The 67,484-nt window shown below is 47.3% G+C and overlaps 1 protein-coding gene across 1 annotated transcript; it reads left to right on the forward strand.

The window, feature by feature from the left end:
- Positions 1-15,791: 15,791 nt before the first annotated feature.
- On the forward strand, positions 15,792-45,134 carry NAT8L (N-acetyltransferase 8 like). Its single transcript, XM_074903730.1, has 3 exons — positions 15,792-16,247; positions 17,671-17,835; positions 43,702-45,134. The coding sequence occupies exons 1-3, from the start codon at positions 15,914-15,916 to the stop codon at positions 44,067-44,069; spliced, it is 867 nt and encodes a 288-aa protein (XP_074759831.1). The 5' UTR covers positions 15,792-15,913; the 3' UTR covers positions 44,070-45,134.
- Positions 45,135-67,484: the final 22,350 nt, after the last annotated feature.

Below are 67,484 nucleotides of genomic sequence, written 5' to 3' on the forward strand. Positions count from 1 at the left end.
TGGAAAAAGTTGGCTTCAAGTAATTTTGAAACTTGGAAAAGTAGTTTTTTGAACCATGCTTGACATTGCTGAACACATTGTTTTGCAGCTGGAGTGGAGTGACAGGCAATCACTGCGTGCTTGAAATGGAAGTGAAACATTTCAGTTGTGCTCACTGGAATGTTTCTTTCAGGTTTACAGCTTGAAAACTGTTTCTGTGATTGTGGTTTTTCATTGCAACTCATGACAGATTTATTGTTCTTTTCTTTGATACCCTAAAAAGTTTCACAGGGAAAGAAAACCATGCTCTGCCCAGCTCTGGCTGCATGTGCTCTGGGGCCAGACATTGTTTTGCAGGGAAGGCTGTAGTGTGTACATTTAACACAAGGACTACCCCGAGCCCATTTGTGCAGCCGGCTGTTTAACACAAACAGTGGTATTAACAGTCAACAAGTCAAAGCAACTGTAGTTGCTTGAGTCCCCAGCAATGACATCTTGCAGTCAGGATGCAAGTGTCCCCACTGGACATTGCCTACCTGCACCAGGGTCTGGCTCTGCTTCTGATTTTGCAAAGCAGAGCAAGCATGGGCCCTGTTCAGCAGCCTGTGCAGAGGCATGTAGCACCATTTGGGCTCTTCTGTGGGCGCTGGACCATCTGTATGGGACTGGTGCCTGTGACAGGGGACCTGGGGCAGATTCCTGCCCATACAGAGCAGCTGAACACCAAGTAGGCTGTGAAATGGCATAACCCACCTCTTTTTAGGCAACAACACTACACTGTCCTCATCTGATTAAAGAGAAGACTCTTCTCTACCTGAATATTACTGGGGGAGTGAGATTATGACTATGTTCATATCCATTCTTGGAGGAGCTTCTCTACACTGCCAAGGCACTTGAGTCTGGTAGGTGGATCTCACCATTCACCTGACCTTAAGCACCACAATTAAACCAGATAGTCAATGTAAGACCAAAGTTCTTGCAGGGCTCCAGCACTTATCACCTCAGCCCCAAAGCTCTGGCAGGAGGTTTCAGTGGCTGATGGCTTGCTCTCCCCCATGCCGTGAGCCAAGGCTGGCTCTGGAGGAGAGCAGAGGTTTGTAAAGTGCCTTGGTGTGAGAAGCATCAGCAGCCCTGGATCATCCCCTGCAACAGCCCCCTACCCCATGGGGTGAGGAGGTAGAAGTCCCTGCAGGAAGCTGTAGGACCTGTACCCGGCAGGACTTTTACAAGGATTTACAACCAGGATTTACAACAAAGGACTGCCTCTGCTAGAAAAACTGAACATTATTAGCAATACAGTCAAGAACCCTGGGAGCTGCTGACCATCAGGGCTGGGCACAAAAAAGCCAGGGTGCTGGGTCCTTTGAACAGGTCCTTTCCTGTTGGGTCAGGTGCCTTTTTAAAATGAAGGTACTGTCTGTCTTTTGCCTCTCACCTGGGTGACTTTCTCAGGATCATTTTTGGTTTGATCTGCTAGAAGGAAGAGGCAAGTTGGGAGTGCTCTGTTTAGTCTTACTCATCTGGCATCTCACTATCACACTCTGTCCTGGCTGGACCAGCTGTTCCCTGCAATCAGTCCCACTGAGATAGCAAAACCAGCTAAACGTGCTGTTCCCAGTGTGTCCCTCCAGCCTACAAACAACATTACACTTTCCACAAGTCACTGAAGGAAGCCACTCTGCAGGATGCAGATCCCCCTTTGGGGCCTCTGGGATGAGCAGGGCATTTTCAAAAGCAGAAGAAAGGTTTGCAAAACTTGTCCTCAGCACCGAGGGCCCAAGGAGGCTTCAGTGCAGATCCAACCAAAAAAAAACCAAACCTCACCGTGGTATGGATGTGCTGTCTGGGTGCTGTCTTGCCTTTCCTGCTTCTCTTCTCTGGTCCTCCCTTTACCAGAAGGTGCAGGACATCTGGCCCAGATGGCCTTCTGTGACAGCACAAGTCACATAAGCTACCACCTACAGAGAGGAAAGGAAACCTGTGGGGAAAACCCAAGGAGAGCGTATGTCCATCTTCTACCTACACATACATAACTTTTTTCATGCAAGAGGATGGTATCCAGGCAGGACTTCAAAAGCCCATAGCATCTCTCAGAGACCTCTTGGAGCACAGAGGGGTCCAGGTGAAGGTGCACAAAGCATGGGCTGGGTGTCTCCCCAGCAAGACAGATTACCAGCCCAGGCTGCCTTGCTCCAGGAGCATTGCATGGGCTTTTGCACCAAGCAAAGACAAAGCAGGAGCCTTGCAGGATAGATTCAGCTCCACTTCCTACCCTGTCCGCAGCACCAGAAGCATCCAAAAGCACAAGGGAGCTCAGAGCCAAAGGCACAGGTTGTGTCCTCTCCTGGGAAGCCTCCTGGAGAAGTCAGGCAGTGCCAGTGCCACTGGGAACCAAGGCAGAAATGCACTGCAACCCACCATGGTTACCACAAAGAGACAAACCTCTGAGTTTCAGCTGAGTGTTGGCTATAAAACTCCTGCAGAAGGGCTGTACTGACTCAGCTTCCCCGTGGTGCTGTGACCACAAGCAGCACCAACAAAAGGCCACATAATGTGTGTAGCTGCATCTGCTTTGATGATTTTGCCGGCATGACTGCAGCAATGAGAAGAGTGACTATTTGCTCACAGTCTTAACCTAGGCACACCAGCCAAGCCTTATGCTCTAAATTAAGTCCAAATGGCTGACAAAGAAGGTTTGTGGCTAAAGTTGAAGGAATTAGCCTTATTTAGTCTACAAAAGGAGGTTAAAATGCCCTAAGATAATAATCTTCCAACACATTGCTGTAAATCAGGAGGTGGTCAGTTGTTGTCACTCAGCTGCTGGCAGAAGGACAAGAGGCAATTGGAATAATATCCAGCAAAAGTGACTCAGGTTAGACATGAGGAGTAACTAAAAGGAGATTTAAACACCAGGCAATAAAACTGGAGATCAAGTTACTGAAGAAAGCTGCAGACTCCCCATCTCCAAAGGTTTTTAATGATAGATGAGACTAACTTTGTCTGGGAATAGTTTGGGAATACTTGTTCTTTGCTTGGTGAAGGAAATATGGATAACTTCTGGCCAACTTTTCAAACAGAGATTCTGTTTTAGGGGCGGAACAGAGGCAAACAGATGGGCAAAATGAAAAGATAAAGATACTTTGAGAAATCATTGCCCACAAGAACAAGGCACTCTACAAAATATGGCATCCCAACATTTTATGTTCTGCTTGCTTCCCATCTCTTCTATTACAGGTACTTGTATTGTTCAGTCCCTCATCCTGTCTTTCTGTCCTCCCCCCTTTCCCAAGCCCTGACCATGCTTTTCCCTGGGAGCAGGGCTGCTACACGATGTTTAATAGGTATCTTTAGCATGTGCATCACTATCTCCTCCCACCAAACAAAGCTGAAGTCAGGACCTTGTCCTGCTGTCATGTGAACCTGTGGTTCTCAAGAGCTGGTGTGTGAGCTGCTGAGCTGCACTTTCCAGATTACACAATTTACTGAAACTTCAGGGCCAGACAGATTTATTGATGCTTCCTGAAGCCTGCAGATATAGTAGTGACCTCATGTTGGTGAGCAAGGGCCAGCTGATCTTCCAAGGTGCTCCTGCTCAAAACAGGTGGATGAAATCCCTCTTCATCCCAGCAGAATAGATATAAGTATTGAGCCTGTGTCAAAGACACATCCAATGACCTCCTGCAGCCAAGTGCTGAACCAGCTGAAAAGGTCAATAGCATATCAGCCGGAACAGCTGGATCTAATAGAAAATAAGTCAAGATGATACATAGTTGGCATTGCAGAAATAACAGATGTCGCCTGGGTTGGTTGTACCAGTGTGTTGATGTACTGAAGCAACTGAAAAGTGACTCGCATGACCACAGCATATCACTCTCTTCCTGTCCACTGAAACTGAGATGACCCACAGATGTTATACACAGATTTTCTGGTGACCAGGTTTCCACACATGTCCGATACAAGGCAGATCTCATGGCAAAACATGATCTTGGGAAGGGCCATTTGCAGTGAGGGATGTGGCAATGGTGCAGATTGCAAGGTAATGGATATAACCCGCAGTTTTGATTTGCGTTAGGACTCTACAGTCTTCAGCCCCAGGCCCTGCAACATCACTGGTGCCACACTGAACAAGACCTGCCAACAACCCAGATTTGCCATTTCACCTTCTGTGCTGTTGTTGAAGAGATGGTCATGTTTGCAGGTGAAAAAAAAAAAAAAAACCCCAACACAAAAACCCACCAAAAACGTGGCTGCTTAGCTCAGAGCATCTTTATTGTTCGAATTAAAGGAAGCACGTGTGGGCAAGGTGAGGAAAGCAGCTTGCAGGGAGTGAGGCTGTGATGCCAGAAAGTCTTCCTGCGAGCGCTGCGGAGCTGCACTAGCAGCACTTCACTCCCAGAGCTGTAAAAGGGATTAACTTAACAAACTTAAAAAGAAAAAGAAAGCTAAAATAGGAGTCTAAAATAAGAATCAGAATCCCTCTGGTAAATGCTGAGTTCGCTCCCTGCTGTGGAGAGCCAGTCATGTCACAGGGACTGAGCTATTTTCTGGAGATGGGCTGGAAATAGCATGGGGTAGTCAGGGAGCAGCAGCAGGTGAGCATCAGCAAAGGAGCCTGTGGTCTCCCAAAACCTTTCCTACTAGGTTGGGCACTGCAGCATATGCTGTGGGAATAGAGTGGGAACCAGGCAGACATGGGAGGGGATGGGAGGAGATGGGATGGGGAGGGTGGTGGGCTCAGTGCTGCTGATTCAAGGCTCCCTGCTCCACCTCTCAGCAAAACCACCCTGTTTCTGGGCAAGGCACTGAGCCCCGAGCCTTGGTGCACCGCTCATGGAGGCACAGCTGAGTGCAGGGGGGTGCTGGCCCAAAAGCATGGGGCTTCTTGCAGCCCCACAACTTATGGCACTGGCCTGGCATCACGGCCGAGACACTCCAACCTCTCAGTGCTCTGGCAGTGACAAGCAGCTGGTCATCTGGCAAAGCAATTACTGCCAGGCCCAACATGCTGCTGCTAGCACAGAAATTGAATTTTGAAGCAGTCGGCAGCAATTCCTTGGGGAGCACCGACAGGTGGATGGGGGACAGCAGGAAAGAGGTTTTTCGTGCCAGGTTTCAATCCTCACTCAGACATGCTGAAATTAGACTCTAAGCCTTGAACTCAAATCCTCTGATCTTCCCTTTTGCATTCAGCACTTCTCTTGGGTTTTCCCTTATGAAACCTGTTTGTTGAAGCCACACAAGATACCTCCTTGGGACTTGGGCTCTAAAAATATTTGTTCTGAGTTTTGAGATGACTCTGCCTCTTTCACAGGGCATGACCGGAAGGTAATGGACACTGGGACAGTCAGAGGAAGCCATGCAATGCAGGAGACCGGGGCTAAGAAACTATGCTAAGGAAAAACAGTTTTCCCATGTGGTAAAAAGGGGTCACAATAGAAAAAAAATCAAACCTAATTCCCTGGTCATTGTTAAACCTGGGAAATCATCACCAAAACCCCGGGGTTTCTTTTGCTTTTTTAAAATTTTGCTTATTTGGGGTTGTGGGCTTTTTTTCCCTCCAGGAGCAGCAGACTGGCACGTAGAGTTCTACCTTGTAAATGAGTAACCATTTCTTGTGAAGGTATTGTAAATACCTCCACAAGGCATGTGAAGAGCTGGTTGTTAGAAGGGTTTTGGTGAGATCACATGAAGCTGGTGAGTTCAAGCCTTATGCCTGTCTGGATGAGAACAGCAGGAGGGAGGATCGTGTAGGAAAGCCCCTGTGTGTCTCAAAGAGGGAGGGAGGGAGGGAGGGAAGGAGAGGGTGCAGTTTCCGTACTGCATCATTTCCTGCGGGCAGGAGGTTATGCATGGAGCTTGTCCCAGCGATGCACTGTAATAATCCTTAAGCCAGACTTTTTTTGGCCTGGCAGTATGTTTTCCACCAAGCATTTCTGAGCGTTGGTCTCGTGTTGTAAGAAAACTTATGGTCAGTTTTGGGAAATGAAGTCCCTGAGTGTCCCTCCTGCACTCGAGCTCCATGCTGCAATGCCCAGTGGGGGCTGTAAGCAGACGAGCTGAGCTCACACCAAGTCCCAGACCCACATTAGGACTGTGCAGGTTTATCCATATTTCTTTTTTTCTTTTTTTTCATTCAGGTTGGAAAAGACCCTTGGGATCATCGAGTCCAACCATCAGCCCGACTCTACAAAGTTCTCCCCTATACCAGATTCCCCAACATCTCATCTAAATGACCCTTAACCACACCCAGGGATGGTGACTCCACCCCCTCCCTGGGCAGCCTATTCCACTCTCTGACCACTCTTTCTGTGAAAAATTTTTTCCTAATGTCCATTCTAAACCTCCTCTGTTGGAGTTTAAAGCCATTCCCTCCTGTTCTATCACTAATTACCTGTGAGAAGAGACCAGCACTAACCTCTCTACAACGTCCTTTCAGGTAGTTTTAGAGAGTGATGAGGTCTCCCCTCAGCCTTCTCCTAAGGCCAGTTTTCAAGGACCTGTGCTATGAGCACCCTCCTACACAAGCTGCGGACTCTGGGCCCCAAAAGTCAGTCTGAGCCCAGGAAAGGCAGCTCAGCCCTGCTGCAGGACAGCAGAGCGTGCAGCCTCAGCCAACCTTAGCTTGAGGCACTGGCCGCTGAAGCAGGGAGGAGAAGAGGATCTCTTCCGTATCCCTTTGCTTTTCTACAGGGCCCCTCACTTTGTACGTGAGTTCTTGTTCACCCACTTGCAGTGGCGGGAGAGAAGAGGAGCCCCGGGCGAGGTCCCCGTCCCTGGGGTGGCAGTGACGATGCGGTGTAGTACTCAGGAGGGCCACTGGAGGTCTGTGTTCATTTGCTTTCTCCTGTTCGCTGTACAGCGCTGCACAGTGCGGGATAAATCCCACTCGCCCTTCCCTAGCCCAGGGCAGGACAGCGCACCCACCTCCCAGGGTCAGCCCCGGACCCCATGGGGCGGCTCCGCTCCCCTCCGAGCATCCCAGGGCAGCCTCGGGATTGACCCACCGTTGTCTGGGTGGCAGGGAGAAAATCCAACGGCAAAAGGCAAATATCGGGAGGCTAACTCGTCTGGCTCCTCTCCAGCCAGAACGGACCTCCTGCAGCTGTAACCGCACCGGCAGGAGATCCCTGCTCTCTTTCCCAAGGAGCTGCTTGGGGCTCTCCCAGGTTTGGAGTGAATTCATCCTCAAGCCAGACCAGCAGGAAGCTTTTTACCTTCGGGCCCTGCAAACCTCCTTCTTTTCCGTGGCTTGTTGGGATCATGGACAGAGTGACGCAGGGGTTCTTACAATAAAGTTCATTTTTTCCAGGGTTGCACGTTCCTGCCTTCTGAAGACACCTGCTGTCATCGAGCTCCTGCAGCTCCAGTTCTGCATCTCTTGCCTGTATCCCCATCACTGTTTCTCTGGCCCCTGCCTCATTTGTTGCCCTGACTTTGCTTTTAAACAAGTTCAGACATGGTTGTGAACCGCAGGATAGCAGTGTGAGTGTGTCTTTGCACAGCAGTTTTCATTCTGGAGAGGGGCTCAACCACTTTCCCAGCCTGACAAACAGACGGACACAACACAGCAGCTGTCTGACATGGAGGGGGCAGTTCAGCATCAGCACTGAGGATGCGGGATCACAGCAGTGGCTCACAAGTTGCTCCCATCAGCTGTGTTTCAGCCCAGTTTTATCCAGCCAGGACTGCAGGATCGCTTCTTCCCTGTCCTGGCCTCTGCAGGGTGCCAGGCTGTGCTCATTGCTCTGGGCTGCGATGCCATGGGATATCACTATGCGTTTTGTGAATTTGCCCAGTGCAATGAATATAGCAACTTCATCATCATGGAAAAGAAAATGCTACTGGGTCTTCTAAACTTCACAAGTTGTTAAGACTTCCATTTTAAAAGACATATGGCATCCCAGGATCATAGCATCCCCCACTAACTTGTGGTGGCCCTGGTCAGAGGGGGAAGTCAAACCTCTCCTTTCAGTTTCAGAACAGAAGGAAAACTAAAAGGACCATTGTTCTTTCATTTTTCAGATCCTGGCCATTCTGAGACAGATACCTTAAGGGCTTGGCAGCTGCCAGGGTTGTTGCTTCTGGGCACTGTCACCACCTTTTCATGTCTGACCCACACTCAGATCTCAGGCTTTTCCACTCAGATGTTTTAGGACTGAAGGTCTCACTTGGGATATACCCCTGTGACTCTCCTCACCTACAATCGCATCATACACACTGCCCTGCTCTGGCTGGGAGTTCCAGATAACAGTGGTGGAACTCACCATGAAGGGAGAGCTGAAAGCAGAGCTAAAGTGAGCAAGAGTCATCGGAGCCTCACTGTCTGCTTTCCAAGGAGTCAAGCAAAACCTTAGTGCAGCTTTTTATTAACTGAGCTTCAGAGACTTACTGCCATGTTACATATCCGCAAAACATCCCCCAGATAGCTTTCAGTTCAGGTTGGGCAAAAGATAACCAAAATTCAGCCAGGCTGTGGTGGGCCACATGCTCTGGAGGGGGGGAAAGGCAGCACAGGAGCTCAGAGGAGCCAGAGGTACGGGATGTTTTCTTGGTGCATGAGGATTCAGGGCTGGGCTGGAGAGGAAGGAGGCACAAGAATGGTGTAGGGAAAAGGATGGCCAGGCCCACAAAAGGAGCATTGCTGTTTTCACAAGCTTGGGAGAGCAATGAGATTTTAAATGATGGGCTTTTGCAAGGGGCTGTGATAGAAAATGCAGATGGCTTTCCTGAATATGTGAACCCCACCATTCTTGGCTTATGAAGAAGAAATATACTGCACTTGCCATGTTTCCATTAAAATCAGAGCAGCACACACACAGAAAACCAACATGAGCTTCACAGCAGATTCAGGCTACCCTCAGAAAGGGGGACTCCTTGTTCTCAGGGCAGGTCTTCATCTGATGCAGAAAACCAATCGTGTGACCCTGTCCTGCCCCGGTGGGGCTGTCCCTCTGCCCCACTTGTGACCTTCAGGGGTGAAGAGCAGAGGATGTCCAGTGTGCCCTTCACAGGGAGCACATCTGAGCACTGCTGCCTGCAACCAGCTTGGAGGCTGCCCCCAGCTTTCCAAAAACCCCTTTGCAGACCCTAGTTGGTGATGCCCAACATTTCTCCACATGCTGACACTGGTCCCAAGGAGGATGCTGGGCTCATTGGTGCCTAGATATCTGTGGAGAAGAGGAGAGAGTAACAGGCAGCTGCAGGAAGTGTGATTTTAAGAGCTTGAGGCCCCCCAGACAGCAAAGGGGAGATCAGCCAGATGCCTCTCCCTGTCATAGGTTTTACTCCTCCAGGAGGAGCCCAGGTCTCTGCAGTGCCTGGAGCGAGTGTCCTCCCACCCCATGTGCAGAGAGAAGGGGACCTGGGGCCCTCGCCCTGCAGCATCGGGGCCTGGAGGCATCACTGAGCAGGAAAACTGGAAATACCTGAAAATTTGCCTCAGCTCCTTGATAAAATGCATTATGTAAGGAAGGAAAATCCCAGCCTGGATCAAGTGCTGAAAAAAACAGTGTAAAATCAGCTCTGACATGAGGCCAGCCCGTATAGGGGATGATAAATCTTTCCTTCCCTGAGGCAACATGCACATTGCTGCTGGAGGAGCTGGGGGCACTTGCTGGCCCTTGCAAGCATTTACAGCACAGCCTTGCAGGCCAAGCTGAAAATGTGACTTTCCTTTGCTCAGCAGCAGAACCGACTCCCAAATGTAGCCAAGAAAACCCCAAATAACCTTTTCACATCTTTTCCTGCCTTATCATTGCAGAGCTCGTTTTGGTCAGGCACCCTTTAGTCATATTTTGAGGTTTTTCCACCTGTTGTTGTTCTGACATCTAATGTCCCTCTCCTTGCTACAAAATATCCTCATCTCTTCTTTGCTGCGATTTTTTGCCTGTTTTCCTCATTTTACCTCCCCTGGGCCCTTTTCAAACTCCTTTCCCCCTGCCTGCTGTCAGGCTGCCGCACCTGCCGTGTAGAGGGGTAAATAAGATGCTGCTCATTCAAGTCCCGTCAGCCTCCTTAGAAGATCGTAAGGCTACAGCCATACTTTGGCAATCGTTAGTTAAAACAGTTGCCATTAAAAATGCCAGCAAAATAGCTGTTGGTTGAAAGTACAGTCATTAACCTTATGTTCTTCTCTTCCTCCTCAGCAGAGATGGATATACATTGACAGAGCTGTTCATGATACAGCAAATTTTGTAGTAGCGTTACCCTGCTGACCCAATCAGGTAGACAAAATTCGGGTGGCTGGAGGTTATTTACAGCAAGAGAAGGAACTGACTGTGGAGGCAGGTAATTTTCCAAAGCAGTGTTGCTAATTTACAATGAAGGTGCAAAGTCCTGCAATGAAAACCCCAAGAAATGAGCATTTTCTGGCTCACACCACCTGTATTATTCCCACGTGCAGAAAAGCTCTGGTGGTGTCAGCTTTCCTCAGGCCACACGCAGTCCTGGTCCCTCCTTCATGGCACAGGGCTCCCAACACAACCCCCATGCAGCCTCTCCCGTGCGTCGCAGAGCCTTGCTCTGCATGCACAGCACTGTCTCTTACAGCTAATTGAAGTGAAAGTCTCTGGTAAAATCTGGAGAAAAAAAAAAAATCAATTTTTAAAAATCTAAGCTTGCAGCAATAATATTATCAGGAAGAAAGATGTGTTGTCTCCCCAAGCCATCACACTCAGTGTCAGGAAATACTACTCCTTAACTGAAGATGCTTTAAATCTCTGCAGAATCTCTCCTTGTTTGAAAGTATTCCTCACAGTTGCACCAATATGCTCTAGATAAATCTCCAGATAATTGCTGCATAGCTCAGATTTTAATGTTGCTGTGATCTAGAGTGGAGTTTCTTTGCTATAAATGTTACTGTACATTAAATGTACATGCAAGTTCCAAAACCCCTGTTTGGAAGAGGATAAAGCCAGCTGTGGGCATGCACGCTGTTAGGGAAACATTTGTATTTTATTCACAATCCACAAAATTCTTTCAACCCCAAAAAGTTGTAGGAAGAGATTAATTTTCAGATATCCCCTGGGGAGACTTCCACGGTTGAGCTAGTCACCCTGCACTCCCTTTATAGACAAACTCAACCATTTTTAGCACATGATTGATCCAATCTATTTTAGAGGTCCTCGTTGGGTTGGGAGGCTCCGTGCCTCCAAAGAAGCTGGTTTTCCCCCTTCACTGTGCCTGGGGCAGAGGGCAGTCAGCTCCAAAACCAAGGTCCACCTGGCAGAGGTCTACATCTGTCAGCGGATCCCATCTCTGGCCCCTTGTTACCGATTCACACAGTTTTACAAGTTGGAAATAATTTGGCACATCAGGTTTTATAGTGACTTATTATTCATGGCACCCAGACAGCCATGGAAGGAGAGAGCTGCAATGGGTCACGGCATATGGCAGGACTAGGGAAACGGGGATGTGTGCGTGGTTACTGCCAACCACTCCCACGGTACGGGTGCCACGGTGGGTGACAGCTCCTGAGCAAAAGGTTTGTGAATCCTCAGCCTCGGGGGTCTGTGCGTTGGGACAGGGGCCAGCAATGTGCTCTCAGTGGGAAATAAGTGCCCCTAAGAGAAGCTGCCACAGAGCTGCTGCAGTCAGGGAGCTAAGTGAGAGCAAATCTTGGGATGCTAATTAATCCCCCTTTAGGAAGAAATTTATTAGGCAAATGCCTCACATTCATATGCACATATGCAGTCAACAGAGAAGCTTTTACTTTTTTTCCAGCCCAGTAAAGCGGGAGGGTGTGGGACGCTGCCGTGGCCAAACAGCCGGTGGTGCTGGGGGGGCTCAGCCTGCTCTGGGCATCTCAGGTCAAGTGTGGAAAAGACAGTTGAAATGACCAAGGTCCAGGTTGAAGGAGAACCTGGAGGTAGCTAAGAAGAGCTTTTAACCTGAATACCTTCCTTCCTCAGTCGCTGATGGAGACATTGCAAAGGACAGGGTGGGAGGCAGCCCTGTCAGCCAGCCTCATCCTGCTGGGATGAGCCATTCCGGAATCACTGCATTAATATAACCTGGGGCAGTTTTTGCTGTCAACCAGTTAATTGCTGAGGTTGATTGATACAGCCTCTGATGAGCAAAGGATTGTGCCTGCTTGTAGCTTTTGCAAAAGAAAGATAGAGACAGCAGCACCTCTCCTTGCCCAGCAGATACTGAGCAGTGCGTCAAGAAGGTTTGCAGGGGATCTGCCTTGGTGTTCCCCTCTTTAAGTATAGATGCTCTGCAAGAGTAACTGCTCATCCCAAATTGTTTGCTTCGTTTGAGGTCACATAGATCTCATTACTTCAAGAGTTACTGTAAAATTTATTTGGAAAAAGATGTTTCAAGTCATTCAAAGCCCAGGGTTGGATAGAAACTCTAAAATTTCAGACCAAGAGCGGGGTGTGAGCTTCCCAGTAGGGGAAGTGATAATTCTGTTGTACATCTGCCGGGTGCTTCCTACCACCCGTAAAGGGAAGTGACTCCCCCTGACCCAATATGAGAGCTGCAGTTTTGGGAAGAATGAATAATGACGTTTCCAAGGCTTACTGGTTCGATGTGCTCATCCAAAGCAAAATCAGTCTATTCAGTAATAAACAAAGCATGTTTCTTACTGAAATACTCAGACATTCTCAGCCCTGAGAGCCGCGCAATCTGCCCTGGTTATCCCAGTTTTTTTTCTTGGCCATACCAATGGATCAAACTTCTCCACAAGTTCCTTCATTACACTGAGCAGTGAGAGCTGCTGAGAGCACTGGCATGACATTCAGACTCTAAACTGTCCATCTTAATTAAATTAGTTCTATCCATGAGGTTCAGCAGTCGGTCATGACACGTGGGAGATTTACCCTCAGGTCCTGGAGGAGCGGGAGTAAACCCAAGAGCAAAATCCTCAGTGACTTGGGATGACAACTGCGTTCTTAAAGACTGAAAGCTCCTGGCAGAGCAGTTGCCTTGCCACCAAGCTGCTGTTAACAATATCCTTTTTATTCCAGGGGCCCAAACGTGCCGTCTGCGAACCTGACTGGCTTTTACAGTGGATTTCTGCGAGGCCCTTGATTTTCACTGACATTTGCTTCGGTCAGTCATGGCTGTCTGCGCCTTCCCCATCCCTCCTCCCCACCGTGCAGCGGCACCCCTAGAGCCTCCCTTCACCCCCAGTTACAGAGAAAGCCGAAATCCTGGCTTTGCAATGAGAAAGGCAAAGTTTGGCATTCAGACAGCGGAGAAGGACTCAAGAAATCTGGTCCGGTGCCTGTGTCTTCTTCGAGTTACTGCATGATGGTGCATAAATCACTGGCGTCCCTCTGTGCCTCAGTTCCCTCTCTGTGGCTGAGGATGATGGTACCCCCTCACCTCAGGGGAACAGAGGGTACTAATTATTGTTCAAAAGATGCTCAAATGTGGCAGCATAAATAGTAAACAAGTATTTAGTGCCTTTCTAAAGATAACTCATCTGCAAACACTCAGTTCCATAAACTGGGACTGGAACTGGGAGCTCCCCTGCCTGTTGTATAACTGCAGTGTTGGGGTTTTTTAAAGACATGGGTTGTTTTTATTACTGTAGTTATTTCATAAATAAGCAATGCATCTGACTAGAAAGGATAAAACAAAAATAAATGCCTACTTAACCTAGGCATATGGAAACTAAGCGTTATTTTAATTATATTTTTGAAACAGCAACCTCCTATCTTTGGCCCGAAGCTTTCAGAATTCAAACGCAAACACTGCTCTGATTTTTTTTTTTTTTTCCCCATCCACAGACTCTGCCTTTGCATTGGTGAATTTGGGGCTACCAGGTATCTCCTGAGTGCAGGAGTCCTTGCTGATCCTTGCTGAGGTGAGACATGACAGGGGGGATGTGGGGATGCTGTATGTTTCGCGTCTCCCCGGGGGAGGATCTCCTTCCCGTGGGAGGCTCCACTCTCGAGCAGGAGATGTTGCTCTTTTGGCTAACCCATCCACAGAACAGCAAGGCTGCTGCTGTACCTGCGCCGGGCCGTCTTTTATAATCGTACATTTTGATCGCCGGTTCAGACAGTCGCAGGCTTTGGGAGCTGGGGGTTGCTCTGGCTGCAGTTGCAGAAGATGCTCGTTAGAAATGGGAACTCTGCAGGCGCTTGAGCCTGCTGCTAGCAAGGCCCTGCGGTGCCTGTCCCTCCGAGCAGGCTGGCAGCACTGCAGCGTCCTACCCCGTCTAGGTCCCGCAGCCCCCCGAGGAGCTTTTCACGCCTGTGGGGTGCTGGCACCGCTCCCCTGCGGGGGAAGGCTTCCAAGCCCTTGCCTAATCTTTCCCCCTCTCTCATCTCTCTTGCTCCTGAACAATTTTTAATAGAAAAGTGAAGCAATGAAACCACAATGAAGTCATCACAGTGAGATCAAGCTTTAGCACGAAGCAAAGATCCAGTCACCGTGCATCTTCCTGAGGACCAAAACGTGCCCCACGAGTTCCCGGGGCAGCAAATCCAGCGGCACAGCTGCACTCGCTGGCGGCGGGGGGCACCTTCCGGGGGGATGCACGGATGGAGCTTGGACGGGGGGTGCATGGGTGCACCTCGCAGGGGGATGCAAGGATGTAACTCCAAGCGGCGTGGGTGCAAGGGTGCCCCCTGGCAGGGGGATTACCTAGCAGGAGGAAGAGACACAGATGAAACTTTCGGGGTGCACCTTGCACAGCTGAAGCTCGCATGGGGGCGTGTGGGGGTGTGTGCACCTCCCGGGGGGTGCACAGGTGAAGCTTGTGGGGGAGGCAGAGATGAGGCTGTCGGGGGTTGCACCTCGCAGAAGGGGGGGGCTGGCGCAGCTTTGCAGCCCGGGCCAGCAGCGAGAAGGAGCGGGGGGGGGGTCTGGGGCACCCCGGCTCCCTGCCCAGCATCCCGCCGCCTCCGCCCCGTCCCTGCACCGGCCGTGCACGGCGCATGCCTCGGGCAGATGCCGGCCGGTTCCAACCGGGAGAGGCCGAAGCTTTTCGGGTCCTGCGAAGAGGAGGAGCCCGTCCTCCTCCCTGCGCACACACACCCCCCGCCCCGCCTTTCCTCTCCGCCACGCGGAGGGGCGCGGAGGCGGCGGGGCCGGCCGCACTCCCCGCACCGTCAGCGGCGTGGGCGCGGGAAGAAAAGTTACCGACGGGGGGGGTGGTGTGGGGGGATTTATTTGGGCTCCAGAGGCGTTGGGGGCAGCGCGGCCGCACTCCCCGCCCCGACCGTTCCCGCGCAGGGTGGCTGGGGCGGGGAAAGCCCCTCCGCGCCCCGCGGAGCGCCGCGCTGGGGCTGCGCAGGGACGCGCCGCCGCGGTGAATGACTCACCACGGAGCAGCCCACGCCGCAGCCCGCCGGGACGCGGTGCGGTGCGGTGCGAGCGACGCCGGCCCCCCCCCCTCCTCCCCAAACCGCGGCCCCGCAGGCTCCCGCAGCGCTCCGCGCAGCGCCGCGCACCCGCAGCGACTGTTCCAGAAAGCTACCGGGCGGATGGCGCCTTCGCTGTAAATGAATGAATAACACCCCCCCCCTATGCCGCGGTGTATGCGGGTAGAGATCTGCGAGCCCCCGGGAGGAAGCCGGGGTGCCGCCGCCCCCCGCGTAGGGACGCGCCGTAGTAATTTGCAAGGGGCGGTGCAGGGAAGGGGTAGGGGGGGCGTCCCGCCCCCCCGATCACATGGCGACCCCGCGCAGCCAATGCGGGGGGCTCTAGGACCCCGGGGACCCGCGGCCCCCCCCGCCCTATAAATGCCTCTCCAAAATGCAGCGGAGGTCCTTTCTCCCGTCCCGCCCGGCCGCGCCGCTCCGCGCCCCGCGCAGCCGCCGCCGCTGCCTGGCGGGTCTCCGTCCCTGCTTCGCGCCCCGCTCCTTCCCCCTCCCCCCTCCCTTTTTTTTTTTTTTTTAATTTTAATTTTTAATTTTTTTTTTTTATACCCCCCTCCCCGTTTTTCTCCTCCGCCCCCTCCCCGCGGCCGGTTTGCATGCATTGTCTGTCTCCCAAGATGGTTTGTGAGACCAAGATTGTGGCGGAAGATCATGAATCAATCCCGGGATCCAAAAAAGACACGATCATTGTTTCTTCCTCCCAGATGTGGCCCTCTTTGGCGGGCTCCCCTTCCTCCCCCCCGCCTGCCCTCAGCTCCCCAAAAGAGGACCCCAGGCGCGATAATGTCTATATCCGCGAATTCCACCCCTCCGAGCAGGAGGTGGTGCGCCGCATATTTTACGAGGGTATCATGGAGCGGATCCCCAACACGGCGTTCAGGGGGCTGAAGCAGCAGCCCCTCACTCAGCTGCTCTACGGGCTGCTGGCGGGTGAGTATCCCCTCCCTTTTGGGGGAGGGGGTCGCGGGTTTTTGTTTGGTTCTCCCCCCCCTCCCCTTCCCCGGGTCTTCACAAAATGGTCGGAGAGGCGGGAGGAGCCGGGGACCCGCGGGCGCGCTGCGGCGGTGCGGCCGGGGGAGCGCCGCAGCATCGGGCGGTGCGGGGCGGTGCGGAGCGGCCGCGGAGCCGCAGCGCTGCGGAGTGGGGGGGCTGGGGATGGGGGAGAGCCCGTGGGGAAAGCGGGGTGTGCGGCGGGGGGAAGCCTTGTGCCGCTGGGGGATACGCGACCCTGCGCGGGTTTAAGGGTGGGGAGCAGTGCGGTTTTAAGCGGGGGAGTCGCCGCGTAGGTTGCGCGGGGGTGAGGGTAGAGTCGTCCTTCTAGTTATTCTAGGCCGGGGAGGGAAGGGGGTGTGGGGTGCGTGGGGGGTGCGGTGGAGGGGAGCGGTGCGCGCCTTGCACCGCGCACTGCACCGCCCCCGCGCAGCCCGGCGCGGTGCGGCCGCCGCGTGCCGGCGTTGCCTGGAGACGGCCGGGCCCGCCAGCGGAGCATCCCCCCCTTACCCCTTAGCGCCCCCCGCAACAGGGCCGAGCCGGGGAGGGGGCTCACTTCTCGGAGTTGCATGCCCAAAATAGCGCCTGCAAGGTGCCCTCCTCTCCGTGCAAGTAGTGTGACCCCCGTGCAAATAATCATTACAAATATGTGTGTGTCCCCCCGCAAGCTTTGGGCAGATTTCTCATGCCCTTGGTGGTTGCCGACAGGTTGTAGCCCCATGCCCCAGCTAAGGGGGGAGGATGGAGCCCTGGGCTGAAGGGGCAACCCCCCCCTCCCCAGCAGGCAGTTGGGTCGCAGCTGGCGGCTCTGGGAGGCAGGGGTGATGCCGGGGGCACCCGCCATCTCGGGGGCATTCACAGAAGCCCCCCAGGCCTTCGGCAGCACCCCGCCATGGAGGCGAGCAGGGTGCCTTCCCTGGGAGTCGGTGCTTCCCGTGATGGAAATAGTAATGCCGCAGTGACAGACACATGGCTGCGGAGCGCTGTGGCTGCAGCGGGGCTTTTCCACCCCAGCCGTGTTTCGGCCTCACTGGGGAAAGCAGAGCGGGGCCCGGGGTGTGCCTGGCTCCCGGTGTCCCCACCAGCCTCTCTGCGAGGGGATTCGGTGGGTCCTGCCGTGGCAAGGCAGCATCCTCCCCACTGGCTCTCTCCAAGCACCCCATAAACTTCTCCGAGGTTATCTCGGTGCGATACACCATCATTTAACACGATAATCTCGAGAATGTGATTTGTGTGTGTACTGCAAATGTATATTTTGTCTGTGCTTGTTTGTTTTTTTTTTATAATGAGTTTGTATTCCGAAATCAACACTAAATTCTCTTTTCTGACAGGTATCGTTTATTTCTCTTCCTTATCTCCATAGTAATATGCTTTGTTGTGACCAAGTCCTTCCTGCTGACCTGCTGTTTGCCCATCTTTCTGATGGGCATGAGGTACTACTTCAGTAGAAAAGTTATCCTCCACTATCTCGATTGTGCGCTGCATACGGACATGTCTGATATTGAGCAATATTACATGAAACCGCCAGGTGAGTATGAATTCCCCAGAGAGAATCTTCCCCCAGCCCTGCTCGGGGAACATGGCTGCTCCCTGCTGCTGGCTCTTTTTCCTCCTGTCAGCAGCACTGAGCAAGCTCATAAGTTGCCAGAATGCAGCTCTTTAGCCACACCAGGCACAAAGCCATCTCTGGTTTTGTTTTTGTCTGGGGTTTTTTGGTTTTTGGCTTCCCCCCACCCCCTCCCCGATGTCTAGTCATCTAAGGCAGCCTCCATCCACCCCCCAAGCACAGTACTCCTGGGTCCCACGGCCAGTCTGGGAACCCCAGGGTGTGGGTGCTGCGGGACACTGAGGCTGGATGATGCGGGTTACTTACTGCAAGGCTAGGTTCACCCCAGCCTTCTTGAGCGCAGTGTTTCTTTGCTCCTTGCACTTGGTACTAGCTCTGAGAGCGGGAGGAGGGGGAGATGAAAGGCCTTTTAGCCCAAATGCATAGAGGAACCCGTTTCAATTATTGTGCCCATTTTTTCATATTATTCAAGAAGAACGTTCCTTAATGCCAGTGTTTTGGAAGAGGCACAGATCAGGTATGTAAAAGGGTGCTGCCTGGGTTTGACATAATAGGCGTTCATCCATTTGTTACATATATGCATGTAATTAAAAATATAGTACCTAATGATAATATTTGCTTGTTAAGCTGCGAAAGATCTCTTATGCGATTATTTAAGAAGTCCCTTTAGAACTTGTCAGGTGCTATTTCCCTTTTTGTAGGTGTACATCCATGTTGAGGACCAGAGCAGGGGTATGTCTGGGCAGTCGCTTGGGGTTTGAGGTTTGCTTTTGGTGGTCACATTGTGGTGAGCTGGGAGGGCAAGGCGATGCCAGTATTCCACCTTAGTTCCATCTTCTTGGGGTACCTACTCTGTTTTCCGTGTGACCATGATTTTGCTGTATCATTGCTGTTCCCCAGGTGTGATGAACCTCTTCCTGGGCAATTTTAGAGGACTCACAACCACAAACGTTCCTTCACTTCTAACGTGCAATTTTACCTTTTGCTGAAACGATGCTTCTTCTCTAAAAAAATCCTCAAATATCTTAGATGTGCTTGCTTTAGATTTTGTTTCCTGTCATGGTATGTATCTTGTACAGACCTTGTCCCATCTTACACACAGGTTGTGCTTCATTTACAATGCTCATTTTTGTAAAAATTAAGTGATGTGTATCTTCTATTTAAAAAGCTCAATCTTCATTAAAGGTGTTGTCACAAAAATAAAAAGGCTTGTAGCAAAACATTTCCGAACCTCTGCAGTCAGGTTCAAAAACATACTATGCTTAAGAAAGTATCAGGGGACTCCCAATAGAAGAGCAGCATGTAGTATGGACTTAATAGGTGTTTGAGCTGCATTGCTCATTAATGCTTGGGACTTGTATGGTCACAGTTCAGGGCATGGGTCAAAGTGACTGTATTTAGAACACTAGCATATACAGAAAATAAAGGAAAGGGACTCAAAGGAAGAGTAAGGAATGCCCTTGATTTGCTTAGGGTCAGTAATGTAATCTGGTTCAGCTGTGTTGCCACCATGTCTTTGAAATGTTAGCATTGCTTCTATTTGGTACCTAAAAGGGCTGATTTCAATTTTAGAGCAAGTGTGTGGGCTTTAATTTTTGACAGAATTTAATCATGTGTAATTAGGCTTCTGCCGTGCCATAAAAAGCAGATTTATGGAATCGTTGGTGCTTGTTAAAGGTTCTTGATGATAGTGGTGTTAAGCAAGTTGGCTGGAGTTGTAATTAGGTAAAGACCAATGAGGCTTTGGGGACTGGGGAGAAGAAGGGTGTCTGCATGTCGGGACTGTCACCAAGAGTGATGCCGGTCCATGTGCCATGAAGCCGTGTGGTGCTATTTGGTGTGGCTGTGCACAAGGCATGAATCTAGTGGTTTGTTTCTGTTTCCCCCAAAAATAGTTGCTGGATTTCTTCCCTGTAAGATAGCAATATAAATGAAGTCATCCTGAAAAAGCCTGGAGTTTTGTGCACTTTGGAGGCTCTCTGGGCTGCATTGTCTGTCTAGACGTACGGAGAAAGGCAGTGATGTGCCGCGTTGGCGCTGCCCATCCTGCCAAAGGACAGAAAAATGACAATAAAACAACTTCCAAGTTTGTCTTTTATTTGGCTAGGTTACAAATTAGCATGCAGGCAGAAATGATCACAGTGGGAATGAGAAGGGCTCCTTTTCCTGTGTATTGCTCCAGCTGAGATACTAGTGAGAGCTTTCTCAGTGAGATGTTAGAGAAGAAATGGTCACAGCGAGGGTAATCGGGCACAGGAACAGGGGCCCAGAGAGGCTGGGGGAATGGTTAGAACTTGACTAGATGAGTTAAACCCAACCTGATGTAACTGCAGATTGGCTTGGCTTTGGCTGGGAATACAACCAGGCAACTTCTTGCTCCTTCTATGGAGAATTCTTGTTTACCGGCTTGGATTTTTTTTTTTTTTTCCCCAATATGTAAAATGGAGGAAATGAGCATTTCTGTGGTGGATTTATGAATTTTTGTTTCGTAGGGTGACAAATGCAAAAGGTAGAAATGGGGATGTTGTCTTAAGGTCTCAGATCATGATGTTGGTTGTGGCTTTGAGGTTTTGCTCTTGACATTCGTGGTACCCAGGCACAAAAACTTGTTTGAAGTGGGCTCTTTGTGGTACCCAGGGTTGGGGGGAGGCAAATAGCCTCTGGTAAGGCAGACATCTGCAGTGAGGGAGTATTTTAACTGTTAAAAGGGGTGGTTCTTAGTGATTTTGCCAAAGCATCTGCAAAAACTATGGGTTAGTTTTAAAACTGAACCATAAGGACATGGTTCTTAATGGGATACCTTAAGCACCCAGCTTAATGATTAATAGGGAACAGTCACATAGTTACATTGTATTATGGGTTTTTTTCTGCAGTTTTTCTTAACTGCTCACCTCCAAGTCAGTTATTGTTTTAAATATACTTTGCTGGGGTTTGTATGAACTGAAAAATATAGGCTGACAGTGATTTTTGCAGAAGTTAAACAGCCAAAATTTAAATCTTTGTTTTCTCTTGCCCTCCTACACTTAATGCCAAGGATCTGGCAGAACATTTGGGCCAGCGCTTAACTTAGAGCTCACATGCAGCAGGGTGACTTGAAATTGCTGTTAATTTAAAAGGAATTGTTTGTGTTGAGTCCTCTGCAGGGGTCTTAAAACAGAAGGTTGAGTGGTTAAAACACCTTCCTGACCTCTTTGTAAACTTTCATTTTTCATTTAAAAATAGCACTTATTGGAATTTTTCTTTTTTTTTTTTTTCTTCTTCATAGGCTATGAAAAAACACACTGGGGTGATAGAAAAGAAAGGAGTTGGATAATGAGCTTAATTGTCAACCATAGTAACTTAGGCTTTAGTAAACAAAAAAAAAAAAAGGAGGGATTAATTTTAAATAGAGCCCTGCCTCTTGCATTTTTCTATACATAAGAGAAGCACAGCTGGAGCTTCTTTTATGGTCTGATGATTCTGACCACTAATCAATTTTACAGTGTCTCTTCAAGCTTCTGTCCCAGTTGGTTGTGTTGTATAGTTTTTGGAGTGGTTGGTGTGTTAGAGAGATTCTTACAAGGCTGAGGTCTCTGCTGGACAGCTGATGGAAACCAGGACTCCTTGTCTTCAATGCAAAACTGCTACTCTCCAAAACAAGCAGAGCCGGGCCTTTGGCTGATGAGTTAGCATGTCTTTCTGCGGTGGTTTAAAGTTTTACCTCCTGCTGGTGGCTGTCCTGGCAGGATCTGTTGAGGGGTGTGCATGTGTCTTGTGGTGGTGCAAAGACCTGGTGGTGGTGGCAGCTGGCCTTTGACAGTGGTTTCGGGCACCAGTGATGAGCTGGGTGGCTGCATTGCAATGCTCAGTGCTGCAGGGCAGGACAGACAGCACCAATGGGCAACCTGGAGAGCTGTGGCTGCAGGACCTGGTGGAGTCTTGAAGGCATCTGCCTTGTGTAACGCAGCAGAAGAAGCTGAAGTGGTTGCTGCAGGAGGTGTCAGGTCACATTAACCACGCCATGCTAAGAGCTGTGGTTTTCGTCAGTGGCTGCACATCTGCAGCTCTTGCTCTTTGGGCAGGCAGGTGCCTCTGGTTGCATTGTGCTGCTCTCCTGCCTCCATCCAGGGGAGAACAGAGCCTCCCTGTCCCACTGCCCTTTGTCCCCTGGTGTGTGAGGGTGCAGATGAAGAGCCTGCACTGCACTTCCAACCTCCCTGGGGGACAGTGGCCTAAGGAAGAGGGGCTACAGGGGGGTGGCACATTAGGATTCAATTCCTGTCGCTGTTGGGTGTCACATTCCTCATCTGAGTCCAAAGGAGGGATGTCCTGCCCTTCTTGGCAGAGGTTTTGAGATTATATCCTTTTGCCAGAAGGACACCAGTTGAGGTGGGGCTACAGCTGGGTTGTAAGGAGGTGAAATCCAGTTTGCTGCTCTTTCTCTTTTGAGGTGTTCCTCACCTTCAGTGAGATATTTGTCTGGGTAACAAGCAAGTATTTGTTGTGCTCTTGGATCGGGCCTGTTTGCAGTGGTTTTGATGCCAGAAGGACAGCTGATACCAGAGGAGTCGAACCTAGGTGTTTGCAAGGTCGGCAGCTGGATGTGAACTGTGTGGTTCCTGCTAACTCTGCACAGCTGGTGCTGAGCCCCAGAGGGGCTGCAGGGTGAACAGCAGTGAGTTTTGAGGTGCAGGGAAAATACAGGGGCCGCCGTGGGAGGAGATCCTCAGCCTGGGAGCTGTGGTTTCTCTGCTATGCCCAGACTCTTTGCGAGCCAGGTGGGGTTTCTCCCCACCACAGAGCCCCCGGGCGGAGAGGCTGCTGTGGAGCCCAGTTCTTCCACATTCTGGGTAATGCTGAAGCTGCCAGATAAGCAGGAGCACTGCTGCCAAATGATAACATTGTTTGGAAAGAATAGAGCAGCCTTTGCTTTGCAAAGAAAGGGCTTAGTTACCTGACGCCAGGAGAGGGCTCAGGGCTGCAGCTTCCCAGTGGAGGAATGTGTTTTTGGAGAGCCCTACCCCTCTCATAGTGCCCAAGAGGCAGCTGGAATCTGAAGCATCCTTATCTTCAGCATTTCTTGCTGGCTTATGCAGTGCCCTGACCTCACGTATCTGCTAAACCTCTGAGCTAACTGTTGTACATTGGGATTTTCACGCGTGCCTCTCCTCACGCGCTGCACAGAGTGTTGAGGAGTCCGATGTGGGGCTTGGAGCTGGAAAACCACGGGGAGAGGCTGTGTCCTTATCTCCGTCTCGGTGTTTCCCGGCTCTGCTCTCCACTGCTGCTGGGAACTGAGGTCAGGTCTCAGCCTCAGGCCGTAGAGCATCTGTCCCGTGAATATTTCTCCTGCTGGTGTCTCTGCAATTCAATGAGGGTGCTTCAAGGGATGCAATCTCCATATCAGAGAGATCCTACAAGATTAGGATTAGAGACCTTGAATATATTTTATAATGGAAAGTATTATTATTTCTGAAAGTATTTCCGAGGCTGTCCTCCTGCAAGAGGGATGGTCAGGAATGCTGCTGCTTTGCAATTCCCATTGTTGTTTTGGGTTTTCTACAATTTAGCAGCAATGGAACTATCTGATTTGGCCTCTATCATCTCCAGTGCAGAGTTTGTTGAGAAGCAATAGGGAAAAAAAGCTCATGCTCTAAAGTATTAGGGATGTTCTTTGTCCAGCATTAGTCCATTGAATGAAACATTTTGTTTTTATTTGGAACATGTAAAAGTCTTTAAAGTTAGGTTACCTCTCCCAAAATCCACTTCTGATACGGCTTGCCCTCCATCACGCATGACTGCTTTGTTTTGCTGTGGAGGAGCCTGGGTTTCTGCATCTGGAGACAGCCTCGTCCTGCAAGGGCTTAGCATGGGCACAGTGAGCAAGGCACAGCACTGCCAGGGCCAGCACTAGCCCGCGCTGGAGCTCCTAACCACCACCACACGTTCCCAGAGCTGACCGAGGGCTTTCTCTGGTCCCAGCAGCAAGGGCAAGCTGGAGGCAGCTCTGCTGTGCCCCAGCCCAACCCTGCACCCCGATCGTAAGCACTGGGTAGATCTGGAGGTGACACAGCCTGCTTCCCTCACAGTGCTGAGCCACGCGAGTCAGCTCTGCTCAACCCACTTGAGGGCCTGCAGGGTCTTTCTGCCCCACAAAATCTTTATTATTCAGAGTTCTTTCCACTTTTGGAGGGTTCAGGTAGTGCAGAGTAGAAGAGCAGTGCTGTCAGCCAAGGGCTGGCACATGGGAAAACTGAAGTTGTCTGATGAGTGGAGCAGCCTGCAGGTGTAGGGCTATGTCATCCACACAAATGGGATAAGCATCTTCATGTGCAAGCTGCTGCAGCCTTACCCCCCTCCTATTTATTTATCACTGGAATAGGAACATATGCACAAACCCATTCCTCAATGTTCATATCCGTAAGACAAAAATAGCTCTCCCTTCAGATCCACGAGCTTTGGCACGGTCCCATGTCAAAATTAGATGAAAATAAATTTTATAGTAAATTTTGCGGAGCAATATAACCTTTTTTTTTCTCTGCGTGTTCAAAAATTCTCTCTAAAGGTAGTCCCTAATTGACGTGACCATCAGTTAATGCAGTAGTACTTGAGTTGTAGCTATGGGTGGATATGATGCTTCTGAACATAAGCTCTGCCTGCAGGTATTTAAAAACCCTAGTACATGCAAGTGCTGTTCATTAACCTTCAATACAAGAAGAAATACGTTGTGTAAGTTGAACATCAGTAGTTTTTTAGGCACAGTTAACTTCTCAAGACAAGCAAACACAAGCCATGCCGGGACTTAGGAACATGAAGGGGGTAGGAACACCAGGTCTTCTGGGTTTTTTTTCTGTCTTTGAGTAATTCCTTTTAATGTTTTCTCCAGTGTTGGATGTTTTCTGGCATGGTTGTGTGCATAAACCTAAAAAGGACTACAGAATTTTCTCCACAAGTTTAAATGCAAATTAGTTACTCTTATAAAGGGTTTTCAATGGCTCTTCTTCCTTCTTTTGCTTTCTTAGGCATGGCCAAGATTTAAAACAATTACTCAAAAGTCTGTTTCAAGTTAAGATTTTCATAATAGCCTAAATTCAGGCTCTGTGTCAGGTATCTAACTAGTAGCTTTGAACCCCTCTAGAGACTGAATTTTGGATGTAGGAACATGAACTGAAAAATCTTATTCCCAAGCACATTATTATATCTTATTTATTTATTATGTTTGGTATTAGCCTCTTAAGATTATCCAAGTGTCTGTGATCAGCTAGGTTCCTCCCAGTGTGCATGACCACAGGCCTGAATACTTTAGGAATTATTGTTAGGCATTGCTCTCTGTCTTAAGACTCTAAACATATTGAAAACACAGTTTTTATGTAAAAGCCTAAATGCACATCCTGATTTTCAAGAAGACCGACCATTCGAAATCTCTCAGAATTTCAGAGTGGATTTCTGAAATGCCTTCTGTAGGCTTAAATCTTTATTCAGGTGCGTTATATTTAATTAGCCAGGATGGGGATGGCTGGTGGGGCTTGGAGTGGCCATGAGCCCTGTGTGGGCTCTAGGAGCTCGCAGTGTTGTTTACTGGTGTATTGCAGAGCACGTGCTTTTATTTTGGCAATGCAGTGCTGGGTATCTGTTACAAATAATAGCATGTTTGATGCTATTCCCTTCAAGACTAAAGCAAAAAGACAGACTTAGCAGAGTTTTTTGCTGGTATCTGGTTCTGCAAGGAGCCGAGGGATGTATGGGCCTTTGTGTTGCTTTGTGCATCAGCAAAACAGGGAACTTCAAAGTGTATTTTTAGATTTCATTTCTTTTTTTTTTTTCTTTCCTCCCCTCTGTAGGAAGCTGAGGAACCATTTATTTTTCCTGACAGGTGACTAATGAAAGGAGTCTTAAAGAAAACCCAAAGATAACAGTGTGTCTTACCTGGTTTCTAATTGCAAATCTATTACTTGTAACCAAATAATAAGGTTCGGGATTTTTTTGGCTTTTTTTGCTAAGGGCCAAGTGGAATCACCAAGAAGTCTCACGCCTTTTATTAAGGGTGCATCAAAAATTAGTTTGTAGTGGTCTGGTTAGAGCCAGGTACAAGCTGTGGCTTTGAGCCATTCTTTTAAGTCATCTGTTGACCTGTTGGACCTCAGAAATCAATTAACTATTTATGAAAGCATATACAGTATCATTTATTATTTTATATAACTGTTTGATGAGTATTTCTTTCAAGAAATGAACATTTTGTTTCTTACAGGTTAACTCTAAAATTTAGACCTGGGACTCCCACAGTTTAGTGCCAAGATGGGATTCTCCTTTAAAATGGGATTCTGTGAGTGAAAGGAGACTTTTCAAAATAGGTAATGGGAAATGCGTATTACAGGTGTATTTTTAAGTGGCTACATGAGGTGTTGCTATTTAAAACTGGGTTTGCAACAGTGTAACCGCTAATAGAAAAACGCAATGCATTAGTCGCATGTTGATGTGTGCTGCTTGAAATTGTAACTTGAAAGGAATATTTGTCACTTAAAATTCATGTGCTGCTTTTAGGATTTACCCAATTGGCAAAACTGAAAACCAGAAGTTTTATGAGAAAATGATTTTTCAGTTCAGGAACTGGAAAATAAGAGGGGGGATCCAAATTAAGCCGATGTACTACTCCCTCTCTGTTTTTTTCACTGTGAAGAAGTCAAGATCTGCATTTAGTGGTGAATGTCATATTTTTTTCAGCTTGAAACAAAATTGTCACTTCTGTTACAGGCTTCCTTAAGAAGCAAGGTCAGACTCAAGTATATATTTTAAAAATACTGATTATGGGACAGCCATGATACAGTTACCTCCCAGGCATGTCCCTGTGTTCTTCTTTGCATAGCACTATTAAATCTGTACTGAGCCAGGACTGGGACTGCCTGGATCCCAGGCTCTGATTAAATTATATATTTAGGCATTTTATATCAGCATGGTAGTTGAAGAGGTGGTGTTGAAGGGCACCATCTCCAAAGTCCCAGCAGCCAAGACATCAGCAGTGGTCCTGGGGAGGACGGAGCTGTGCGCAGGTGTCTCAGCCAGCAGTGCTGGGGAATGAGCTGTGTGCAGGATTAGTGCCAGCCTGGCTTTCCTCTGTGTTTTCTTTTCCAGCTGAAGATCTTTGGTGAATTCAGCACAGATGTGTAAATTGTTTTGAATTAACAAAACCTGCATTTTTAAGCAAGCTACTTGCCTAGATTTATCCTCGATCACCAGTAATTGCTATACAAGCTGCTCCCACTCTCTCTTGCCAATGTGCTTGACTTCTGACTTGGAAACCAACATCAGAGATACAAGTTTATTTGCTTTTTACAGTTGCAGCTCTTGGTGTCTGCTGCTAATTGAAATGGGGGGTGATGGGCCAGCTGTCCAGCCGTGAATGGCTCCTCAGTGCACCTTGCATACAACACTCATTTCAACAGCTATCAGATAATAACATCTACTATTTGGAACCAATAGTGGTTCCTTGAATTATTTTTTCCATTTTTTTCCTCTCTCCCTTCCCCTGCCACAGCAGTTCTGTATTGCACTTTTCCAGTCTTATGTCAAACTGCAATATTTGCATTTTTTTATACTTTGAATTCTACTTGGCTCTCTTGTCCATCCCTGTGTTGAATTCTCCGGTAGGTTTGTCTGGTCTGGCTCTTGCTTCATTCATCTCTTCTGGCATTTCCCAAGAGTGGTGGTCCCACACACAGTATTGCTCTTTGTATCTCTCTGATTTTTCCTTTCTTCCTATTACACCTTTAGACTTCTGTCCCTCTGCTTAATTTCATTCTATAAGTACTTTCTTCTCCTTAGTTTGTTGTTCAGATATTTTGCATGTTGAGCGCATTTTTTTTTTTTGGTAGAATACTTGGAATAACAAAGATGAAAAAATAAATAGAAGTCAGCAGCACGAGGATATTGTGTCTGCTAAGCTGAAAACAGAGTGCGTCAGTGCACAGACCCACGTGTTGGTGATGGTGGGAAGAGAACATTTTGCCTAAAGGCAAATGAACTGCCAACAACAGAATTTCTTACACCTTCCTGAGAGCATCTGACCCACATCACGCCCAGATGTATCTCAGCATGGCCTTTGGTCTTTTCTGCTATGATTTTTCCTATTAACAGCATTCTTCCTATTTTAATAGGATATATAAAATCATTATTTGCAGACAGAGTACAGAAAACCCAAACGTTTCCTTTGCTGACATCAGGGCTTTTTGTTCTTTTTTTGGAGGTGCCAAATCTGTTCATCCTCCCTGGAACTAGATAACAGCATCAGAAACACTGTGTAACACTTCTAGTGGGAATCCAGGGAAGACCTAAATGTGTAGTCTTTCAATTTAAAATAATGTTAAATAGTCGAACTGCAAAGAGAAGCTTTTGAAAATAGCCTGGTTTGGAGCACCTGCCATTTGTAAGAGCTAAGCAATTTTAGAGACAGAGCAATAAAAGCTGGCTGTTACCCGTCTGCTGTCTGCTTAACAGCAGTGACAGTCTTGGTAAAGTCCTCTTTATTGGAATTACATCGTTAGAGGTGGGATTTGTTAAAAAAGAGAAAAAGCGAGGGTGGGGGGAGTTGCTGTACAAGAGGGATGCTAATGAGAGATTTTTTTAAAATCCAAACTGTTTAAAAGGGATATTTATAAAACAACTTTTCAAGATTTTGCTGCCTCTAAAGTCAATTAGATTCACTTAATGGCTATGAAAATAAACTTCTGGTGTGATTTCAGGACCTGAAAATGTCCAGAGGATAACATCAAGCTGTGCCTCTTGGGCAGCGATTTTCATTTGGGAATAAACCATCGTCAGGTTTTATGGGGCTTTTTTTGAGCCATCAGTAGTCTGGAAAGCATCAAAGTGTCTGCAAGGATTCTTGAGAAGGGGGAACATTTTTTCATGAATAGCTCAAACAGCTAAAGAGAATTTCGGTGAAATTCTTAAGGAAAACCCACAAAAAAACCCCACATTCACTGAGACTGAACTTTGAGACAGTTTGTCTTAAAGATTCAGTGAAGCATTTGCTTTAATTTAATTGTAGGCTTAAATCCCTTGTCTCTTGTTGGGAGTTTAGCATATGTTGAGGGGCATCCTTCAGTAGAGGTCCAAGTGCTCTTTTGATATTTACTGGAGACCTGTGACATAAATGGGAAATGAAGTGATGGAATAAACCTTGAGTTTGCTGTGTGTGTGCTATCAGCTGCCTGCAAGATGAATTTATGATGTTTAAGGGAAAACTGGTGCCTCAGAAGGAGGAGTTGCAGCTGTGAATGAGTTATGCTCATTCTGCCCTGTCTTAGCACCAGGTATGGTGACTTAGTGTTATTTAGTGTTGACTCTGTAGTTGGGAAAATCCAGTGGATCCCCCAAATCCTGCATTTCTACCTAGGTTTGTGTGGATTTGCATCTCTCTCAGCTCTGGTTGCTGTAGGTGCTGTTCTTATAAGTTGATCCCCTTTCTGCAGATACTTGGTGAATGAGCATGCCACAAGCTGATGGTACATGACATGAAAGTATCTGCTTTCACTAGCCCTGAGCAGACTGCCTTTCATTTCCCACATGTCTCCCTGATGGAGTGAGACATGGCCCATTACCTACTCACTCCATTGATTTATTTTTCAAATCTCTTTCAAATCTCTGGCTCTCATGACTGGTATTGAGGCTGGGGCTCAAAGGAACCCCACTCACATGGATGTGGGGGGGTGAAGTGGTGATAGACAGTCATCACAGGAGATCTGGGAATAACTGAATTAGGATTTTGTAGGGACTTTTTGGTCTGATTGGTCTGGCATGGTAGTCTGAACACGTGGTAAAGGGTTTTTTCCTTTTTAATTTTAGAGATGTAGAGATTTATACATGTAATTTTCATTTTCTGTTAATGCATCATCCGCAACAGGTCCATTGTCTGTGCCCAGCCCGACAGATGTTCCTGTGTTTATGGACGTAGAATTTTCTTATGCTGCCTCGTTAAATAAATGTGCTAGTTTCAGTCTGGAGTAGTGGAGTTCAGTAGAATTACACCCAAGATGCATTAGCCTTGATGTACTGAAGGAGGGATGTAGAAACACATTGGTTTTAACAACAGTGAGCATCCAGTTGTGTGTTTTTCTGCACCATGGCAGTGCTCTGGCTTTACACGTGGCATTGCTACCAGTTTGTTGAGAATTAAAAATTGAAGCAATGTGTGCTGATGGAGGCTCACACTGCTCGAGAAATCTTGCTGGGGTCTGCAGTGTGGTGGGTGGAAGGAGACAATACTGAGGCTCTGTAGAGGACTTTCATTACCTGACAGAAGAAAGTGAAGTCTTGACCCAGTGTTTGCTCTCCTTGCTGTGTAGGGCTTCAAAAGAGTGTGAGGGGGAGCCTGTGGTGGGATGATGGCCATGGGGAGGTGGTACCTGAAGGACAGTAGGTTGCCTTCACAGGCCTCCTCTGCTGGAAAAAATCCTGTGTTTATTTTCAAGTAGAGTGCGCCCATTGCAGTAGTGTCCCTGGGAGTCCTGGCTGTCACAACAGTCTGGTTGTACAGAAGGGCTGAGGACCCCCCCCCAATCTCAGGAGGGGGTCAGCATCTCCCGCAGCCAGGCTTTACAAGCACAAAGGGATGGAAACTCAGCAGTACCCCTGTCTGCTAATTCTACCTGACCACTGGAGTCACCACCACCCTCTTGGCTGGTTGAGGGTTGGGTTGGAGGTGTGGGAAGGTGCAAACACCAGGAGGTGCCTGCTGCTGTCAATGGGCCAGGTTCAGCCCCACAGCAGCACGGGTCTAGTCCCATGTGGTGAGGTGAGCACCTCCTTCCCTGCTCTTCCAGAAAAGGATGGGCTGGTTGGTGTATTGTAGGGTAGCTGGAGGAAGACCTCCATGATGGTGTTAAAAGCACTTAAAGGAATACTTAGGAAGTTTGCTTCCAGAGAGGTTTCCTAGTTACTTATTCATTTATTTATCCAGGTCAGGAGTTGCATTTGCTACAAACTGAAGCGTTAGTCCTGTTGCTACCTCTAGCCTTGCATGTCAGAAGTGCATGGCACATCCCCTTTCCAAGGGACAGGCCTTGTTTCTTGGCATGCTGCAGGTGGAAATTGCTTTTGTTTTCCATCACCGTCCATGCCAGGATGTGTGTGTCTGCAGAGACACTGTGCTGCCTTGATGCCAGCTGGGCAGAGAGACTGTGGGTTTGGTGGTTTGACCAAAACCTGATTGTCCTTACCAGCTTTATTATCATTTCAGTCCCCTGTTATTTAGTCATCTACTCCTTACCCAGAGGTTAGGGCAATAGGTTTGACCCGTTGGTTGGGGGGCCTGTACTGACAGGATCGTTAGACAGGATTGGTCCCAGTGAGAAATGCCCAAAGAAGCACCTTTGGCGAGCAGCTAGGGAGGGCAGAGGTAGTGAGCTGTGCTTCAGTGCCACCCTCGCTCCTTGCTTCTTGAGCTCTTCCCAGTCCATTGCAGTGGATTTTGGGGGCTCATCTTAGTGTAGCAGATGGTGACTGTTCATATGCTGTGACATGATGGGGTGGGTTGGTCCCAACTGGTTCTAACTGGTGTCCTTGTTGGATGTGTGAGCTCTGGGAAGGGTATGTGTGCAGCACTGTTTCAAGCTGCTGTGCTAGAAATAGGAAGAAATATTTATTGCTTGCAGTAGACTCAGGGAGATCAAGCCATGTACCTTCTAACTTCAGCTGGTAGTTTGTACCAAATCTGTGCCCTGAACCCCTGAACCTTTTTTTTTTTTTTTCTGATATCATCTTCCATGTTGAGTAATGAATTCTTCACTGTGGTTTGAGAGAAAATACAATTCCTTGTGACTGCTGTTTCACTCCTGTAGATTATTAATACAGTGGAAAGTTAGAGTTCAGGGAGGTTTGATTCTTTGTGTTAGCAACAGGGTAGGATTCTCATGAAACTCAAGTCATCTGCAGAAAGAAAGGCTTTGAGTGCAACAGAGTTGTGTTTATCATTAGTGTTAGGACAGTATCATGGTAGCTCCTCTTTGCTGTGCAGCATTTGCTGAAATGTAGTCCCTGTCTGTCAGTTGCTGGTATGCCCCAGGAAAGAAAGGAGAGGAGCTGCCCTGGGGTCTGAGACTTTTTCTGGTCAGGGTTACTGCACCATAAATATTGTTAACTGCTACTTGTCATTATTGCTCAACAGCTGCTGTGGTAGTGAAGTCCTCATTCAGAGGCTTTTGAGGGCAGCAGGAATGTGCTAAGCAGGGAAAAAACCCATGTTCAGAACCACTGAAACATGCTGTACAGCATGTTTGGCTGAATATATGCATCCTTTACATGACTTACAATTGAATGTTGTGCTGTTGCCCTCTTCTATCACTTCTCTGCCTTACAGATGTAGATTTGGGTATGTTTGCAGAACCAGTCAGCATCTGCACCAGCACTTGGGGAGCCCCATTCCATGCATTTGGATTATGTGTTGTAAAATGCTGTTGGTTACGTGCTGGGAGTGACCTATTCCCAGTTCTTCTGTCTTTGATGCCCATAAAAGTGATGTAAGCAACGTAGTCCTGTTTTGGTGTGTGTTTTGGTTTGGGGTTTTTTTGTCTGTCACATTTTAAATATGCAAATGTTTTTAGTCCCTCCCTTTTTGCTATTGGGGGGTGATCTGGCTCTAAGGTAGGGCAGGAACCTCTCACCTTTGACTCTTGTTTTAAAGAGTTTGCATGCGTAGACGGGTTATTCTGTCCTAATGCATCATTATGCCCTACTTTTTGAACCAACATCTTGGGCGCCATTCATCTTGCCTACCTTATTGCTGGCTAGAAGTAATTGTTTGCAGTGAGCTGTGTAGGCTTTTGCTGTGGTCGTTTGCAGAAGACGGGCTCTTCTGGAGGGTGACTTACCTTAAAGGTTGTTGACCGGTTAGAGCGGCATAAAACTCCTTGGAAGTCCTTGTAGAGCTCAGAATTGCATTTATTATTTAACCTTAAGTAAATGTAATGTTAGTTTCTCTCTTTGCTCTGAGGCATTTGGTGCAATACCTGTGTAGATACAGGCACTTGTATTGATCTAAAGGGAGTCTTTGCTAAATTTAGCCCAGACGAGTAATGATGGATGGCGAAAATAAGATCGATTCTATCTGTTATCCCTGTATGATTTATGGCTAGGACAGCTGCTAAGCTAAAAGGAAGTCATTTGATGATTATTGCTCAGTGCCTTTTTACAGTAATGCCTGTGAAGTAAAAGTCAGTTAGCAAATAATGAATTCTAAAACATCCAATAATTGTAGATTTTCCAGATTTTTCAGTATTTGGAAGTGGAAAGTGCTGTAATCTAAGTTCAGTACCTTTCTGAAAGCACTAAAGTCATATAGTGAGAGATTGATGTAGAAGATGGAGACCGAGCCTTAACACTGTCCTTTTAAGGAGCTGGTTTAAAACACAACCAGCAATACATTTGATCTTGTAAACAAATTTAACTAACAAACAGTTAATTGTCATATCAGTCTTTTGGAGCAGTTGCTGGGAGGGCACAGGCTAGCAAAGCTGGCAGAAGGACTTGATTTCTTTTTTCCTTTAAACTTCTAACTAAAAACCGGTCTAAATTTTAAAGCATTGGTTTACTTAAGATCTGACTCTGCAGTTGATAGGCTTAGTGTGGATTTTGGATGCACAGGGAACATGTAGTCTGCAAGTACTTTAAATACTTTTTTTTTCTGGTTTTACCCATTTGTGCAGACCAGTCTATTCTGCTGAGCCAGCTCCATTGAGCTGGGACTCAGCATCCAGTTAGCCCTGAGGACAATGCCAGGCCAAAATCGCATATTCTAGTCTTTATCCGCTCCTTTAAGCTATTTAATTCTTTGCTTATCGATGACAATTGCTCACATGCAAAAACCACCAACAATGCCTGGTTTCTCAAACCGTCCTTTCTTTTGATGACCCAGCAGGTAGACCCCAATCGCAACATTGGTGGTTTTGTCTCTTCTTTGTAGCATGTCCTTCTTTTCAATAGTGGAGAGCAGAGCGCTGGACCAGGCTAAATATGCCCTCTGATAACCAGGGTACTTCTAATCCCCCATAACTGCTTCTGCAGCTTTTTCTTGAACAGTTGTTATACGTTGGCGTTATTACAGTCTTTGCTTTTCAAGGTGCACCACAGCCAGCAAAAAGAGCCAGATACAAGATTTTAAAGTCCTGCTGTTGCACTTCTTAATATAGCACCCTCTGAAATGTGCTGGAAGGGCTGTCTACCCCGTCTGCGGCATCGCCTGAATTTCTAGCTGTCTCATCAAAAGCCTGTTCCTGAGATGTGCCGAGCGCTTCCCAGGGCTTTGCTGAGCTCCCCTGGTGCTGTCACATGTGGTGACACTCTGGGCCTCGCGGGACTGAAGCCTGTTTGAAAAAAATCAACCTGTGAAGTGCTGACATGGGCTACGGCCACCAACAGCTTGCGTTGATCCAGATGTCCAGGCTTGGGTCCTCCTGAAGCTTTAGACAAGTAAGGTGCACGGGTAGGAGCTGTCATATAGCTGTTTCAGAGAAACAGTGTGAAGCTTAAAGCAAAGGTTTTTAAGAAGATTAGAAATGTCTGCTGGGTTACATCCCCAGCAGTGACAGCAGGAGATGCTGTTTAGGTCCAAACCTGACTGCTTTCTGAAGTCTGTTTGCTGCAGAATGTGTTTCTCTTTTCTCCAGTCAAAATACTGGAGTGAAAGTAAACTGTAGCTAGCTGTCAACATCTTCTTTCCAGGGGCTTTGACACTCCAAAAGGGAATACCTATGATAAAGTAGTTGGATGCTTTAGAGGACGAACCAGCTCTGTCAGGAGGCATGGAGCAGGCACTGATGAATGTCAGTTCTTGTACTGTTACTCCAAATTGCAACCCCACACCATTTCCATACCCAGGTGAAGGTAAAGCTGGGCTGCAGTAAAACCTGGTGGGATCGTCACCTGTACAGTGTGTGCTGCTGCCTCAGGTTTATCAGTGGTGGCACGCTACAGCATATACCAGTCTGAATCCAAATATACTTTTGGGTTTGCGCAGACATTTTGCCCGGCTGTTGCCTGCGGTTCAAAAGCCGATCACCCACCGTGTCTCATTTTATGCTTAGGTTTATCAGCTGCAGAGGCCACCTCTGAATTCCTGTCTCCTGGAGCGATTTGAGACCCAGAGCTGTTGTGGGTCATGGTCAGGGTGTTTCTGGTAGTGAATGTGCATGAAACTGCGCCGTGGCTGTGTTGCAGGTCGAATGCTGGATGTCACTGTTGTCCCACTGATCTGATTGCAGCTATGGAGGCTTTGCCTGAGCTTAGAGATGGTTCTAAGTAGTTACAGCCCTTGCTAGCAACAACAAAGGTAAAAAGTAGCAAGGATGGAAAACAAGGTAGTTGGAGAAGTAGCTGAGCTGGTTGCTCAGAACCAGTTCATCCATCTTCTTTTCATTCTGGGTAGGTGATCTCATCGCCTGCTGCCCAGATGCCCCATGAATCAAGGGGTGTCACCCACCCTCGGCAGATAGATTCACTACCCTGTGCTCTTCCAGCAGAGAATTATTTATAACAGGGCAATGAATCCTGCAGTGGTAGGTTATGTGGAGTTATTTATGTGAGGGAAGGGGTCCCACAGCATTTCTAATTTCATGCATGAATAATTCTTATGTGTCCCTGACATTTTTTGTTCCCCCATGCCTGGGCCTTGTCTGGTGTTGAGAGATGCTCATGGGTGTCAGGAGTGTCTTGAGTCAAGGTCTCTCACATCTCACCTGGTTTCCATGGCCATAAACTACTCTGAAATGCCATTATTTTGTAGGAGCCCTCCAGGAATGCCTTTTAACTGAAGTCAAGTGTAGCATTATTAGCAGGAATTGTGTGAGCTGTTAGGCAGCCCTGCCTGAAGCCAAGGGGAACGAGAAAGGTGGAGAGGAGAGAAACTCAAGACATGGGACAGATGGTGGTAAGGAGAGAAAATAGGATAATAATGTACCTCATAAACAGAGAAATAAATCCGTCCCCATCCTGGCTAGTCGAGTAGTTGCAGTCAGTAGCAGGTACAGCTGTTACCTGTCCTTGGTTAGCCCCTGTGCCCAAGCTGCCCATGTCTGTGGCCGGGCAGCAATGTGCCACGTGTGTGCCCAGACTGCATTCCCATCATGGCAGCTGCGCTCTCCCCAGAAGAGCCACCTGTTTCCCTTGATCTTGATGCAGCTCAGCTGGTCTGCCCTGTGTTTCACCAATGATGGAGGGGAAGGAAAGGGAGAGGTGCTTCAAATGCTGAGTTCCTGTGGTCCCTCTTCAAAACCCAGTTGGGATTAAAGGGCAGGGATTTAAATGGCATCAGCAATACACAGGCATGGCACAGCCAGCTTTGGGCTGGGGACTGTCTGCTTGCTTCCGCGTACAGCCTGCCTTACTTAAAGCAAGGTATGTAAAATAGGAGAGGTGAGACACTGAATTTTGGGGCTCTTTAACTGGTTATCTATAAATAGGTAATAACTGCACAGCATGTGCAGGGCACCCCTGGTTGGACCTTGCTTGGACCACCTCTGCTTGGCAGAAATGACTGCTGCTCTGGCCAAAATCACCCCAAAAGATGGCATAGGAGGCTGAACAAGGGATTCCAAGAACAAATACTTAAAGCTTCATGATGCGACAGCGTGTTGCATTTTCTGTGTCCAGATATTTCCATGCACTAGTGTTGCATGGGCTGTGCCGTGGTATGTCAGTGAGTCACAGGGAGTTTGGGGCATTAAGATCTCTGGGGTTAGCAAGCCTGTCACTTTTGTCAAGCTTTTGTGTAGGTATATCAAGAGTGAGGGGCACAGGCAATTGCAGGTCCTGTCCTATGAGAAGCACAGGGATAATTTGGGGGTTTTTACATTTGGGCTTTTTCCCCCTTTGTCCCTTTATAGCAGCCTGGGGGAAAAATGTAGGTGAGGGGGATGTTTCACAGAATCATCTAGGTTGGAAAAGACCTTGAAGATCATCTAGTCCAGCCATTAACCTAACACTGACTGGTCTCAACTACACCATATCCCTAAGCACTATGTTTGCCCTGTGCAGGATGCTGTTTCTCCCAGCAGTGCCCTGAAGACATTCACCAAGTCTGTGGGCAGCCTCCCTCCCCTCCCAGAGCTCACACCTGCATATCACATCTCTGCCAGGGATGCAGGTTCCTAGTTTTTAATTTTGAGGGCCTGGTCAGAGTTTCTTTTATTATCAGCTTCCTTTTCTTACAGTGGCCGGTGCCTCCTGGCTCTGCTGTGAGCGTGCAGGAGGAGCTGGTGTTGGCACAGCTGGTTCCCAGCAGTGGTGGTGGTAGCTGCTGAGTGGCTCTGCTGGTCCCCTCGTCTGGACAATGCTCTGAGGATGGAACCCACGACATCTTTGAGCCAAAAAGGGAATTGCTCACATTTGCATCACTGTGGTGACATGCTAAAGCAGAACTGAAAATCACAGTCTGTACTTGAAGGGACATTGCTTTGAGAAGTTGCATGTCTGTCTGAAAATTATGTTCCACAAAAAACCCTCAAGAGTTCATAAAAGCTCAGCTGCAGGAGATAGCGGTGCCACCCTTAAAGAAAGAGGGAAAAGACTGGCCTGCCTCTGGGGAAGGCTTCCATACTTGCCCTGTGTTTAACTTCCAAGGAAAACCCCTTGCTGAGGGGATGCAACCCCACCCATGCAGAATTAGCACCAGTAGTTGGTGGTGGCTGCAGGAGCTGCTCTGTCCTCTCTCCAGCCCTGTGGGAAGCAGGTGTAGGTTTTACCTGGCTCAGCCCCTCACTCCTTGGTGCACAGGTGCTGGCACCCAGGAAGACCATGTGAGCTCAGGATGTCTTGGGACATCAGAGCTCTCCTGTGGAAATACTAGAATTTACTAGAAAACAATTGATTTTATCTGGCAGACAGAGCTTTACTTTTTCAGAGCAACACACTGCTTCTAAATTCTGGGTTTCGGGGTAGTGGTCCTTGAGCACTAAGGGACTTAGTAAAGCTGTGGGAACCTGCTATAGTCAATCGTGTAGGACTTATGCTGGTGGGGAAGGCTGATGTCTCATTTTCCCCATCTCTTCTAGCAGTACTCTCTGCTGTTGCTTTTGGCTCCAATCTTTCCACCCATCCACCCACCGGCCTTTTATTCACCAAAGGGTGTAGAAGAATTTGCAGCAAAAATAAATGAATTTATTTTCACCCACCATCCTTATCGGCTGTGTGGGGGAGAGCTGTGTAGCTCATGATGGTGGAGGAGAGCTGGAGAGGAGGCTTGTGAGCACAGCTGGGGCATGGCACGGCATGTCGTCCCTTGGGCAGGAGTGGTGGGTGCTTTGAGTGGAGGGTAAGTGGCCAGCACGGTGCCACCACTCTCGGAAGGCCTCGGGGTGTGGGGCCGGCAGCAGCACGTGGAGCCTGAGGGCAGCCTGTACTGCGGAAGAGGGCTGTGCCAATTAGAAGAATGCTCTCCTTTGACCCTCAAAAGCTGGGAATCATCCTTAAATTTACAGCAGAAAGACAAAGCAATTGTGCGTGCTTTCAGGCCCCAAGTGCCACCAGCTGAGGAACCATGTCTGACCTTGCTGTGAAGCAACCCAAAATTATCTTCCCTGTTACACACATCACAGCCATTTTGTGCCTTTTTCATAGATGCATGCATCCCAAGGTTTGGGGTTTTTTTATAGAATGGTTTGGGTTGGAAGAGACTTTAAAGATCATCTAGTCCAACCCCTCTGCCATGGGCAGGAATATATTTCAATAGACCAGGTTGCTCAAAGCCCCATCCAACCGGGCCTTGAACACTTCCAAAGGTGGGGCACCCACAGCTTCTCTGAGAAACCTGTTCCAGTGTATCACCCCTGTCACTGTAAAAAAATTTCTTCCTTTATTACAGCTTTCGTCTCAGTTCCTAAAGTGGAAACTCTGTGTGGTAAGGCAGCATGCTGTGGGAGTGGAGAAAGCTAAGCAAGGTGGTGGTGGGCTTTCCATGGCTGCTGCTTCTCACCTTCACCTGTGGGCAACCTGAAGGGGCCGGGTCAGATTTGGAGTCAAGAGGCTTGGTGTTTGGTTGGAAACAGCTAATGCCTCCAGTAGGTACCTCCAGTACTCCTGAGAGGTGTTCATGGGGCATCTGTAGTTAAATGCAAGATATCCATGAAGAACAGACCTGGAGTGAGCTGGAAGGGCTTTGGATGACGGTAGTGATGCGTTGACAGGGGACCCCAGGAGATGGAGACAGATGAAGGCGAAGGCAGAGATGCTGCCATGAGATGAGTATCTGAAGGGCAGGGAGAGTCGTAGCCGTCAGGGTTTGTGTTTATCTTTGCAGCAGTGATTATTTTCAGATAGCAGTGTGAGAGAGTAAAACGTCAGCTCCTGCTATTAATAGCACTGCAAACAAGGCTGTTGCTCATTACTGACAGGTGAGATGTAGTTAATTTTATTTCATCCTAGGTGTGAAAAAGTGCAAAAACAAGACAGGCTCTGAGTCAATCCCCTCAGTCCAGAAAAGATCTGGAAGAGAACCCCCCAGCCCTGGGGGGTGGCAGTGTGGGGTGGTTTTCCCAGGGTGCTTCCACCCTGCTTCAGAGTAAGTGTTGATGGAAGAGTGGATATGGTGAGGAGCTGCAGCTGGCTAGGATTGCTGAAAACATGTTGAGTTTAGGTAAAAAAGCAAACCGTAGATCTTTAGGGTTCCTGCTCTGAATCTGAAGGGTTTTCCCAGAGGAGAGAAGGTCTCAGCCCAAGGTCAGCAGCAAATGATGGGACCCCAGAACAGCTTTCAGTGGCAAATCCCCATCTGAATGGGATGCAGCTCCCTGGAGGAGGGATTTGACAACCCCACGGGTGAAAGCTGCTCCTGGGCTTGTAGCCACCTTTGGAAAATTGAGGTGTCTTTAGCAGGCTGAAGGATCTGGCCACTGGTGGCTCTCAGAGCAGGTGCAGACACAAGGTGGGTGGCAGGGCAAACATCTTGGGGATTGATGGCGCTGGTGTAAACAAGAGCCGGATACAACTCGCATTGTTTGAGCAGATGTGTCTTGTCTACTGCTAATTATAAGCATTGCGTGCACAACACACTGGGAGATGTGCCAGATACTATTTCTTTTCACGTTGAATTCAGAATCATTATAATTAAGATTTAAAGTTGTAAGTAAAAACTAACAAGGGGTGCGGGTGTGCTGTCATGCTGCTTGCAACCGGGCTGGTCCCTACCCGGGTGGTGAGGGTACGGCCTCCATCCTGAAGGCTGGTTGGAGGAGGATGGGGGTGTGAAGGGCCTTGTGGGCTCTGATGTGGCATGCATGCCAGATTTGGATTTTAAATAGGCAGAAGACCCAAAAATACTAGAAACGTGCTGTTTTACAAATGTGGGAAGTGTTGCTGAGTGAGCTTTAGCAGTCTCTTGTGCTTGGTGGGCACAGAGGAGAGGTGCTTGCTAAGAAGGGAAAATCATGAATAAAAGCGGGAAGCAAACAGGGAAGCAATCGCATAACCTCGGGCCGAGAGGAACCTAGGTTGGTATCTCTGGTTTGAGGAAAACGAGGCAGACTTGCTGAAGAAGCACCAGGAGGAGGTGCTGTGCGTAGGGCTGGATGAGAGGGATGCAGTGGCTGTGCCACTGGCTTGGTGGGCACCAGTTGATGGCTGGTGTGTGGTGCTTCTTGGGGCTTCCTCAGGAACAGGCAGGTTCTGGGGACAGCCCCATGTGCCCCTTGGGGAGCATCCCACCTCTGCTCCCCAAACATGGTGGTGGAGCTCATGAACCTTCTTTTTGGACTACGCTGCAGGGGCTGAAATCGGTCGCTGTGCATGTAGGGTGAGGATCAGTGTGGCCCTGATTTCATGGTGTGCTTGCTGTGCGGCCAGAGGCATGGTGGATGGGCTGGGGGGTGCGTTGGGCAGAGCTGCCACGTGATGAGCGGTTTAAAAACAGCACTGCGGAGCCGAGAGTGGTGAGCCCTCAGCCCTGCGATTTGTATTCAGATGGAAGGCGGCTGCTGGGTTTCAGCACTTGTAGGTCTTCATCTGGGGTCGTGTCTGAATAAATTAATGTTTTGAGATGCGGGTGAATGCAGGGGAACAAGCTGCACTGTCAACACAGCAGCAGAGGAGAGACATCTTAACTGCTCATGATAAATGGGTCAGGATGGGTCCTGGTGTTTTAAAAATTAGCTGTTGACCTAGATAGCGACAGCATAATGACTTGCTTGCTGTGGGAACAAAAGTGAGTGTTGCTGGAGCTGCGCATCGGTCTGAAGGTGGGGATGAGCCCGGTGTACTGGGCTGAGCCTGGGCTGGTTCCCCGTGCCTTGTTCTTACCCAGCTTTTCCTCAGCAGCTGGGCTGTGCCGTGGGGAAGTGTGGAAGACCTCAGCCGTTTCTTCCTGATGGCTTTGCCGAGTCACAAGGTGCATTTGTCCCACGGGCAGCAGCCTGGGAGACCTCCCTCTGCCCTGTGCTTTGCTCTCTTCCAGTAGCAAAGGACTCTTGAGTTGCCCTATTCGTTACACTCCCCATGCCCTGCCCGTTTTGCAGGGGGAGCAGTGCTGTGCACCTCTGAGCACCCATGCAGACTGTTTAATGCCAGCCCTTACAGAGATGTACCACGCACTTGGGTTGGAGTGGTTGGCAGGGTTGATGCTAAAGATGGAGCTGCTGCCCAAGTTAGGTTTTCTTCTGCTTAGCCTGTGGCAGGTTGCAGTGTGCCAGAGGTTTCTCCTGTGATGGGATCCTGTTCCTCTGGGTGAAGCCATGTTCCTCCTGAACACTGAAAGTCAGCACTTGGCGAGAGACATGTCAGTGCCCCTCATTAGCTGCTTTAGTTGAACAGTGGCTTTCCTGGGTGTTAATTCAGCAATATCCAACCTAAGGTCACACTTGACCTGTGCTGACAACACTGGTGGTCTTAGTTCATTTTTCCTTCACCAGAATTTTCTGTAAAGATCCTTAGTTAAGACCTGAGTAATTCATTACTTGAATTTCATTTGCGGTTTTGTTTTGTTTTGTTTTTCTTCCCTTGCTGGTGGGGCCAAGTGATGCTGTAACACTCAAGACTTAACAGCAGTTTCTAATTGCATCAGCTTTACCATTTGTTGGCCAGTATGAGCAGTGGGGTGGGATGGTATTGGTGCTTCTCTCCAGTGAGGTCCAGTTTTATTTGACCCTCATAACTGGGGCTGTGGTTGGAGTGCTTGGGACTCCAGCATGCTTGTTCCAAGCCAAACTGGGTGCCCATCAGATTGCTGGGCTTTGATTAGATTGTTTTTTGCTTTGGCCTCTTGAATGTAGCATTGGCCTTATGGACCCTTCAGCCCCATGGCAGAGTAGCAGTGCTGACCCCCCTGCACCCCCAAAGCACAGCCTGTTCATTAAGCTGCGTCCTTGTTCCTGGAGCAGTGTGCCAGCTGACTGGTGCCGGGGCACAGTTCAGGATGGGCTGGTTTTGCTCACTGAAACTCTACATGGTTTTGGCCTGAATTGTTTGAGCACTGTGTTTTCAGCTCATGCGACGCTCTTGCCTGGTGCAGGCCAGCAAAGGAGGAGCAGCAGCTCCAAAGCAGGGGAGACCTGGCCGCAAGTGTCCCAACCTGTGGGGAAAAAGGGCTGTGCACAGGAGATGCTCTTTCTGGGGGTGTATATGGTGTTTTTCCCTGTTGGTGCTCGTTGGCTTTCGTCGTTCCAGTTTCTCACTACCAGCATCTTGCTGCCCAGTTCGGATTTTATTTGGAGCTGCCTTAGGCAAGTCCTGCACTGAGCTCCTGAAGTCCCCAAGAGAAGGATGCGCTTACATATCCAGATGTGGATATGGAAAGGTCAGAAACAAACCAGCGAGTCACTTATTTAACTTTTCACATCAGGTCCTCATGGATGGAGAAGTGGGTGGCAGGAGGAGATACTGGGAGCCCTGAGCCATCAGGGCTGCTCCTGCATTGCACCTGAAAACCAGCATCCCTACGTGTCCCAGCAAGAGGTTGGGACCATGGCTTGGTGTCTGGCCCACAACAGGCACAGGTTTCCCAGACCTAGGGAGGCTCCACCACCTCCCTATGCCCCAGCCCTGCCAGCTGTGACCCAGGACAGGGGCTCCTGCCCTGTTCCAAGCTGGCTCTCTGCCTCTTGCCGCAGCACCGGGAAAAGGGGCTCAGCCTTTCCCTCCTTCACTGTCACCCCAGTTGGGTCCTGCCCTCTCAAATAGCCGAGGATGCTTCGTGCACCGCCCTGTGCTTCTCCCCTGTGGGCTCCCTGCCTGCATGTGGCCACCCCTGCTCGCTTCGGAGACCACAGGTCTGCCCAGAGCACATTGGCAGCTCTCAGCGAATGAGCCCGGTGATGCGCTGCCCGCACAGCAGACGAGAGCTGCTGGAGGGTGTGACTCCCAGTAAAGGAGGAGTTTGGCAGCAAAGCATACGAGGGGCTGCCTGTGCCATCGCTGGGTCTTGAGGTGGGATGCAACAAGCAGCCAAAGATGGGCTGGGCTGTGCTGGGAGGCATCTGGGACTCACTGCAGTGAAGTTACTGGTAGGCCAGGAGAGTGTGACTGCGTGCGGGTCAGAAGTTACGCGTCATCTGCCACCACGAGTTGAGGATCGATCGTTACCTGTGTGTGATGGCAGCCAAACGCACTTCATAAGGTTTGGTCCCTGTGAACCTTGTTTTGGTTTATAGTGACTCTCCTGTGCATTTTCCTTGGGAGAACAACATTCCCTTCAAAGCATCAAGGGAAAAGAAAGATTGGTCTTTCTTTACGGAGGTTGTTAGTCCCCACATGTGACAGAGAGGTGATTTCTGACCCTAAGCCCAGCTCCCATTGGTGTGTTTGTCAACGGGTGCTTTGCCTGCCTTGCCCATCCAGGGCGGCCAGTGGCTACATGTGCTGCTTTATTTTCTGCAGGCTCCTGTTTCTGGGTCGCCGTCCTGGATGGCAACGTGGTGGGGATCGTGGCAGCGCGGGGCAATGAGGAGGACAACACGGTGGAGCTGCGCCGCATGTCTGTCGACTCCAACTACCGCGGCAAAGGGATCGCCAAGGCCCTGGGCCGCAAAGTGCTGGAGTTTGCTGTGCTCAACAATTACTCCTCCGTCGTGCTGGGAACCACGGCCGTGAAGATGGCAGCCCACAAGCTCTACGAGTCCTTGGGGTTCAAGCACGTGGGTGTCGTCGAACATTATGCCCTGCCGGGAATGACGCGCTCCTTATTGGAGAGAATGTTTTTCCAGGTCCGCTACCACCGCTACCGCCTGCAGCTGCGGGAAGAATAAAAAAAATTCAACCAAACAAAAAAAATTATTTTTTTTCCTCCTCCTCCCCCTTCAAAAATAATAAATTACCCTTCTATTTCTCGTCACCGTTGATTTGCCAATTTGGGTTGAGTTTTTGTTCCCTCACGTCATCTTTTGGTTTGCTCCGTGCAGCTCGATCGGCCGGCCGAGCAGCGCTCCTTCCTCGCATGCTGTAGGTGGTGGTGCTGGGAGTCCTGCGACCCGGCGGGGCAGAGCGGAGCGGAGCGGCGGCCTCTCCTTCCCAGGTACCTCCGTAAAGCACAGAAACTTAACTGCAAAATAGTACCACTGCTCTGGTGTACATAGTCTTCTCCTTTTCCAAATGTAAGATAACATAGTGATGCATTCATAATAGTGCAGAAATATTACTTGAATGCAGTTTTCAGTATTTCATGCACCAGTAAGTAGAATATGCATTCGTCTTACCGTTATTTACTGGTTAATAGTTTTCAAAGAAAAGGTGGGGGGAGCAAAAACCCTCCCTCCTCAACCCGCTTGCTACAATGCATGAAGAGGAAAGCGCGTGTACGCACTCAAACACATCGCACTGCCACCACGGCACTGGTGTTGCACTTTTTTTGGATGTGCCTCATTCTGCCAAATGTCTGAGAGACCCTGGGTGCATCCGGTAACCACGACTCCGCTCCATTCCCCCCCTCCTTCCTAAGCCAGCACAGACTCGGACCGGCTGAACTCTGAGCCCCATTGTACCATAGTGTGAAGTTAAGATCAAACCTAAATATCTCCTCCGCTGTTCTGTAGCCACGCGTAACCTGCAGTCCTGGGCCAGACTCCGCATGTGCGTTGGACTTTCTCTTTGCTGCCTTTTGGGGTTTTTTTTGTTTGTTTGCTTTTTTAATTTTATTTTTAAGGGGGTTTTTTGTTGTTGTTATTATTTTTAGTTTTGGCTTTTGCTGAATGGTGTCATTGAGGCGTAATGGAGGCTGCAGTTCCTATGGCAACACATTTGCACATTAATGTGCGTACCAAATCTAACCACTTCAGAGAAGCAACGTGTGACAGATAATAGCATTTTGGGGAGCGCCGGGGGGGTGGGTGGGGGGGGAAGAGCGTACTTATCTTAACCAGCTGCTTGTTTGATAAATGTAGATGGCCTCACTGCAGCCTTCCATCAAAGGTAATTAACTGCTTTAATGATGTCAGATTTGTGAATTGTACAATGCAAAAAGCAATGCAAAGCAGATTCGGCATGTGTCTGTACCCGGTATGTATGTACAGTGCCTGCCAACTAAAGAATAACCAAGACTACAGCTTCTTCTAGCCTGAGATATCAACTTTTATAACTTATTTAAACAAATAGCAACTTTGCATGAATTACGTCTTGGGGAAAAAGAAGATCAGTAGGTTTTAATTTTTAAAACATGGTATCAGAAGTATACAGAAAACCATTTCTGGCTGCACTTAATTTGGGGTGGGTGGAGGGGTTCAGCTCTGTTAATACATTTAAAGGGAAAACTCCTTTAATTTAGTTCCTGGGGAAAAACAAGTTACTATTTTATGAAGTATGATACGTGTGGCGGGGAGTGGGGGGGGAACCCCACCACCTATCATGATGAACTTGATGAAAGGGTAGAGCATGTGTTAACCACGCTTGCACTTGCAAACACAATGGAAGCATCAGCGGGAGAGCCCCAGAAGGGAGGCGGCTGGCGTGGGGCTGCGGAGAGGAGAGGAGCAGTGGGGCGGGCAGCATGGACCCACGCCTGGGATGCTGCCTGCATCTCACCCGCGCAGAGAAGTGCCCTTTCCTCTCCAGCCGAAAGCTTTCCCAGCACTGAGACGTGGCCGGCGAGGCTGGATGAGAGCAGCGGGGAGGGGGCTCGCCCCATCTCAGGGTGCGGGGATGGAGGAGCCGTTTGGCGCAGCCCCAGTAGCGTGCTCAGTGCTGGGCTCAGGCTTGGTCCAGCCTGTAAGGAGCCGGAGGGGCAGAGTCCCAGTGTGTGTCCCAGCAATAAGGGGGGAAATGAGGATGGTGAAGGGCACTGTAGCAAGAGACCGTGAGCTTAATTAACAAAATTTCTGTATGGGGCACTATATTTTTAAAAGTCTTTCTATGCTGTACATTTCTCCTGAAGCTGAAATAATGTACTGTTGGTAGGGGTTTTTGTATAGTGTACAGAAATTGGCAGAATATTTTCTTGCTGCATTCAGTGATTTATTAACCGAAGTAAAATAGACAAATATAAAGTGTTAGCAAAAGTTGAAAGAAAAAAAACCACAAAACAGTTTGTGCCTTTTTTAGTTTATTTTTCTGTTGCTATATAATCACTGCACTAAAACCTTTCCAGAGGGGAAAAAAACAAAAACTAGTCTCTTAATAAGGGAGGAATACATAAAGCCTAAATTGAGCATTAATTTTTTTATTGGGATATTTAAAAGAATGTTGCTGGTTTTATTTGATACCTGTGCCTTTGTAATAAAACTCCACATCCTGTCAGAAAAGCCAAACCTGGAATAAATCCCACCAGATCTCACAGACACAGAAGTACCATCAGGTTATCAGTATTTTCTTTAAAACATGTAAACCTTAACTGATGATATTACAGTATCTGATCGTATAATACCTGTTGAGTTGCCTGGGAAATAGGTGCTTTGGAAAGGTGCAGCTTTCAGGGTGCTGTCTACGTTCCTCCCTGGGCACGCCGGATAAGCATTGAGTCGTTGCCGCTTGGCCAGTAGCTGCCAAGCAAATTTCTTCCCTTAATGCTTCTGCCAGTTGCTTTGTGACCGGACTCTTTGGAAGAAATCCAGCTGGTTGCTCCCAGCTCTCCAGCCATTTCTGAAGGAAAGGGCTGGGTGCCAAATAGGCTGGGTTTTGCTTTCCTCAGAGGATGGAGAGGGCTGGCGGGTGAAACACCACTGATCACAGCCCTGGTTTTTATTGGGAAGCCCACGAGGCTGCCAGAGCTGCATCCCTGCTGGCAGCAGCGGGACCAGGGGTACAGGACCTCCAGTGTTGTTGTTGCTTTCTCACCCAGAGCTGCTCTGAATAGGATTAGACAAGTTTGGCTTAAAAGCACCAAGTGATACTGCCATTTCATCTGCACTGACGGGAAGTTTCCCTAACTGTGATAGCTCAGGGCTCAGCTCTGGAGCCAGGAGGTGGCTGCTCTGCATGGCCCCAGGGCTCTGGACCACACCAGGCTCACCCACTGTCCCCCCAGGGTCCAGCCTGCCTTGCCCCCCCCTGCCGGGGCCAGCATGCTGGTAGACCATGGTGTAGCTCGCAGGGTGACACGTTGAGGTTGAACTGCCTTTGGGGCATCCATCCCTCGCTCTGCCTGTTCCAGGGTGCGCTGGTTTAAACAACATTGCATGCAGAAGATGCCAGCTCATCGGTTGTGTTTCCCTTTGGGGAGCTTCTTGCATCTACACCAGATAGCTGTGCTCACCACATCCCTGCATCGGGACCACCCCCATCTCCCCTTTCTCCAGGCTTGACTCTTCCCACCCCAGTTCAGTGGCTGGGTGAGTGCAGAGCAGCACAGGATGGTTGTGGGTTTGGTCCTGATCAGAAGAGCTTGTGATCTTGGACCTACTGCCAGATACCCCTTGAGATCCTATTGCCAGTTGTTGAGTCTTAATTCCAACAGAGACTCATGTCAGTGTGAGATGGGAGGGGATGCTCCTAATTTATTTTGGTGGTTTCTCTTTCCAAGGACACTTCTGGCTGGAGCGCGTGGAAGAGTGGAGCGACTTTTGGGTTTTAGCCTCCATAAACATGATGGCTCGTAAGACCACTTTGGATGTAGTTGGAGGATGTGTTGGAGATGTGAAGGAACTTCCCCTAGCTGTGCCAGGTGCCTGCTTTTCCTTTGTTCTGCACGCAGGTTGTTGCAGCCTGCTGCCCCTGGCTGCACACCATGCGGTGGCACTGAGGAGGCAGTTTCCTCGCCTGGCAGCTCCTTAGTGTTGTGACTTTCTGCTAATCCCTGTGCAATGGGCACTGCTCGAGTGTCCTCTGCCCGAAGGGGACTGGGGCAGAGCCCTTGCTCCATGGGGGAAGGCACCAGGTGTGATGTCCAGAAATGAAAAAAAAAAAAGAGGAAACTGCATTGCGGTGGCTGAGGTCCACAGCCTTGGGGCTGCCCCAGCCCTCCAGCACAGCCTGGGCTATTCCCTCTGGAGTGAGTGGGAACACCCTGAGCAAACTGGCATCTCAAGCACTTGTAATATTTGGCACTAAGCTCTGTGGGAAGCTTGGCCCCTGAACGGCTCCAGGCCAATAATGCTGAGCCATCAAACCAACAAAGAAAGTGATTTCTAATCTTACTTGAAACCCATGAACTGGTGTTTGTTGTGAATTCATGCCATGTTTTCCCTTCAGTGAAGCAGACAGCACCTGCGATTGCTTAGAAATGGCAGCCATAATTCATCTCTGCTGGGACATGCAGAAAAGTTTATGGCAGTGCCATCAGCTGGAAGCTGTCCCTTTCCCTTACTTTGCCGTTACGGTGCGGTACGTGGGACGGTATTTCTGAGCAAGGCTTCACCTCTCCCCGAGCGTGCTGGGGCTGTACCCGCGCACAGCACCGAGCGTCAGGAGCTGGGCTCTGGCCTGCACAGTCTGTCTGCTCCGATCGCTGCAGCACGTACAGCTCGGGGAGCAGCAGGGGAAGCTGGGGCTGCTGCAGGGCACTGTCTGCCTGGGGGGGAGAAACGCACAGCCACAGGGTACCTTAGCTGCAGGGCTTTTCAGGCTGGCCATCGTGGAAGGAGATAGCTGGGAGTGTAGTCACCCTGTCAGGGCGCAGCACGCTTGTTATAGAAGATGGTTGTTGGAAGCAGGTGAGTTTGGTGGTGTTATAGGGAGACTGTGAGGATGATCTGTGCCCTTCGACTCTGAGGTGCAGCAGCACTGCAGGGTTGAGCTGGCTGGCAGTGTGCAGTGAGGGGCGCGCGTGGCACAGAAGCAGGTCCAGCGTTTGTGTTGCTGCAGAGGTAGCTGCACCCCCAAAGCCAGCGTCACAGCTTGCAGGGTATGAGTTGTTCTGCTTATGTGCAAGATGGATACACCTAAATTCTTAAGATCCCAAGGGCAGCTCTGTATCTTGACTCATTTCAGCATCACCCTTCAGCGAAAGCAGGGGGTAGACAACCCTGGGGACATCTGTCCCCGGAGCTGGGATCTGGACAGTCATTTCCCCCCCTGTATCCGTCCCCATGGGGGACGAGGATGATACTTTAGGTCATGATGTCTGAATTTAATAGTCTCTATGTAGGCAAAGCAGGACTAAGGGTTGGCCTGTGGCTGTTGGGTTCGGATGTCCCTGAGGTCCTGGTGCTGCCCACCTGCAGCGGGAGCAGAAAGCGCTTGGTGCGGGGGGGGGATCGGGCCCCTTTCTTGCTGTGGCCAACTGCCAGAACAGAAGTCCTGTGGTCAGAATTCCCGAGGGAACTGTGGTTTCACAAAACCTCATCATGATCCTTGCTGCTGCCCGTGGCTCACTGAACCATATCCATGCGCGATGCAGGTCTGCTGCCTTTTAATTTGCCACATTTGCTGGCTGAGGTGCAGATAGATAGAGACTGACTGCAGGGATTTCCGAATTGCCAAACACACGAAGGCAGGAACCAGCTCCAGTTACCTCTGAATTAACAATCTCATTTTCAATTGTGCTGGGAGCCTGTGTTTCATTAGCACTAGTGTGATGCTGTTGGTTTGCACTCTATTTAAAGCTTAATAAAGGCATTTTAATTCCACGCTAACTGGAGTGTTGCAGTGGAATATACTGTACCACATAAAGAAAACAAAGGGATGCAAACTGTTAAATAAGCTTTAAAATGCAAAAGGATAATTTTCTCTATTTTTTTTCTCCCTCAAAATAGATCCACACAGAATCTTGAGGAAAAAAAAAGGTGTGCTCTTGCATCCCTCAGTAATAGAGACTATGCACAGAGATTAGGCTTATCTCCCACCATAAAACTGCTACCTGAATGGTGACCTGGAGTTCCTTTCATTGAAAATAAAATAATAATTTGAACAACAGAGTTTAGTTAAAACACACTATCATTTAAAACAGCAAGCTCTAAGTCAGCATTTGGAGTTTGATCACTGTTTAAAATCACTGTTCAGTGCTTTGTATTACACGATGGTCAGCTGTGGGAGAGAATATGCTTTTAACATCTAAACAGTAGAAAGTGGACTTATTGAGACCAAGAGCATAACAAATACATATTGCAACTGTAAATTTATTTAGAAGTGACATGTTTGAATGCAGAAGCAGCTACTGCTATGTAAGCGTAACGAACATATAGCTAACATTGTTTTCAATTTCTTTTCCTCCAAAGCTTAGTCCTTTTGACTTGTAATATGTATATTTGCTTTTTAAAAAATATAATTAGGTTTAACAAAGCATCCGTTGCTTTGTAAGTTGTACTTATGATTGTGCTGGGCTGTTAGCTTTAAGCAGTTTGTGTGCTTGTGTTACTTTATTAAAGCAAAAGTCTTCTTGAGACAAATGCGGTAAAGGTAATGGAAAAAAAATAATATTTTTTTGGTAGTGTTAAGCAGATGTGTGGTATGCATTTGGAAAATGTCCAATGTCAGTTGAAAAAAAAACCACCAAAACTAAACCAAAACTGGGGCTAAATTACTTACCAGAACTGCTCATGTTTAAGGCAGTGGCTTTTTAGTTCATGGGTGACAGGCTAAACTCATGCCTAAATAGAAACTCGGATTCCCCCAAACAGCCTCTTTACTCTGCATCTCTTCACCGTTGTACAAGACCGATGTGAAATTAGTCTTGTGTTTTCTATGTTCAGCATAGTATGTACTGTACTTTGTAACGGGAAGTGGCTACAAGTCCTCAAAGAAAAACGAACATATTTTAAAACAGCAATAATTACCACTGTAAAGCAAATGAGCACGTGGGGGAGAGCACAGGGAGACAGTTAATGAAGATGATACCTTTAGGAAGACACTGGCGTCAGTGCTGCTACTGCACCTGGGGAGCAGGATTAAGTACTAGGAAAGGCCATCGGTCTCTGGGACTGGACTTCACCTTGGCAGACAACTTGCCCATGTAGGATCCTCCGCCTGAATCATACTGTAAGTCCTAACACAGCGCAGGTTTTTCACCATCGTTTTCAGGGTGAGTTATTGGAAATACCATTCCTGGTGGGAGAGACAGACACAAGGAAGAGCTGTCAAGAGTCACAGAGAGGAAGGTAAATGCTCATTGCCGCAGCCTGGTACCCCAGTGTACTCTACTGCTGCACTACTGGGGCTCAACAATAGCAAAAAATAGAATAAATGAATATATTTTTCTTGCGGAGGGAAGCAGGAGTCAGTTCTGTCAGAAAGCTGTTTGCATAGCGTTAAGGCGTATCGATACAAACCAGTTCCTCTAGCGTGGCAGGACGTGTTAAGATGTGTGTGAATTAGCCCTTGGTGTGCTTTAGGCATTTGAGCTCCAGCCTACAAAGCGTTATCCCGCTGCGGCGCGGTCTCTCCATCTTCCGTCGGCAGAGCCCCGGGAGCCAGCCAGCTCTCGAGGGACAGCAGGGTGTCCTCGGGCAGGGTCAGGCGAGGTGCTCCGGACAAATGACTTGTAGGTACTTAAGTTCTGTTCCTGATGGCCGCTGTAACTGTGAAAATTAACCAGACCTGCTGTGATAAATTTGGTTATATAAGGTTTATTTGGTTAATTTTTTATAAGTGAAAACTGAAAAGATGAAAGAGAATTGTAATATGAAAGCAACTGCTGTAAATAATGTACGAATGAATAAAATCTAAAACTTATGTCAGTTTTTTCCTAAACTGTATTGCTGTCAAGTTACTGACACCACAGTGCAGATGGTGCGTGCATCTTTTCCAGCTCCCGCTCCAGCACGGGCAAACACCACTCATTCCTGTCATACATGTCCAGTCATGCATGTCCTTGGATTATATTTCCATGCTGTTCCAGCTCACTGACTAATGCTAACATGTTCAGAAGTGTAACTGTTCTTGGAGCTGCATATAGCAAATGTGGAGCCACCCCTGGGCGTTGCATTGCAGGCGCTGCCCTGCCACGGGACCCTGCCCAGCCCTGGCCACCAGGCACAGGTCTGCCTAGGACCACGCACCTCCATTTGCGGTTTGAGCATTCGCACCCAAAATCCCACCTGAGGTCGGAGGCTGCCCTGAGAAATGTCCCATTGGAGCAAAGGACAAAAAAAACCACGCAGTGTTGTCTTTTCTGCCACCCAGGACATGAAGCCATAGATCAGGCATTATTGGTGAGGATGCTTCTGTGGCGATGCATCTGGAGGGTTCCCCAAGCCACATAAACCCCTTTCTCTTCCGTACGCTTGTGCATTTCCTTAGGTAAAAACCAGCACGAATAGGCTGTTCCCCACTGTTTGTGTGTTTAGACCTGTACGAGGCTATTGCTGACCAACTCGAGCGTGTCTGAGGCAGTTTGGGGGGTGGAAATGGAGCTCCAGCCTTCAGCCCAGTTGGATGCAGTTGCAATAAACAGCCATTGAAATGGCTTCTGGGGATGTTTATTCCCAAGAAGCAGTTTTTTGGTGGCAATTACAAATGCTGTCAGGAGAGCTCTGCCAGCCCGTGGCTCAGGGACAGCCAGACAAACCCCCCTTTCCCAGCAGACTGGCTCTGGAGCGCCCAGCAGCACCCCCAGCAAGGGCACTGGGTGCTGTCGCCTTCCCAGCGGCGCGGGCCCAGGCTCTGGGACGTGCAGGGTTATCTGCCGGAGCACTCGGGCAGCAGGAGGTTGATGCCTCTGTGGTCTGGATCCAGCCCCTATCACTTGCCTGCTTTATCCAGATGTGCAGACACCCGATAGCAGTATCTCGCTCAGAGGAGGAGTATAAAATACACTTCTGGGACTGATAGTGATGTGCTGTGAGATTTAGGGGGTTTCTGGGGGGGAACAGCTCTAAGTTCATGCATGTGCACAAGCTTTATTTTATACCAAAGCTACCAAAAAAAAAAACAAAAACCAAAAACAACCCACAAAAAAACCACCACCGTAAAACTGCTCCAGTGAAGGGGAAAGTGGTAACAAAGGCTGTGTTAGTTCTAGCAGCTGTATTGTGTGTGCTGTGTGCCTTAAAGCACCTCAATTAACCGCTAATTGGGCTCTAATTCTCCACTAACAGGCCGCACATCCCTGTCCTGGTCCTCTGTTCTTCCCCTTCACTCCTCTGTTCTTCCCCTTCACGGTGGCTTGCTTCAGATAAAAAATTAAAATTCAGGGGGACAAGGACTTTGTCCCCATACCCTGTGTTCCCAGGCACATGCCTCTAGATGAGACAGGACCTCATGATGCCTTCTCCTGTTGCAGGCTGCCCAGCACACCCGCCACCTATATATAGATAAATATACACCTTAGTGCGTCCTAAAAAGCCAAAGCAAATCAGCAACACTCCCCCCCTCCCCTCCCCAAGCTGTTCCCATGGCGTCCCCTCAGCTGCTTGGTGCTCTCCCAAGAAAAGGCAGGCGGCTGAGGCTGGAGCCAGGCAGGAAGGCACCCAGATCTAACAACTGAGCACATCCAGCCCATCAAACTGCTTTTACCTTGGCCAAACAGCCACCAAAGTGTTCCAGCTCTCTACCTAGCTATCCAGCTGTCTACCTACCATCCACCCACCCAGCCATCCTTGCTGGCCCACCTTTTGCCAAGCCAGAGCTGTCAAGGCCCCACCCATCGGTTTCCAGCCACGCTCCACCACAAGCCCACCGCTCACCCAGGCAGCTCCTTAGCGCTGGCTATGTTTTGTCTATCACGTAGGTTGAGCAAATGGTGGCAAGCTCTGGGGACCGATGACTTTCCTCCAGTCTTCCCTGTGTCCCCACACCTGCAGGGGTTGGGGTCATTTATCTCATGTCTAGGCTTTGCTGGGAGTCACAAACCAGACCTCCTTATGCTTATCTCAGCAGCAAGGGCTGGTCAGCAGCAAGATGATGTGACCCTATGCCTTAAGGTTGTAGGTTTTTTAGTACAGGCTTAGGTGTATTCTGGGTGCATCGAGGAGGGTATCTCTGAGATACAATGCACTTGTAGCAGTAAATGTGATGAGTGTGTGCACTCTGGTGGGACACGTGGTCCTGTCACGTGGCAGGACCTCCAGCCCTGCGGCTCCAGGCTGCGTTTCTACTCCACCAGCAGCGCCCCTTTACAAGCCATCCCACCACCATCGGCCACTCTCACACGTCTGCTTGGCGTCAGGCAAAGGAACCACTGCTAAAGCTAGCAATAGCCAGCGTCTGCTTGGAGTGCTTCTGAGAGCATGAAGGAGTCACCCTGAAGTTTCCTTCACCTGTTTGGAGTCTTTCACCGAGCTTGCTGATACGGTTCTGTCTCTATTCCCTTAAGCATCATCCTGGCTTGCAACAGCCCCAGCTCTGTTACACAAATCTAAGTACCACAATTACCAGCTCTTTCGTTTTAACAAATAAGAAAAACTTGTGTGTTGCAGTGAAGGTGTCCCATCTCAAAGATTATTTTTTGTTGCAATTATTTACAACACTACTGGACAAAGAAACAAAGCAAAACAGCCTCTTTTTACCGCGACATCATCTCAAGGTATGGCCACACTCCTCTAGGATGAAAAGACCTCAGAGAAAGCAGGCTAAGGCACCACAGGATGTTCGCTTGTCTCCCTAAAGTCCTCACAGCCCAGAGTTTGTCATAGCACTTACATGTTATTGACAGGATGCATTTAGGCCCTGGCAGTACTTGCCACCAAAGTTTTCCAGGTTGATCTTACTATGAGATGAAAGCTGTAGAGCTATCAATCAGCTCTGTCAACAGCAATTACATATAAAATGTTGGAATATGAACTGTCAGTATGGGAGGAAGATGGACCATGTTTATGGTCATTTGTGCTAATACAATTATAAAATGTGTCAAATTTTTCAAGACATTAGCCTGTTCATTTCCTTGAGGCACATTTTCGTTCTTTTCCGTGCTTGACTGCATTTGAAAAGTGAATAAAATAAATTCAGCACCTGAGGTCAGTTATAACAGAAGAGGACTGAGCAATGTAGAGAGATTAATCTTCTCATATGGATGTCACAGGCAGGGTCAGATGAATCATGCTCTAGAAGTGCTCATTTCTCTCCATTAATGACCAATCTAAGGTGAGTCTAGACCAGCCCAGCAGTAGATGTCTATCCTAAAAACACCTAAGGCGAGTAAATCCTAACATGATGTCTCTGTAGAAAAGCTTAATTGTACCTGAGAACTCAGGGAAGCTGAAGGACAAACAGTATCATTCTTTTTCAACAAATATTCATTGGGGCTTTAAAGGTAACTGATTGCATTCAGTCACCAAACCATAAAGCCTTAACAGAGAACTATGTTCCTGGTTGTTAAAGAATCAAAGGTTTGGTGCTATGATAAAGACAAATTACTTGCAAAAACTCAGTTGGTCATTAGTCTGGTCCAGCTCCTGCTGCCTTGGTTAGCTGCACTGTGGTTTCGTCCACTAGAGAGAAATGTGAAAATCAGTTGCTCACCATTAATATACAGTCTAATTACTTAGATATTTTTTTTTTTTTCCCTAAACAGGAAAGAGCTGATAGAGTAGGAAAAGAAGAATAAAGAGCTGCTTTGTGTTTCTCTGCAGAGGTTGGTAGAATGGAAGACAGGAAGACTGAAGCAAACTGAATTAGCTTTGACTCCTCTGTGTTGTATGTTCTCATCCTTTACCTTGCAGCAACCGTGAATAACAGACATTAAAAAAGTCAGGATCATTCTTTCAATTCAGTTGTTTAGGACAACTTTGCTTTACATCTGGTGGGCTTATCAAAACAGAAACTCCTGTACAGCCTTATAAGCTGAAGAGACCTTGTTTCTCAAGTACATGAGAGAACAGTCTGTATGATGAGATGGGCTTCCAAGATTAATCTTTTGTGGAAAGGTAGAGAAAACAAAGAAAAAACTAGATACTCAGTTTCACAGGTTGTGACTTCTTTAGGAACATTTTAAGGAAGAGAAGAAGAAGCAAGAAGCCAGTGGGCCATTAAAAACCTTTAATTAATTGTGCACTAGGAAGACATTTTGGCAGAGCATCAAGGGGAAAAGGCAGAAGGCTCAGCACTGAACCAGGACCCACCAGGTGGGTCCCAGGGAAAGCTGTTCTCACTAGCAGCATCAAAGAGTGTTGGAGGGAGGTGTGAGCAAATGGTTACAAATGCTTGTTCTTGGACTTTGCCTGGCGTGTAAGGTGCAGAACTTCTGCTCTAGTGTCCCATCAGTGATGATCTCAGACATACTGCAGTCATTAGAAGGGGAGGGTCAAGCCTTCAAACCCAAGAAGATCACATCAGAAAATTAATTTAGCATTGGATGTCCTCCTTGGATATGGACTTTCTGTTGTTGTGTTTTTAGTTGTGTGGGTTTTGGGGTCTTTTGTGGATAAAGAGGGGCTGAGCAATCCAGGAGGTACTTGCAGGGTGGTTAGTCCTGTTTGGACTGCCTTGGTCTGACAAATGCCCCCTGCCTTGAAAAATTACCTCATGCTGCATGTAAAAACTGCACAAATAGCTAAATTTTTGGTCCAGCTCAGAAGATGGGTGAGAGGAGCTAAAACTGAAAGACTTTGTGCCAAGCCTCTTAAAGCTGCATGCATGGTGTATGCTGGGGGAGCAGGGTTACGTCTGCCACTGTGGATGCCCTAAGGCAAACATTCCCCAAAGAACACTGTAGGTAAATGCCATCATGAATATACACAGAGACAAATGCCTGATGGAGAAGCAGTCCTTCCTTTCACTTTAGTGCAATATATCCAGCAAAACATCACCTAAAATAATTTTGAGGTTAATCACAGGGGAAAAAACCCCACATTACATTTGATGCAACTGCTTCACATTGCAAAGATAAGCTTTCTGTGCAAAATATGTTCCAATGCTAGAATGAGGCCTAAACCAGGCTTTTTGTTATTATTAGCATATGTATGTATGTCAGTTCATCTAACAACTCATAAAAATGTGTATTTCTACAATAAAGCTACCATTTTTTCTCTTATGAATGTACAGAGGGACATTAGACATTCACCTCCCCCACTGAGTCCACTGTAAGGAAGAGCTCAACTGGAGATACTCCTTTTGCACTGCAAAGTGTGGCAAATGGGGTTCAAATGACAGGGAAAATTATACTGACCTACAACTACCTCCATGTCCATTAAGTTTTGTAGGTGTTATACATAGAAGAAAAATATTAGCTCTGTTCATCAATTCCATTTCAGATAACGGTAAGTGGACATCAATGTCCTGGGAAGGGTGAGGAGCTGAAAAACGGTGAGCAAATGAAAAAATTAAAAGCCTTGCAAAAAGAAAAAGAAAAGAAAAAGGAAAACAAAAAAGAGAAAAACAAACCCATACTGAAAACTAATTTCTACAGTTGCAATACTGTGGAAACTTTCCAGTAGCTGTTGTGCTACTTTGGTTCCCAGGCAGCAAAAACTTGCAAGGCTGGCACTTGGGCACATTAAACTGCAGCAAAAATGTCCTTGATATGCTATTAAATTTTCACAAGGCTGAGATGTTTTTCACTGATGCTAGATATAAACTTTTTATCACTGCAATATTAGTCTCCTAAATGTCAGATCACACACAAACTCCTTCAGTCTGGCCATTGGGAGGAGGACTGCACTTCCCCTTCGTGCTTCAGGTCTATGCAGTGTTTAAAACCAGTATTTGAGATTTTGGGCATCCTGGCAAGATTCCCTCACTGTGACTTGCAGAGATACTGCATTTAGTGAAGGCAGATGCTGGTCTTTCATTCTAACAGAAACACAATAGATTTTGATATGAATAGTAATGCTCTCTAGAAACACAGAGCACATGATTCAGCTGGCTAAACATAAGAATCTAGTATCATTTGAGACACCCTATGTTTAGACAGCTTGAAGTGAGCCCAAGCAGACTGTGCACTGCTTTAGGAGAACTAATAAGCTGGAGAGGCAAGCAATATTGTTGTCTTCTCCCTTACTCTCATTCTGAGTCATTTAAGTTTATTATATGTTATGTTTGCATAGTGAATGTGAACAAGTCACACAGATAGCTTGAGCACTTGCAAGTTATGTAGTCTAAAAAATAAATACCCTTTTCCGCTGAGAGATTGTCTTCCTAGAGTCTGAGCATCTGAAAAGCACAACTCAATCACATGATTATCTACTATTTCTACAGTTGCCTTTTAATTAATATCAGTGTCATGTCACCTCTAGTCCCAGGAATGTGCTTTGCCTGTGCGCAATTAAAAATAAATATAGATGCCCTGTCTAGGCATAATTAAGGATAGATTTCAATATGACAAATAATAGTGAAATGAGCAGGGTGCATGATAAAACAGTTTCTTTGTCATTCACTTAAGCAAAATTAATCAAATCACTTTAATATGCTAATAAACTGCAAAATTATTCATTGAGATGGTTTGTTCCTTCGTCATGTCATAGTGTCGAAGGATTTGTCACCAGAGCTTCCTCACAGATTTTCAGCATTTTTTGCATATGTAAAGACATCTTAAGGGAAAACAGCACGGAAGCTCAGGCCCTGCAAAAGGCCATGTCGGATGTGTAAAAGCTGTGAATTTAACATACTTCAAGCATGCTAATATAGAATAATATATCTAAGTCTGTAATTTTCTTTCACATACTTGAAAACTCATTCTTAGAAAACTATTTTTAAAAGCTGTATGATTAAACGGTAGAAATATTTTTTCATTGATGTGCAACTCCTTATATGTAAACAACTACATGTTTAATTGCAGGCCATAAAGCTCATTCTGTAAGCATTCGAGTGACTGGCCAGAGGCTGCAGAGCTACTGCAATTGTATATTATTGTATAAAATCTGTGTTAGGTCGAGAATGAGGTAAAAGTAAGGAACAACATTTACAGAATCACAGAATCATCTAGGTTGGAAAAGACTTTGAAGATCATCCAGTCCAACCATTAACCTCACACTGACAGTTCCCAACTACCCCAGATCCCTCAGCACTGGGTAAACCCAACTCTTAAACCCCTCCAGGGATGGGGACTCCACCACCTCCCTGGGCAGCCCATTCCAACGCCCAACAACCCCTTCTGCAAAGAAATGCTTCCTAATATCCAGTCTAAACCTTCCCTGGCGCAACTTGAGGCCATTCCCTCTTGTCCTATCACTTGTTACTTGGTTAAAGAGACTCATCCCCAGCTCTCTGCACCCTCCTTTCAGGGAGCTGTAGAGGGTGATGAGGTCTCCCCTCAGCCTCCTCTTCTCCAGACTAAACAACTTTGCCCCTCTTCCACTAAATTAGCGAATGTTACATACATCTGTTTAAATTCACTTTACCACTAATAAATTTAATAAAGGTTGCATGATTTACATGTTGTAGAGCTGATGAAGACAAGTTCAAGCCACTTTCACTCCAGTGCATCTAGCTCTGAACAAGATGTTCTTATCCAGAGTGGTTGTAGGTGCAATGCAGACTTCAGAGTGCCGTTCCCCAGCATATGGTGAGGTTTACTCTGCCAACTGAATACATTCTAAGAAATGCGCCAGAGTATCTTTGACCCTGTTCCTCCTTTCCCTCAGGAATACCCATGGAGTGAGGCTTTAAAGGGTCTACGAATCCAAAAGAGGTGTTCCAGCAGGAAAGTAACGTGGTGCAGAGCTTCCTACAGGCCCTTCACTGGAGTACTTACTTACCTGCACGAATGGCTTTGCAGCCCATGCTGTGCTCCCTGCTGTTGCAACACCACTGAGCTGCTGAAACTGTACTAAGAATGAGTTTTTGTTATGAGCATGGAGACACTTGCTGAAATTCAATATAGTAACTTTTTGGTTAGTTTACTGGGACATGAAGTTCTTGGAAGTGAGAAACCTATCAGCGTCATTTTCCTGGTAAAAATGTTTTAATTAAAGAAATCCATTTAATTCCTACTTAATTATTATTTCTGGGAGTGCTACCAGGGTTAGACATTTAACTTGTAAATGCCAAGCATTTGTCTATCCTGCTCAGTCTAACAAAACCTCTTTATGACTTCTAACTACAAACCATCCCAATTACTACAAGTCCAGGTCTTCAGATGGGTTGGTTCGATTTCCAGCCCTCACTTACTCTACAAACAGATGAAGAATCTGTTTGGCTTTGGCACTGGAGTCCTTCGGGGTGGACTGCCAGAGGTCACATTCAGTACAGGTGACTCCAAAACTGACTCTAGAGACAAGGCATGTCAGAGTCTAAGGGAAACAAGAAATGTAAGACCATTTCCTGTAAAATCGGTTTGATACAGACTGCCTTGGTAATAACTTCATGCTTGTGTCCTGATTACTGTCATGGCCAGAGGCTGCACTTTCACAGTCCTGTGCCATACCCTGATAGAACGAGAGGACCACTCGATCCTTCCACAAGGAAACTATGTGAAAACCTCACTTCTCTGTAAGCAAAAATCAAGATCCATCCCAATGTACACTGTGAGGAGGAATGCCTTGGCCTTTAAGCAACAAGGTGTCTGGAAGAGTGGTGGTATGCAGATCTGATGGCTCAGATGAAATTTCAAAAAACCTCAGGCAAGAAATTGTCATGCACTCCAAGATGCCAGGAGGGCTGCTGTCAATGGTACATTGTGGTTCTCTAAACCTCTTGCAGATGCTAAATCTACAAAGTAGACTTGAGACTTTGAATCCCTGCACTGAGGTCCAAGTTCAAAGTTAGCAGTATCAAAGGGTTCAAAATCTTCCTGTTGCTTATTTGTGGGAAGCAGAAAGACATAGGCTTCTTTCCAGCATATTCATGCTTTCTGAACTGAGTCTTTTCCATGCAGGTTTCCTTTAGCCTCTGTTTTACCAGCTGGATTCTCACTCATCTGTGGGCAAGGGAACCCACATTTTTCAATTGCATATCACAAAGGGTTTTTCAAAACTAACTTTTAATCCAAAAGCTTTACGAACCAGGACACAAGATGGTTTGCTTCCCCATTTCTCCAAGGCAGGGAAAGGACACAGCTGGTGATTAAACACTTAGTCTACAATGTGAGGTTCATATAGGCAGTAAAAGGATTTCAATTCCACAGTTGCCTCACTATTACTAATGTGTTTAACTGCATCACAAACAGGACAATACTTTAAACTGGCGGATTTGGAAAAAAAAAAGCCCAAGTATAAAAAGAGACTTTGCTGTTGCTGGGGAAATAATATACTTGGGCTAAGAAATAAAAAAAAAAGTCAGTGGCAACTGTTAGATACAGAAGTATCAATGAGCAAATAAGAGCAGGAGGTGGAGTGGGACAGGGAGTGAATAACACCTACTGCTAAGATAATTTACTGAAAGAACTGAAATACAACAAAACTATAAATTAGTTTTAAGGCCAAGAGATCACACAAAAATAGCTTAAAATCTCATTCTTGAGTCAGAAGATGATGAAAGTGAAGCAGAGACAAAGTGCACCCCTGTCTCTGTACGACTGGTGCGGAGCATGAAGAAGGACATGCAGGAGTGATGCTGAAAGGAAAAAGCCTTCCAGATCAGGGGCAAAAGACATGCATCTCACTGGGTTGTACCTCTGGGCAATTACACAACAGAGAGTTAATTCTACTTTGTTCTGATTTACATACAGTGACATGTTTAAAACCATGAAGCATTCCCTGGATTGGAGACTGGAGACAGGGTCTAGGCTCTTCCGTGGGATAGGGTAACTTGGAAGCTGGACAGTCGTGGACAGGGGGTTTTTTGAGCTCTCTCTCTGGCAGAGTGAATACTGATTAGGTCATATGCAGTGGCCAGCCCCAAGAGGAACCACAGAAAGCTCCTCAGCAGAACAGCCTGTAATCTGGTGGTTTGTGCACTCCTCTGGATGACGGATGTTGAAAACCTGTCAGGGAGAAAGGTTTCCTACACTTTGTAGATAAAAGGACCGGAGCAGCAGCAACATCCATTGCTCTGGCTGCCTTCTGAGGGAAGGAACTGCCTCCTCTGTGTTAGAATGAAAAGCCAGGAATATCAGTCGTAAGGAGGTGAATCCCAGAAGAAGGCACTTAAAATCCCAGAGGGGCAGAATCAATCACACTTCTCTGTGCACAGCTATTTTTGTGCAGGCTACTTAAGTATGCAGAGGTCTGGTAGGTCTTAGGCATTTTATTGAGTGCTAAGTGTGTATCTGATCCTAAAAATGCTACACGACGCTAACAGTCTGACAGCTCCTGCTACTCCTGTCAGGCTGAGTAATGCTCAGTAATCCTGATATTAACAGCTGATAAAAATAAGGGTCAGTAGCTCATTTGACCCAAGCTGGACTTCTAGATAAGCAAAGATAAATTGTCCAGCTCAACAGTCATTTACGAACTGGAAGAGCTCCCTGCATGGCAAGGATGGACACACCGAATGCATGAGCAGGAAATGGAGTGTTGGGTCTGGTTCTGGGGTGGGACACACAAATGCAGTTTATAGTCAGCTAGATAGAAGTGCAAGGTGTGCTATACCGCACATATAGGAAGCAAAAGCTAATACATTTCAGATTGTGCCTGTCAGGTGCTGTTGGCTTTCAAAGCATCCACCCTCATGCTCACCTTTGATTAAGTCACAGGTGTGTAGTTTTGCTGTTTCCATGCTCCCAGATTAAGTGAAAGCAATAGGTCTGAGTAGTCTTCAGACAGAAGAAGTTCAGTGTTTCTGGCTGAAAACAGAAAAATATCAACATATAGATGCTTCCCGGTGATGTTACAAGTTGTACTAGATGCACCATGTACGGCATTGGGTACTATGAGCCTTTGAGCCCATTTTGTGATTTGAGCTTGCAGGTTGCAGAGACATGTTTCTTCCAAAATTAAAGCAGGGGAAAAAAATAATCTCCAAAGTCATAATCACGTACCTTAAACATATTAGGATACATGGAAATAATATTTTAAGAAATGTAGGTGCTGCCCAACATTGAAAGAAACTCATCAATTTCTAATGGGAGACTGATGACCACAAACTTCACTCCCTGCCCAGTCTTAAGAAGCTGTCTGCAAACCTGGGAATAGCCTTTTGTGTCTTTATGACTTACTGACCTTGTAACTTGTTTCTAGGGAAAAGACCCTAATTTGTACTTTGCTGTGTTTAAACAATCAAATAGTTTATGACGCTACATATAAAAGGGGTGACACTGGCTCAACACTGACTTGACCAGCAAGTCACATACAAAGATACAGGTAAAGGTTTCCAGCACAGGTGTCTCTGGGACTTTCACCTGACCCAGTTCAAGATGCGTCCTTGAGACTTGTGGAAAGGACTCCCACCACCAGCCCTCAGCCAGCAACCACCCATCCTGTCCAAGAGCCTTTTGATCAGGATGTGCCCCATTTCCAAGGTCCCAATAAAGCTTGCTCAGCAGTACATTGCTGCAGTCATTCCTGTAACACGTTATCCATAAAGAATTGGAAATGAACATTCACTGGCAAGTAGGGAGATGTGCAGGCAGAAAGGGAAACAACAAAGAGCAGCCTGGAGACCTTGAACACTACTATTTTTTTCTTGATCAAAAGAGTAAGATCTTTTAAAAAGCAATGGTGGGTCAGAAGAAAACCTTTAACCATTTTTTCTCAGTATTAAGAAAAATCTATCTGCGTTAGTTGAGACAGACTCCATCAGAAAACTGCAGTTTCTCTATCCCAGTAAAACTCCAGTGGTTAAAAAATACCATTATGGACTCATTCCCTGATGCAAATTAGAACCTGACACTATTATCCAGGTAGACTGCAGAGCTGGACCGGGTGGGTTTCTAGCTGGGACTATCTCAGTAGGAAAGCAGAGTGCTTCAGATCTGCTACCGGTGGCTACTGAGACTCACAGAATAATTGAGATTGGTGAGGAACTCTGATGGTCATCTACTCCAATTCCCAGATCAAAGCAAGGCCAACTTCAAAGATGGGTATGGCAGGGAGCTTTATTTCTTTTTGCTTACTACAGAGACTGTCCAAAACTAGTAACATACATTGTATTGGAAGCACCATCATTTTTCATTAGAGATGTAAACTGAGAGTCTGGTTTGATGGTGCCATTGAAGATCCAATGGCACCTTTTCTGGTGCTATGTGTACTGTTCTCAAGGCCTTAACTGCAGAAGCCAGAACTCGAGTTGGAAAGGCTCCCAATGGGCTGCTCAGCCACTGTCCTGAAGGAAGATCAACTAAGCATAAGGATATTGTGACACATATTCATCTACCCTGTTCTAGAAATGTATAGTAGCAAAGATCCAAAAGCTCTGTTAAAGTCCATTCAAATGCTTAATTATCACTAGCATACTTTGGAAAGGCTTGCTTAACATCTTCCCTAGTTACGCCTTCACGAAATTTAAGCCTCTATCTTCTCATTCTATCTCCCTGGGACCTATAGAGCAGTTTATAACAGCCCATTTCATACTGGATGACTCATTTAAGATCTCTCCTCAGTTTTCTCAAGGTTAAATGACTTAAATTCTTTCAGTCTTTCCTCACAGGTGATATTGTCTATAGGTCTGATCATTCCTGTTGGTCTCTTATGGATTCTTGTTGCTTCCTTTCTTTTCTGAAATGCAGTTCTGAAAACTGGGCAGAGCATTCAGCTGAGCCCTTGTTGGGGCTAAAGTGAGTAGAGGGATTGATTATACCATTCTTGATCACTATGCAAACACCTACAACTCCCCAGGTCTTTTCCTGAAATTGTCACCTAACTAGCTGTTCCCTACATTTTGAGAAACATGTTGACTACATTTGGGTAGCTAACTGGTTTTGCTTATGTGTGAAGCTTTGCACTCATCCCCACTGAATAGCTTATTTTAATTCATTTTATACTATTATTCCACTGTGTTAAAATCCTTTTGAATTATAAACCTGTTGGCCAGAAGGATTTAAAGCAAGATTTAAATTTTACAAAAGCAATATAAACAAGACTCAGAAGCTTCCCAGAAAAGAAAGAGATGACTCATGATCAGAAAAATATTTGTTTTACTGTGCAATTATAAATGTCTGAGCAATGAATGTCCCAGACTGGAGGGGTAAGATGAATTAAAGACGTGGATATCAACCGGATTACCAGGGAATGGAAGGTGTTAAAGGATATGGAGAATGCCAAGAGAAGGTTAAAGTTTCGTTCACTTATGACAAGAAGTGAAAGGACTAAAAAAAATTCAGCTCCAAAAGAAAAATCAAATGTATCACAAGCCATAGTATCTGAAGCAGCACAACATGGCCAGAGAATTTGACTAAAGCCCAACATTTACAACACTTTTTTAACCTCATCTGTGACCCACAGAGGCCCCAAGGGAAGATGTTGACTTCTCCCAGCTCATGTGTTACAAAAGCTCATTATATTTAAAGGAAAACCTCCCTGGGAAGCTTATTTAATTTAACATCACAGTTCAAGTGAATGGATGGGAAGATAAACAGAGATGGAGATTGCTGGCAGGCAAGTGGGGTGGCCTAGCTTTCAAACTGCTGCTGAATTTATTCATTGTGAAGAAATGAAGTTCTTATAGGTGTCCTTCATATGCAGTCTGGAGTCAATCAGCAGCCTGAGCTGGCTTTGGGGCACAGCTTAGTGTTAAAAAGGGAAGGAAAAAAAATTCTGGCAGAAGTCCTGAGGAGACTTGTCTTCTTCTCCTAACCAGATACCAAGACATTTAGGATAAATCAGCAATTAACTAATTTCTGGACTCAGCTGGATGTGGACTAATGGATCAGTGCAAAGATGCCAAGGTAATCCACAGAGGTATCTAATTTTGCCTCAGCCAATTTTGTACAGAAATGCAGTGTAACAGGCAGCAGCCACTTGTGGGGAGGATGGAGGTTGATTCTCAGGAGCCTGTAAGTATAGATGTCTGCTTAACACACAAATTGGAAAATGGGATTGTAATCTGATGCATGACACTTTTGAATAATTAGAAGTGAGAAATTCAGTGTGCACAGCAGATGAATATGCCAAAAAATGAAGGGGGGAAAAAAAAAGAGAGAATTTCTACAGTCAATTTTTGATACCATAGAGAAATGAACAACTACAGCAAAAATAAAGTTAGCCAGAAAATAGTCTCCAAAATGCCATAAATGCATAAATGCTGTGCCAAATGGTAGAAGGAAGCAAGCTGAGAGCACAAAGGTTAGAGGCAGAAAAATAAGCAACGTTTTTCTTAACTTGTGGACAATTAATAGTGACAGTTTTACTACCAATAATAACAGTATTGATGAAAGGTTGGCAATGGATTAAATTATCAGTGTAGATAGCAAAAGATGAGGAAGAATCAAAAAATTATCCAACTAATTAGCCTTGGAGAAGATGACATGGAAAAATGCACCAAAAATAAGTAAACATTGGCTGGAAGTTGGACCTCCAGAATTCAAAACACAAGCAGAGAGGGTAACAAATTACCCGGCTTTACAGTATAACATGAGAGGGTCTTAGAAAAATGGGTAGTAGAAGTGGATAACAAGAGGATAACAAATTACCTGGCTTTACTCAATAACATGAGAGGGTCTTACAAAAATGGGCGGTAGAACTGCACTTCAAAGATGTCTCAAGAGAACCAGCTGATTGTAGGCTGCTGTTTCCAGTAGAGATGAGCTGATCAGGCTGGGGAAGTTTCCCAGGAAGGCAAAGACAAGACATGATTGAAACTTATTTTAAATCTCAGAGACACCCTGCCTACTAAAACTATTGCAGAACAGCAGAAATAAGAACCGATTCCTTTCCACTCCCTGAATGTTTCTGACAACCTGCTAATACCAAAAGGAAGTACGCCAGCCAAAAGTGAGCCCGTGAGCCAAGGAATATAGTAAATGCTGGCACAGAATGAGGCAACACAGGTGGGAAGGAGGAATGAAATCCCAAAACATTTCTGGGGCTTCTTCTGGTATGACACTGTATACTTTAATGTGGTACAGCAGAATATTTGAAGGGAATTTCTGGTTTGTCTTTCAATCAAATGGCTGCTGTTGTCCAACTGAATAATGACATAGGATCATAAGAAAATTCAGGTTGGATGGGACCTCACAACGACTCTAGTCCAACCTCGTGCTCAAAGTGAGTGAGTTATGAGGTCAAGACCAGGTTACACAGGGATTTATTTATTCAATCTGGTCTTCTAATGGTGAAGCAAGAAGAGACATTTTAGGCCATTGAGGAAATGTATCAGGTAGGCATAATACAACCTTCAACCCATTCTTTGGCTTCCTTTTCAAATCAGATTAAACAAGAAAATGAAATGAACGAATTCTGTTGACTTCCAGAAATGAAATGAGTTTACTTTTAAGGGCTTTTTCTTAACCATTACCAAGAACAAATGATGTCTTGGATGCTCTAGCAGATTCATTCTCAATCTACTCTGTTTTCAAAAACTGAGAGGTTTTTTTTTCCCTCTCATGTTTAAAACATCTTGCTCACATAAAATTTGAGACCAGTGATTGAACTATGGTTATTATCAAGTTGGAC

This window comes from Athene noctua, chromosome 4, assembly GCF_965140245.1.
Source record: "Athene noctua chromosome 4, bAthNoc1.hap1.1, whole genome shotgun sequence".
NCBI classification, from domain to species: domain Eukaryota; kingdom Metazoa; phylum Chordata; class Aves; order Strigiformes; family Strigidae; genus Athene; species Athene noctua.

Bases quoted from the DNA above. Each gene is read 5' to 3' on its own strand.
- NAT8L (XM_074903730.1), top strand. From the start codon at position 15,914: ATGCATTGTCTGTCTCCCAAGATGGTTTGTGAGACCAAGATTGTGGCG. The intron at 16,248-17,670 runs GTGAGTATCCCC...TTATCTCCATAG, and splicing joins GCTCTACGGGCTGCTGGCGG to TAATATGCTTTGTTGTGACC. The intron at 17,836-43,701 runs GTGAGTATGAAT...TATTTTCTGCAG, and splicing joins ATATTACATGAAACCGCCAG to GCTCCTGTTTCTGGGTCGCC.